Consider the following 72,089-nt stretch of genomic DNA (forward strand, 5'->3'; position numbering starts at 1 on the left):
AATAATAAAAAATAACCCCTCTTCGGCCAATTGCCTTTTTTTCAATAAAAAAGGACGAAAAGCTCACACCAGAATCGTTTTCAGTACGCTTTCGTGTATATTCCGGCCTGCTGTGTAAAAACTCCGCTTGACGTTACGGTCACGCAACAAGAATTGTTTACTCAGTCGTTGTAAAAAAATTTGAATGAATTACTGTCATTTCAAAATCTTCGCGTGAGGCGCTGTAAAGGTAACCCGTGCTGATTTTAACATATTAGAGAGGACAACCTTAAATCCCTCTAATGACATAGTTAAAAGGAAAATCTGAATTATACTACATAGTGAAAAAAACATTTGAATTAAGGAGGTATTTGCGGGATTTTTCACGTTTGAAAATATAGCACTTTCCTGCGCGTTGTTTGCTATTTATGAACAACAATACAGATAAGTCATATAGTTTCAGGGAAAGTACGGCACTCACTCTATCAAAATTCGGCGTCATGATCCTTTGAATCGTTTTTCCTTGAAGACCAAAAGTCAGTTTAAAATATCAATTTCACCTTTCGGGATCGTCGCGGGTCAAATTCGTTTTTCTCAGTTTTCTCAGAATTAAAGCGCTCCGGAAGAAAAAGAAATACATTAAATTTCTTCTATTCTTAGTAGCTTTTTATAGTCAGAAAATAAGCGAAATTCATTTTTCAACTCTTGCCACTCAATGGTCGATATTTCCTGACCGTCCCTCTTAAAAAAATTAAGGGTGGTATATCAGAAGATAAAAGCTAAATATGTAAAATGCATTTAAAGGTTTTGATTATATCAGTGATTCGTTTCCTTTATATTGACAACACATACTTCATATCCTACCATTCGAGGCCTACAACTAAGAGTCACGTAAATAACTGAAGAACGATACTGATACATTCAGTGATGATGGAAATAAAGGTGACATATTTTCAGCCTGGTATACAGTTACTCTTAAAAAAAAACGAAAAAGAAGAAGAAGAAGAAGAAGAAGAAGAGGAAGAGGAAGAGGAAGAAGAAGAAGAAGAAGAGGAAGAGGAAGAGGAAGAGGAAGAGGAAGAGAAAGAGGAAGAGGAAGAGGAAGAGGAAGAAGAAGTAGACGATTTAAAGCCTTTATTGTTAGAAAGTTGGTACCGAAATCACTCAGATTCTAAGAACACATCAAGAACCTTTTTTCGCAACTAGAGGTATAGATAAAAGTTTAAATAGATTTGAAGATTGATATCCGACAGGGCAATTATCTAGAATCGTTAAGGACACGATTTTTCCTATTCCGATATACACTGAAACACACTTCAATTCGTATTCGAGTTTCATGGCTTTAGGAAGACTACTGAAAGCTCTATGAGGATAAAGCATGCAACTATTGATCAAAACATGTAGGCAATAATGTGCTGATTGGCCCATGGTATTGTGTTTTGATGATAAATGCAAAAGTTCTTCGCTGAATAACTCTTCCCTTTTTCTAAATGCTCTTCGACCTCACTGACCGTTTTCGTTTCACAAGATCAGTCACATTCTTCTTTTCAACGATTTCACATTCCATGGCGAAGTTAGCTTCATACACGGCAGACTTTCTATTAATTCGCCTTACGAAACTTTTCGACCACATGGCCAATTCTTTACGTGCTAGGGACGCAGCTTTCATCTCCTCCTGAAACAACGCTAAGGCCAGCCAAGGTAAACAACGCCGTGAAGAATATGAAAACCCATAATATTTCTTTCCTTTCAGTACGTTGGTCTATGTACTGGAATGGGATGTAATCACCAAATCCAATTGTCGAAATTATGATAAACCACGCATATATACCCCTGACAAAGGTCCACTTTTCAATGTAAATTTCTACAAGGCTTCTAAGAACGAGAAACAGAATCATTAACGCACATGTTCCAAGAAATGTTTTAAGTCTGATTCTGTGAACCTGTTTGACTCTGAATAACAATTTCTCTATTCCTAAAATGAGCAACCGTATGCAATTGGCGATAATCTCACCCATTGTCTTCAGGGCCAGCATGGTTAATTGTATACCAACCAAAGCATGAAGCACGGTCAGCAGTTGGCCCAGGTCTGTGTCTGGAGTCATGTGACCATACCCTAATGACAAAAGAAAGCACTATCACGCAAAAGGACGAAAACATGCTGTTTACAAACAGCGTTGTTTAAGTATACCTGGAAAGCATTCCAAAACAAGTAATCGCATTACAAGAACAAATAAAATCTTCCCAGTCGGAATAGGTGTCACACGAGAACTTTCAGTCGGTCTATTCACTTTTAAAGATGAAGTAAATTTGCAGAAACGCAGCTTTAATTTCCAGTATACGCACCATACCGTTCAATTGTACCAATGATGTCATACTTTGTAATCAAAGCTCTTATCTCGATGATTATTTCGTTTTGAATTATACTTTTTGTTATGGTGAATAAAAATTCTCCTTTAGGAAAATCTTCATTTCTAGTAGGAACCTCACGATTCGATTCAACTTACTTATTGTCATTAAAATGGTAAATACGTAGAAGTAAGCAATGAAAAAAATCCCTTCCACTTTACTTCAAATTCAAGAAACTTCATGCATGTTTTGTACAAAAACAGAAAATTCGGAACGTCAAGGCTAGGCACCCACGATAAAGTCCCCCTAGCAAGTCAAAAGAAAACTATCGATAAGGTTTTGAGTTGTTGGTGTCTTTTCGACATATTTAGACAAACAAGCACAGAACATAGCGTAAGATGATCAAAAAAATGGCTCATTACGTACAAGAAGGAAACCATAGATTCAGTTTTGTTAACAAAGAATGCTTATCTATATGGAAAGTAAACCAAGAATTCTTCATCACGAAAACCTGACATCTAGAGCCTCAAGACTTTCTAGATTTATGACTGAAGCGAATTTGCAGGAGCACAAGTTAGTATTCCCTAGAATTCAGTAACTTCGGACGAATCGCCAACATCTGTTCAAAAGAAGTCATTTTGTGGTACTTTACAGCCTAATTGCGCTGCTAATATCATACTTCGTGGTCAATGCTAATGTCAAAGTCACTCGTTTCATTTCCATATCGAATCAAAAGGTTGTGTTTAGTTGGTACTTTTCCTCTATAAGTTTTGAACTTATGATTAACTCACCTATCGTTGTTAAGATAGTAAACACGTGGTAGGAAGCATTTAAAAAAGTCCATTCTACTTTCCTGCCAATTCTAACCGCTTCATAAGCATACTGTACAAAGACGATGAATTCATAATGATTCAAAGCCGGATATTTCTGGCGAAGTTCCCTTAACATGTCAACAGAAATCTCTTTGTAAGTTTTCGGTGTCTTTTTTACCTATTTAAACAGCCAGGCACCAAACATGGCGTAAGATGAAAGAAGGAAAATTCTCCGAAGAGCCTTGATGAGAAGTTTCCTTATCATGCTGAGAGCTTGTAAAATGAAAAGAGGATGCTCTCTTCATTTGCTTTGTTTTTGCTGTTGTCATGCTAATTGGTTTCGACGGCTCTTTGTCATTAGAGGGAATGTGCGATTCAGAGTCGTCTATTCAAGGGATATCGGTTATCAATACGGCATATCGTCCATATCATATGATACGTAAATTGTTCGGTATTATCTCGTGAAAAGAATTCCGACCAAAAATGTGAGCTGAAATAAATAGTTTCCAAAGTCTTTACATCGAAATCATCCAGTGCGTCTTTACTAGTGTTCCAAAATGTACCTACACTAACCATCTACCAGTCGAAAAAAAGCCTATGCTCGCTTAGCCATCGGAGTTTAAAGAGAATCGGCAATGGAGCCTAGCAAATCAACTTGGCGCGGATATCTTACATCAAAATGGTTCTTAACAGTCTCCAGAGGTTTAGTATCGCTCTCTCACGAACATTATATGATATGTATGATTAAATATTGGCCGATAATAATTTGGTACCTTATGCAGCATGGTTTTGCCGTGTTTGCAGTTTATGCCTTGGTCTATTGACATTTTCAAACTCCTTTCTAAAGATATTCCAGTGTCGCCGAAAAAAGGAAAAATTTCTTTGAACTTATGTCCGAGTGCTCTTTCTTTGTTGGAGATTTATGCCAGGATCGTCCTCTTGGTTGGCTTTGCTATAACCTTATCGAAGATCTAAGCTGAACCTCTCCATAGCACGTTGTTTGTTCAGCTTGCACGGAAGATAATAAACCGAATGGAAATTTGGTAAAAATGATAAATTTCACTTGAATAGCCCGGCCCGCTTTTATGCAAATGTAAGTAAAGGGGGGGGGGGGGGGAAGGGGGGTGGGGAGGAGTTCTGTTATGGCAATCATTGGAAAAACAGGTGGGACTATGGGTGCCTCGCTCTGAAGTATTCGGGACAGCCACTTTAATTTTATCACTATAACTGATTCCTCAGTGTCGAACGATTTTTTTTTAAACTCTCCCTACATATTCCCCACCTCCGTTTCGAGAACTACAAAAAAAGAAAGAAGAAAGGTCACCGTGCTTGCTAAACAGAAATAGTGGGCCAATCTTATATGAGACACTTTTTCCATACCACAGTAGCTTTCTCTCAGTCTAGCTTTCCAGACAGTCTGTCTTTGCCGACAACAGCAGCTATTTTCCCCAGGTGACCGAGTTTTATATTTCCATTTACAACGTATTCTAAACCATCCCGGAAGGCTACAACACAACTATTCTAGAAGAATAATCATATTTTTATAAACTAATAAAACGTTCAAGCAAAATTCCATGGTGTGACATCAGAAAATTCGAGTATCCAAGTCACCGTGACCAGGCGTTCTAGAAATTCAAAGAAATTACTGTTTTACAGTCATTTCCCAAATCATACATCATGATGCTTAGAGTGTAAGAAATACGAACTAGAAAAGCTTAAACAGAAGCAGATCGTGGCCTTATGTTGCCCTCCTTATACCTCGCTTCTCTGTAGCTCTCCAATAAAACTCGTCTAAGGATCAATTCTTCTTGGCGACCTTGACAGGTCCTCTTTTTGTTCTTGACATTTTTGTAGCAAGCCGTAAGGTGAAATCGGAACTCTGCGAGCGCTTCAACGAGTGAATTTAGTAGACCAGAAACTACTGAGAGAGCCGCCAGACTTGGCAAAGATAGCGAGTAAAGAAGAAACCAGAGGCCATTCAGAGAGTTTCCCTTTCCCTTCAGCAAATTCCACATGGGAACATAGTCACCATACCCGATGGTAGAAAGTGTAGCAAACCATGCGTACAGGCCTTCGGTAAAAGTCCAGCCCTCCACATACTTTTGTGTGAGTCCACCAGCACATAATGTCAAAAACATCAGAATTGACGTCAAGAAAAAACTTTTCAATTTTATGTTTGTGGGTCTCTCTCTGCAAAGCACTCTTTTCTCTATTACGCATACGATTCTGTGAACAATCCTTGAGACTATCTCTCCAAACGTTTTCAAGGTGAGCAGTGATATAGGAAGCCCAAAAAGACAGTAAAGTATAGTGAGTAATTGACCGAGTGACGTTTCTGGAGTAATATGGCCATATCCTGGAATCAAAGATAAAAAAATAAATAAAAACATGACTCAGCACAATGGGATGAATTGATGGACTGACTTTTCTGCTCCTACCTCTTACTGTCAACAATAGAGTTAATTTTCTTTTCTATCTTTCAGCGAGACAAAAAAGTGTTATGATATGCAGGACTTCAAGACTGCAGCTTGAAAAATATGCAGTATGATGTATTGCCCCTCTTAAGTGCGGCAAAAAGGGAAAAGTTTTGGAGATATGTTAAGTTCTGGGTCATCATCAGCGAAGAAAGAAACGAAATTTAGTCAAAATTAAAATTAATCTTTAAAATTACCCAATAATTAACGGTCATGGTATAATTTCGATCGTTTCATGTAGATCGCAATGAACAAATGGAAGATCCCCCTCACCCCCAATCCTCTCCCCCTCCAAGAAAAAGTTATAAAGAAGATCATTCTAACAGATTAATTTTTCTTTGGTAACAGTGGGTCTATCGAGGCACCAAGATAAAAGCTTCTTGGGAACATATGTCGAAGATCGGGGAGTCATGCTACTTGTAACTAACGGAATTAAAGTCAGCATCTAGCCAGTCACCTACCAATTGTTGTCAAAGTTGTTATTGTGAAAGTCATACCAGTGAAAATACCCCAATCCGGTTTAGTTCCCACATGAACGGCATCAAACGCTTTCTGCGCGAAGCGTCGAAAATGACTTTCGTTAATTGAGATGTTGTACTTAACTGCGAATCCACGCTGAAGCTCCCTCAATAGCCTTGAAGACAATTCTTGGTTTCTTTCAGGCTTTCTTTCAATATAGTAAAATAAACAGCCCCCAAGGAACACGTAGACATATAGAAGAATTCCTCTCCAGAGACTTTTCTTGAGAAGTTCCTTCATGGTTTTGTTGTTTGTAATGCTTCCTACTCATAAAACGGTAGAGAATCATATTAAATGTATTTTGTTGCCAAGTTAATTAATACCTCAACTAAGTCAACAAATATCAAAATGCAACCTCGTTAGAAACGTCAAAAGAATGCATTTGAAAATATACTCACCCCCGATTTGATATCTATCAAGAAACGTATAAATTTTATCCTCTCTTGTATTTATCTGGTTGAGTTGAATAACAGGAAAAACATCGGTGAAATGGCAGGAATTTCATATCTTCTAAGTATAGGAGAATTCAACCTGTGAGTGAAAAAAAGTTTATCTCAATTTTTCTTTGACCTAGATCATTATCATTTTATTAAATGTCAAATCAACATATCCCGTACTTACGCTTTGACACTCACGACATCAAAGCTTTGTAACCGAACGGTCTTTTATCCATTAAAACCGACCCCCTTGCATCTGTCACTTTTAATGCATTCAAAGTGTTCATGAAAACCTTTTGTACATGTATTTTTCAAGAATCGAAATCGAAAGATATGTCAAATAAAATAAATATGCATCTTTTAGAAACTACACTTTTCACTTCAAATACTAACTTAGCTCCATAGATAAACAGATGCCCATGTTGTGGGCATCTGTCTCATTCCAGTTCATTTGTACTGTAACCAGGTAGATTTCATAGGAAGCAAGTCAGATATGTCCAATAATTTTTCGCGACGTGTCAACTGCTTTCAACCTCAGTGACTTCATGATATTTTGAGAAACAGAAAGATTGACAAAGAAGGGGAAATATGGACAAAGATGGTTAAAGATCGAGAGGATTAGAAAGGATTGCGTTTAACGAGCTAAGAAATTTTCCGTAGGTCACAAGACGTAAAGGAATTATCTTAAACGAAATGCATCGAGCATGCCTGCAGTCTGTCGATCTCCTTTAAACGTAAAACACCAACGTATTTGAGTTGTAGTTAACATGTAAAGAAACACTTCCATATTTGAACCAGCATTCGTCGTCTGTTTAAGACCAAAACATGACCTTGGGCTAATCAAAGAAAGTTGTGGAAGATAAACGTTTGATAGACAGGATGTAATATCCTCACATGTCTGTCAAAAATGAATGTTGAGCCAATCGCTGAATTAGTGCTGCCAGAATACATGAGCAATAAACAAACAAAGAGGAATGACAATAGGACCTGAAAAAGATTCAGGCTCCTACGGGATTTGAACCCATGACCTCTGCGATACCGGTGCAGCGCTCTACCAACTGAGCTGACAAGCCGGTGCACTTCACCGCAATGCAAAAATACGAATTTCATATATCTATAATCATTATTCATCACTTGGATGGTTTATTTGGACCCAACATATTGACCAGCTCCCAGTTCGCTTGTTAAGCTCAGTTGGTAGAGCGCTGCACCGGTATCGCAAAGGTCAGGGGTTCAAATCCCGTACGGGCTTGAATTTTTTTTTCAGGTCCTGTTGTCAACTACTAGTTGTGTTCTTGGCTGCGAGGATCTCTTAAAATTCGTTTCTTCACCGCAGTGCAAATACATGAATTTCATATATCTAAAATCATTAAAGAGGAATGAGTTGTTTCAAATGAAGTGTCTATCGCACAGGATGCCTATTGTTCTCGTGATGTTTATTTGCATTAGCGAAAAATTATAGATCTGGGCCCAGTTGTAAAAAAAGGCGAATGACGCTACCCAGTGGATAAATCGCTATCCGGCGTTATACAGCCTTCGAACAACCGGGGCTTATAATATTAGCAGCGAAGCGTAATCTGGAGAGCTTTGATCGGTCAAAGATTAGGAGGGCTTTCCTCCCCAGGGAACATTCCTTTAGCTCATTAACTGTTCAAGGCCGAGAAACAATAGCTTAGAAGGTTATTGTGCCTGCTATTGTTAGAAAAAATCACACATTACGTGCATGTGTTGCAAGCTGGATGAGTGTTCGATTTTGAAACCATTCGATTTATCTCTTTCTTCGTAGTACTAAACAAACACTTCGGCTCTGTCATTACCCGTTTAGGATTCGATTCTCACTGCAAAAATCCACCCGCACAATTTTTCTTTGATAGTAAGGACGTAATGAAATATAAAAGTCACTTTGACACTTGTTTCTTCGAAATGAGAAAAAAAGTCACACACTGCATTAAGTTGAACTCACGTAGGGACAAAATGTACCGCCTTACAATTCGGTTTTCTCGTTTCTTGTGTGGGAGGCCAGGCTTACACCCTAGTTTCACCAAACTAACTTGCGGGTTTTCGAAGATTTCGGCAAGACTGCGAAAGTCTCTAAATTGCTACAGGGCCTCTCCGTTCATTTTGAGATAAAAGAGTAAATCAGAGCCTCCGATCAAGGGTGAACAAACATGAAGAAAGGCGGAATTGGTCGGGGATTCTGTGAACTCTTAAGAGAACTCCCGATCAACCTGCTGCATTTCTTGGACGGAACACATCTCGATCATTGGCGTCAGGGAGAAAAGTTTCTCATAAATGAGAACAAGGCTGTAGTTTGAGAAAATTTGCAATTGTGCGCACATAATAGTCTCAACAAAAGCCAATGAGAACGCAGTAGCCAACTGTTAGGTTACAATTTACACAATTGTAAACTATAGCTTTGTACGTCCTTTTTTTATTTACCAGTGTCAAACACTATTTACGCGGCATTGGCTAGTTTCGTTCCTCAAATGTCTTTACACGAAAAAAAAACCTGTCGTTTTTATCTTTGATTCCTTTTTATAAAGTTGTTGTAAACCGTTTATTTTAGCTCCTCTTGATCAATGTCAGCCTATAATTCCCCTTCTTCAAAAGCCATATGATAAAGTTGTGTGTTCAAAGTTATTTGAGTGAACACAAGAAAAACATGCACCCTTCTGATGACTTTCAGGCCATTTTCTCTCTTTGTGTCGTGGATGTGTCGCAGCATTCTAATGATTTTCATTAGTGAGATATTTGGGTCTTTCTTGTCACATATTCGTGCATCAGTCATTTTTCCAAGGATATAGGTCAGTAATGAATCATATGTGTCAATTATATCTATCTGTGTATTGAAATTAAGTAGTTCGCACCGCAGTGTGTAAAAAGGATGAAGTTTAACCGTAACTTAAGCTGCACTAATTACTCACTAAATGGAATTGACACAAACTCCACACAAACGACTAGAGAACTCATCAACATTTTTTGTTTCAATTATCTTTAATGAGACGACTAATGCCCTAAAGGCCAACTGCATTAAGCGAGATTTGGCTGTGCTCGTGGGGTGCGGGAAAAAGAGGACTCATAACGGCTGTAACTTATACATTTTCATGATTTGCACTCACATTGCTAATTTAACTTGGCAATGAGGTGCTCTGATAAAAGCAAAAGAAAGAAAATCTGAGAAAAAGGTTTATTCTTATGCAAAGATATTTTCAAAACTAATCGGTTTTTTTTAGAGGGGACCAACCACCATTTAAATAGAAAAGATTACGAACTTTGTCCATTTTCGTGAGATTTTGTTCGCACATTGTCACGGCAGCTGTGTTTATGTGCCACCGAGTGCCGCTAGAATATATTTAAACATCGAATAAAATGTCAATCGTGTTACGATTGCCCGAAGAACAACATTTATTACAATATGCTTCGAAAAGGAGTTTTCAAACTCTCATTCTCGTACACAAGTGTTTACAAACTTTAAATGGACCTGGAAACATTTTATTTTGTTCTTATTCCAAAAGAAAGAAAGTCGCTTGAAGGATTTGCTCGAATATAACAGATAAGCGAGTTTTATTTTCAATATTGGCTAAAAATTACGAGGAATTTGTGGAATAAGCCCATTTGATGCGTCTTGTTTGCTACGTGGTTAATAATGAGAAAAAGTAAGTCACCACAATGGTTTTTCACTCACCTTATTTTTTAACAGCCTGCTTAATCTTGTTGCCGCATTAGATGGACAAACAGCGTCTGATGGCACGTTTTCGGCACATTTAAGATGTCGGTATTATTCATATTAAGACCAAATGTTTGTATGTGACTCATTGACACTTTGAATTATTCATCATAACCACCAGCTTATTCATTTGCATCGTCAAAGGTTTTTAAAAGTTCTCTTAATTGCAACGTAGTGGAGAAGCAAGGAAAAGGTTTGAAGATTATTAAGATTAGGTTCATTCCAAGTTCAGTGCCTTACGGATTACTATGAAGAATAAATTGGACTAATTTGATTTATATTTTATTATTTTCATCACCATTCCTGATACTTTCGTATATTTTTTTTCTTTCTATTACTAAGTAATGTGGTAATTGCTATCATTTTTTTTTTGAAACAAACTAACGTGCAAAAATTGCCAAGCAATAAAAGACATTACCATGGAAAAGTCGGTAAAACAAGAGAAATACTAATCTCGATCGTTATAAAAACATTCTTGTTAAAAAAAACTGTATCCTAGTGCGTCTTAAAATGTATTTGGTCGACTAAACAGTAGTCGATCTTTCCCTTTCGCTACAAGCGTATAGGGACTCGAATTTTCTGTGTTTTTCTTGTGTTGCACCACCTGCAGACTTTTTCTTCTTGCGTTTTCCTTTAGATTTCTCAGACTTTCTCCTTCTGCATGCAGGACATCGAGAACAAACGTTACATTGTATTTTGAATTCATTATAAGCTTCAACAAGTGAATTAACCACACCTGAGACTACACAAAGTGTCGCCATACCGGGGAGGGATAGTGCTGTTATCAATATCCAAATGTCTGCTGCAGAGTCTTCGGCATTTTTCAATATTTTCCAACCAGGAACGTAGTCGCCGTATCCGATGGTGGAGAGTGAAGCAAACCATGCGTAGAAGCCTTCTATGAAAGTCCAACCTTCCAGGTATTTCCCTGCTAGAGCACCAATACATAACGTCAAAATCATCAGTGTGAAAGTTATGAAAAAGGTTTTTATCTTAACCTTCCGAGGTCTTATCCTAAAAAGTAATTTTGTCTCCACACGATAAATGATCTTATATACCATCTTGGCGATTAGTTCTCCGATTGACTTCAGAGCCAGCGTTGATAATGGCAGTCCCACAATGCAATAAATGACGGTGAAAAATTGTCCAAGTTGTGTTTCAGGTGTCATGTGTCCATAACCTGGATGTAAAGACAAAGAAAAAGTAGATGTGATTGGAAATGATGACGTCCACTTCGACCTTATAGAACTTGTGCAATCCGTTCTCTACAGTTTCCTGTTGTACCACAGCAGCCTAGCTGCTGTGGTATAATACACAGAATAAATTTTTCAAAAAATGAATAAAAGCTAAAAAAATCTCCCTCTAATATGTCGAGTATTTGCTCGTCTATCTTTGCGGAGGCTTTTTCAATTACACTTTGAAAATTTGAATACATGAGCCCGCGCGAGTGCTTAAGAGTTGAGTAACAAATGTCAAAATCGCGTGCTATTAACCCATAAGAGTTAAAGCTGGTAAATTAAAGGCGTTTTATAGTAAAACACAAGTTTGTTGCATATTGTTATTTTGCGCCTAGATTTTTTGGCATCTGGTTGCAATTCTATTCACAAACAAATAGATATCACGATGGAGTTAGTTCTCGCCAGGAGCCCATTGGACTCCTGGTTCTCGCTTTATCTTTTTTTCTGGCGTGTAGAACTAACACCCATAGGTGTCCTATGCGTCCTTCCTTGGACTAGTAGTTGATATGCATATGGCTACTGCTATGCATAATTTACGCAGCCAGTTGCTCTACCACTATTATTACTTCAACCACAGCAACTTCTACCACCACAAACACAACTTATTGAAATTCTTTATTACGTCACTTACCAATGGTGGTCAATGACGTCATCGCAAATGAAGTACCGGTTAAAATTCCCCAATCTGCTTTGTTGCCATTTCTTACAATCTCGAAAGCTGTCTGCATAAACCGTTCGAAATCACTCTCGTTCACGGATATATTAAATCTTTTTGTAAAGTTAAGTTGGAGCTCGTGCCTAAGTCTTGTATAAGCAATCCTGCTCTTCTCAGGCTTGTACTCAATGACATAGAATATACATCCTCCAATAAAAGCATAGACGTATAGAAGAATAGTTCTATGAAGACTTCTCTTAACAAGCTCATTCATCAGACTGTTTTGAACCTCTTTCACTAAAGTAGAACAAATGACAAGGTTAAATTTTTCTTTATTATTTGTACTTGTTTATGAGGGCTATAGCATGTTTAAGATCAGTGCCAATTCCATTTTTCGTCCACGAGTGAAAATAAATGTAGGAAAACTGAGAGGTAGATCGAGCAAGCTGATGTTGATATGTTCTGGTTAATATCTAGCTTACAGACTCATTGGGTACACACAGGTCATTACTTTCTCACCAAAATGGAAATCGCCAAAAAGTCTTTGATAGCACTAGATATGTCACGAATTTAAGAAAACATACGACACTTTTAAAAACATGTACAAAGTTGAATTTAAAGTGTATAACAAAATGTTATTGGACAAAACAAACAATAGAAACAGAACAATGTTGCACTCTATGTTCTGATGAGTATTTTAGCATCGTAGATCACGCTTCCACAACTCTCCCACTTAAAATCGATGGGAGCAATCTACACATCATCAACTTTATCGTGTTAATTTAAAACTTTCCTTGCAATTGCATACATTATTCTGTTTCTGAAGATGACAGAAGAACTGTCGAAACATGTTTCTAAAAATGTCGTATATTTTGTTAAAATTAAAATTAATTATTTTGATCGTTCGAAAAACAGGAGATTATGAGTTCAATCTACGCCGGCAAAGAAAAAGAAACAAATCAAGACCATAATTTATGCTTTTTATTGTGTCCCGCCAACTTTCCCATTTGTCGTCCATCAATTTTTTGCTTTTTGATGTCGGTAACACACTCGAAATGCATTGGACAACAGATCTTTTTCGGATTTGGTACAATTTTTACATACGAGCGGCGGAACATGCGTTTGATAGCGCACTAAAAGTATGGATGAATTAAAATGAACCGTTCATTACGTAGTCCATAATCGTAGCGAAATACAGTAACAAATATACGTATCATCGTTTTTCTCCGGAAAGATATAACTTCGATCCCTGTTTTACGAAATACTTACGTTCTTCAAACTCTTCTTCCTCAAATTTCTTTTTCTCTTTCTATGAAAAAGAGACCAAGACTGCAAAACAGACACCAATACTAAGTTCGCGATCGAGTTTGGATTAACTGAGGTTTATCTTTTGTCATAAGTCTTTTTTAACAAGTTCATCTTTACCCCTTCGTCTACATAAGTAAAATGTAGTTCTGAACTATCTTGCTATCAAACACAGTATATGTCTACGGCCAGCAGACGTTGCTCACCAGTTAAGCAAGAATTAAGACTCCCTGTGAGTGTTGCAAATTTACATGTGTTTATCCAAAAGAGCCATGAAAGACAGAATCAAGCGCAGTCTTCGGCAAAAATTACCTGTATCCTGTGGTGAGAAAAACAATCCCGGTGACCGAGTGGTTTGCTTGTATCGGGGTTTCTTTTTAGAGAATTGATCGATGCTTCAATGCAGCCTATCAGACAATCGAGTAGGATCATCATATCTCATTAATTTCTACACAGACAGTTTTTATGCTTTGATTTTCTCGATTGACTAAAAGTAGACCACTCGAGGCCTCTTCAAACGAGGCTAATAATCGAGCTGTCCTGGCAATTACGACTGTTTACCTTGGGGAAATATCAACCTTAAAGGTAGGCCAAGCCGAATTACTGGGCTAATTTTTCAGCGCGGATGACATTGTTATGGAAATTTTTAAGCTCGGGTACCGAGATGGGAGCAAGACGGCGCCAGCAATTCAAGTTTCCCCCGAGCAAAAGAGATAGCAGTCGCAGAAACCCATTTCTTTATATCAAAGGAAGTATTTTTGAAGTCAGCCTAGCTCGCACGGTTTGCGCAACGGTTGCGTTAAATAACTTATATGTACAGGTTCTGAGGTACTCGATTGCCACAGACCAATTAAAAATTATATACATTCTTAAATCTTTCTGACTGTCTCTCAGACTTGAAATAAAAGCTGTAAACGCAATCCCCAAGTAGAAGAACGTTTCTATTTGTTCTTCGGTTGGTAAAAAGCGTGTTCACAGGTGTGAGAGACCTTCGTTTTGAGCCGGAATAACCATCATCAACATTTGATTAACAGCCCTTTTGTTTTTCCACCTGCCGTGGAAAACCTCAAAAAATCCCTGCGACGAACATTATAGAGAAAAACATTGGCCTCTAGCCATCATACTAATGTGTTCCTTCGTTTATCTCCAATTTAACAGTAGCCTTATCTTCACAAAAATTGATTATTCCTCGTATTATAATCACAAATTAGCGAAGAAGAACGCCGAGCGACGAGTTTCCTGCTAAATGATTTTCGCATAACTTTAACCAAGAATCTGTACCATGGATACAGCTTTCGTTTGAAATTTGCAATGATTATTTGGCAGTGTATTTATTGCTAAATACGATTTAAAAATTTTAGGAAAAAAACGGAAAGTGTTAATAACATTCGCTCGATTGAATTTGCCAGTCCTTTTAATGAATTCATGCGCAATACAAGGCCCATCACCTGAGAGGCAATAAATGCAGTAAATTTTTGTAATCTTCGTCGACAAACACATACCTGAATTTTAAATCGGTATTGATCCAGAAACCACTTGTTTAGTCCAAAAGCGAATGTTAAAGGCTGTTCCTGTTTACTTCTTCTCGAATTTATGCAACAACCTGTTCGTGTCACGCTATCAAAGATGACATTCGTTAAGAGTCGATAATATTCACGAATCGCTCAAACATTACTTCAATTGAATGCGGCAGTTAAATTATTCATCAAACCCACTAATGTTTTTAATTGCAGTGCCACTAGTTCTTTGTTTATCTATCGTTTGTTCACATAATTATCGTTATGGTAAAATTGCGAACCAAACTTACAAACTTCCAGTTTCATTTCACGGGGATATTTGCCACGGATTTGTCCCATGTTGTTTTTTTCATTACCTGTTGAATAGCACTTGTCAGAGTTCTGTCAAATATATAACTTAAACAACACTTTGGAACTACCACTTTTATTGTCATTTGCATGTTGGTCGATCTGTGATCTCTATATTAGTCTATCTTTTTGTCTTCCGCTGTGGGGAAGATCTATTAACCATCTTTAAAGAATCGCTCTAGTAAATGACCTTCCTACACTGACATATACAAACTTTGGTCATAGTCATGTGCAAATGGCTCATAAGGATAGGTGCAAATAGCAGATTAATCTCTAATTCGCCGCGCACGCAAGTTTCCAGTCGCACATTTAAACCGCTTATCCTGAGAAGCGAACCTATTCCTATTTAATCTGAGAGACTCTCCACAGTGAGGTGCCATTAAAATTTGCCGCTTCATCTCTTATCAATAGAATATGATATCTAGGCTTTCTTCCCGATATAATGTAGGTTTATTTTAAAACAAAGTTTTAACTCGTGACTCAAAAAAGTTTACTCCCTCTTCTTTGGATGGAAAAAAATCCGAAGTCCGATGTGTAAGATCTCCAGTGAGTTTCGATGGTACAAGGCTGATAAGCGGTTAACAGTAATTCAACGCTGAACTGAGAAAGCACTGGATTGTAGTGTTTATAATCCTAATTTATTAGTCTATAATAAAAGCATGGAAGACCGATATGAATTTAATAAACGAGTAAGATGAAGTTTTCTTTTGGTCAATGAGAACTGAGATGAAATGGAGGCCATGAGGCCAACCTTGAAACTTATCATGATGTTTAAGGCCCGTATGATTAACACATATGCGTAATTGACCAAGCGTGAAGTCAAGATGGCTGGATATTGGCCGAGTTCCTTTTCTGAATTTCTCTAGACCTAGACGAAGTCGAGGTCCACAAGAATGCACGGAAAAATAGGACGAGGCGAATATCCAGGCATCTTGACCAAACAAGTTTGGTCAATGAAGGATTTATTACATAGCAAAAGATTTCGCTTAATTAAGAATCAAGAATGACTTGTTTATCTCGAGAGCCGGGAAAGAAAGCCAACTGTGACGTGCCTACAAGCACAATAAGCCCACGAGAGTTGTTTACGCTTTCTGTATACTTGCCTTGTTCGTTTATTTTGTCATCTGCCGCTTTTCGCGTCCCCATAGCTGACTTTTTCCAAGAATTACGAACTTTATAAGTCCGCTCCATGCAATGTTTTTTCTTGATGTGGATCAAAGCAAGGAATCCCAAGCGGGAAAGATGTGCCCTCCTCGCCCGCTTGGGTAGGCAATCGAAACACAGGATTCGCTTTATATTGCCCTCTTTCGCTGCCAGAGATATAATAAATGTTATCATGTTTGAAAGATCTAATCAGTTCGTGTGTCATTTGAGAGGAGTGTTTACTGCTCTAACGTTCCCATTGGAAACGGCTGGCTCTCCATTAAATGAAAATTAAAAATCTGAATTTTACGATTCCTTATTTTATAGTTAGTCTGCCTTTTAAGGAATTTGCTTTTTTTGCATCTTAAAAAAGCAATAATCAATTTTCCTTTTTACAAAGTGGCCGATCGCGCTCTTCTGGAACCGCAAATTGCTTCGTTGCTATATGTACTTCCAGTTTCCATTATCTTGTTATGATGCCCAAGAAAGAGATTCCGAGCGTTCGATTTGATTTTTAACTCTTCAATGGTTTCAGCGAGTGAGTTTAGAAAACCAGCAACTACACACAGAGCTGCCATGCTTGGGAGAGCTGAAATAAAGATGATCAAAACAAGATTTAACTAAGATTTTGGATTTGAAGATTCTTCAACTTGTAAAAGCACACTCCATCCGGGAACGTAGTCACCGTAACCCAGAGTGGAAAGTGTAGCGAACCATGCGTAAAAGCCTTCTACAAAAGTCCAACCTTTCACATACATTCCTTCTAATCCACCGAGACAAACGGTCAGAATCATGAGAGCAAATGTCACAAAAACACTCTTCTTTTTAATGTTTCGAGGTCGTGTCCTACTAAGCAACTTTGTCTCGATTGCGTAAACGAAGTCATAAACCAGTTTGGAAACCATTTTACCCATTGTCTTCAGAGTTAGCATCGTCAGAGGAACACCAAGAAAGGTGTATAAAACAGTGACGATTTGTCCAAATGGAGTCTCTGGTGTAATGTGGCCATAACCTAAAAGAGGCAAAGTGAAATGGTTAAGAAACCTCACGGCCTCTTTTATTTCATGTTAAATTTAGGCTTTTTGATCACTCCAATAAGATTGAACTGACTGACCAAGAGAGACTTGCATGAATCAAGATGAAAAAAAACTTAGTTTTCACGGGCAGGGTGCACCCTATGCGGATTTACTTGGAGCAATACTTCCCAAAAAATCGAAGTCGGCTTTGAAAAGCTTGTGCAACTTATTTGTTTAGCTTTGTTCATGTAACATGAGTGCAAAGTTGTGAGACGAGTGCAAATAATAAATAGCGCGCGCGCTGTCAAAATTTCGTTTGTCTTGACCTTCTGTGATGCTTTTTTTCTTGTTTATTATACCCATTTTTAAATCACTGGTGGTCCCTGTAATCTGATTGGTTCTAATCGATGCTATTTATTAACGAATCGCACCATTTTTTGCTTTAAATCGCATCTTTTTCCCAGCCAATGAGGAGGCTAAACTAAAAACAAAACAACCAATCAGATTTTAAGGCTTGTTTAACCGATCAAATTTCAGGAAAATGAAAGACAAAGAGTATCATGTGGCAATTTTGCAACTTTTTTTTTTCTTAACTCTTACTTTTGCCCCCCAAGAAATGGACATGAATTTAATTTCAGATCGGCTCAGTACTGCATCAATAAAATATTTGAACTGACTAAGTCCTGTATTTAGGCGATTTCAAAACGGATGTAGTAAAGTGGTAATTGAACCTCGTCTCGTTCAATTTTGGTGTGAAATCATATTTGTGATTTCAAATCGAACGAGCACTGCACGCTCGTTCGATTTTGAAATCACGCGTATGATTTAAGTCCAAATTGCGCTCCACTCAGTTCAGATACCGTTATAAATAATTAACAATTATCATGTAAACTGCGGTGTCATACAAGGATTTCCCACCCTAAGAAAAGCCCTAACAACACACGTGAAAAAGTATCGTATTTTTTAGGCCCCGTCCACACGTATCCGGATAAATTTGAAAACGGATAAATATTTATCCGTTTTCAAATTTATCCGCGTCCACACGTTGCCGTTTGTGAATCGTTTTTGGTGTCCACACGGAAACGCAAAACGATTTGAAAACGATGACGTCGCCCACTGAGCATGCTCTTTAGAGCAAAACATGTGCCCGCAGTCTCGCGTATCCTGAGCCTGAATCCTCTTGGCTGTGCTCTTGGGCTTCTCAAACTTATCAACAGTGTTCGCATGGCAGAAATCCGTGACAGCATGGCCGCCACGCACGCGCATCGATATCAATATGAAGCTGAAAATAAGCCACAATGCTTGAAATGAGACTCATTAGTACCGAAATTAGAGCTTGTTTATTCGCCATGTTTTCATTAATGGTCGATCGGCCGAGAGCACGCGTTGGACTAGGTTTGAATTGTTACGTCATCGTTTTCAAATCGTTTTCAAATTTATCCGGATAAGGCATCCACACGGAGACGCTTAGCCAGCGTTTTCAAATTTATCCACTCTGGAGAGCGTTTTCAAATTTATCTGTTTTCGGTGTGTGAAAACGCCGTTTACGTGTGGACGGAACCCGTAACCGTATAAATATTTATCTGTTTTCAGATTTATCCGGATACGTGTGGACGGGGACTTAACGTGTGTTGTTAGGGTTTTTAAAAGTAAAGCAGCATAAAGGGCTATTGAGTTTATATGATAAACAAAATAATACAAGGGCGCGCGTAGATATGGAATTTTTCTTCTCGTGTTCAACTCGACATCTCACTCGCTCGCTGTGCTCATTCGTGAGCTATCGAGTTAAACACGAGAAGGGAAATTCCTTATCTACGCGCGCCCATGTATTATTCTCTATAAAATGTTCAGAGAAATGCGCGCGCCGTGATTGATCAGAACGAGTTCATTATATTTCCATAAAGCACGCGCCTTACGTCACACGAGTGCATTGTTGAGATATAATGCACGCACGGACGTCATCGGTACGAGCAAGCGCAATTCACGATACATTTTATAAAAGAAGTAAACAAACTTATTCCTCGAGCATTGTTGAGTTATATAGGCACTTAGGAATTTTTAAGAACACTCGAGAAGTACGATAAGCAATCGTCCTCTGTTCGTGCTTCTCCGCACTTCTCTCCTGTTCTTAGAAATTCCCGCGTGCTTCTAGAACTCGACAAAGCACTCGGCGATTTTTTAAATTCTTTAGTAATAGCACGATCACTCGTTTCATTTGGTGCGAATAATAAGACTACAAATTGCGCTTTCCGCGCAGACTTGTGTAATTTTGTTGTCTTTGAAGAAATTACTCATGCTTAATGACACCAAATTGCACTCGAAATAATATTATTTCCTCTAAAAATGCACATTCTGATAACTCTGTTGTATCGCTAAACATTACTTTCGACGAGGAAAGTCCTTTGCGTGGACCAGGGTTCTGGAAGTTTATTAATTCGTTGTCACTCGATACCGACTATGTTGAAATATTAACTTTTAAATTTTCTAAATTTGTTACCTAGCAATTAGTAAAACGCATACAAAAACAAGGCAAAGGAAAGCGGTCGAACTGGTGAGTCATGACACCAAATAATAACAAAGGGATAACAGTCACATTTTTGCCTTTATATTATTAACTAGCAATACGTAATTTTTCTTGTGCAATTTTTCAAAAAACAAAAAATTGCACCAGCCCGTAATTTGGTTAGCCTTTAAAAATTTACCCGGGCAGATCTATTCCAAATTGCACTCGAAATCAAGTGATTACTTGTACAGACCACACATTAAATAAACCAGTTGAGATGTTGGAGAACACGACAAAAGTTTGTTTACAGTTTTCTCTCGTTCTCCCAACATCTCAAGTACAGTATTCACAGCGAAAAAAATCTACCTTTCAGATTAAGATCTTTCATATGGTATATGTCACTCTTCTTGTTATTGTTCGGCCTTAAACCATCTCATTATTATAGGAAAATGTTATCTATTTGTCAACGCCAACGGTAAACACAGATTCCAGTCTAGCGACCTCGTCTCCTTAAATTTCTACAAATGATCATTAGAAAAACACTTTGCATTTAAATCAGGTGAGGTTTTTTTTTGGGCCAAAAATTCAATATTAAAAAAAAATAATAAATTGCGCTGGTACGACGTTCTTTCATGAGTTTTCATAAGCTCCTGTTTTCAAGCAATCAAAGTGATTTCCATTTTAATGAAAACATAATAACCTGTGTCTATCCAGTGAGTCTATGAGCAAGATATTTACCAGAACTTATTAGCATGCTATTTCAGAAACAAATGTCACTTACCAACAGTCGTCAACGTTGTCAGCGAAAAGCTGAGGGAACTAAGGAAGCTCCAATCCGCTTTATGACCAACTTGGACCACTTCGAAAGCTCTATGGATGAAACTTTTAAAATCGTTCTCCTTTATAGAAACATTGAACATGTTTGTAAAGTTTGTTTGCAGCTCTCGAGAGAGTCTTAAATAAACATCCCTATTGTCTTCGGGCTTTTTCTCAATGCAGTAGAACAGGCCTCCTCCAAATAAGGCATACGCAAAAAGCAGTGAGGCTCTAAACAGACTTTTCATTAGCAGCTTCTTCATTTTTTTTCGACTCTTCTACTTAGTGCTGTGGAATAAAATATAGTACAAATTATTGGAATAAAGACCGAGGCAGTTATCACTCCTTGACTCGTGCCATTTTGAAGGATGCACGAAGACGCATTGTTTTTTGGCTTAATTCCGGTCAGGAAATCAAAACAAATCCTGCTTTTATCAGCAAAGACGTATTCTAGCATATTTTTGTAGAAAAAAATGAGACCAGAACACGAACAAAATATTAAAATAAACAAACGTTAAGAAAAGGCAATAAGAAAATCGTAAGCAACCCTTTCGCTTTCTTTCTGTTTTTTCAGAAGTTTTTTTCTTTTTAGGTCTCTGTAAATTTCTCTCCTTCACCACTTAGAGTGTCATAAAAAGTCTAAAGGTAATTCAGTTTATCCCAAAAAACACAACCTCCTTCTTTCGCGTAGTGGGCAGCTTATGTATATCAATTAGGTCAAGACAGAAAAAAAAGGCGTGTTATTTTCCAAAGTAACATCTAACAGTGAGTGACATCATTGCGGGAAATGGTGATACCTTGCCGTGGTGATTACGACTGAACGATCGACGTTGATAATGAAGTTACTTTTTGAATGGCTCGGTGAAAAATATAAGGAAAATGTCTCTCCAATTACGACAGAAATGATTACCGCGGTGCAAAAAAAATTAAGATAGCTTTATTTAGGTTATCTGGCAGGAAACATTTGCAAGATTTATCGCCCGGGGACTTGATCTGATGAGGGAAGGTGTTTCATGATTATAAGATTTGATAGTAAGAGAAAATCAGAGAGTGGAATGCATTGTTTAAAATATCTGTCATTCTTTCACTTTTTCATTTTTAATTCATTGTTTTTTTTTACATCACTTTTCTCTGACAAATTTGAAACTTAAAGTAATGGTTAAGCACAAGATATTGACAGAAATAATACACGCAGAGCAAAAATGAAAAAAACATGATTAAAGCAAAGACAAAGCAAGATAATTACACTCAAAAATTGACCAGACAACAGAAACGCTGATGATTAATAGTCTCTCCTTTCCCTCTATCCTAAGACATATAATAAATAAACCCCCTCAGTGGTTGGTTTGTCGGCTGTCCACGGCTAGCTGAGAGATTGTCGGTAAAAAGAATATATGGCCGAGAAGCGAAGGCTTCGAGGAAGAATCTGAAATTTTGAGGACAATCCAGATCGGAGGTAATTATCAGCCAATATACCAGCAAGCTAGAAAGTGGCTTATTTATTTTAAAACTCTCCCACTATTTTCCATATTGCGCGAAAACCCCTCTTAAAAAAACTAGTTTTGTCTGATAGTGGATTTATCTTTGTGCCCAGTATTTTAATATCACCAACACTGGATTCTACAAAACGAGTTTGTTTTTCTTCCGTGCAAAATGGTAGAGATGGTAGAGAAAACTCCAGACAGGAAGCTGGCTTCCTCTCGCTGGCTTTGTTCCTTTTCAACGATCGCGAGTATAAAAAGAGGTTAATTATAGATAACTGATCGATGAATTCGCTCCGCATGACTTAGAGTATTCAATAGAATCTCGCTAAATTAATGGGTGGGTTACATTCATTCAGCTTTGGAAACGTTTATGCGACAAAAGTTTCACACAAATTTACCCGGTAGGGATTTCAGAGAAAAAAATCACTTAAGGGATTTACCATTGTTCCTTTCTGTTTTATCCCACGTCTCATTCCCCTAGTTTTGTCTATTTTTCAGTAAGGTTTCCGTTTATGGAAATTTGGTCTGAATTTAATGCTGATCATGACACAAAGCTTGGAAGTTATAAATCTTTAATTTTAGCATATCAGCTAGCGAACTTAACGATCTTAATGACGCAGCAGAATGTTTGTGTCTTTGAAGAAGCAAGCTGCATATTACATAATAAAAGTCCGGAACGCCACAGATCTTCATTTATTCCAATTTTGCAGAATTTTCCCGAGAGAGTGACGATGACTTGACTTTAATTGCATCTCTTCTGGCCATGAATTATTGGAGAACATAAAATTATTCATTTATTACTCATTTTTTTTTTGTTTGTTTGTTTGCTTCTGAAACTCCTCGTCTTATCTTTCTCTCTCGTGTCAATGAAGTTTTTTTTTATGATATTGTTTGTCTCACATTTCAGAAAAGGGGATTAAATCACTTCCCTGCAAATTTCATTTTTGAACTGAGTGAGGTATGAAACATTAACAGATTGCAGTTTTTTCAGAAAGATTACAAAACATTTCGTGTTAGTTTTGATATTACTCAATTCCTGTTGTGTAGCTCTACTAATGACAACTTCACTGAATTAAGATAACTATCCTTGAATCTCCATGTTACTTCTTTTACTACAGAGGTGAGGCAAAGATCCACCACTTTTTACGACTCCGAGGTAAATAATTGTTTTCGTATATACCACACCAAAAAATAACTGTATTTCTGAATACTTGAGGAAACAGATTGTTTTACAATAGTATGGGGCTGTGCGGAAGTTTTACCATTCGTTGTCACTCGATACCGAATATGTTGAAATATTAACTTTTAACTTCGAAAGCTCTATGGTTGAAACTTTTAAAATTGTTCTCGTTTATGGAAACATTGAACTTTTTTGTAAAGTTTGTTTGCAGCTCTCGAAAGAGTCTTAAATAGACATCCTTATTGTCTTCGGGCTTTTTCTCAATGCAATACAACAGGCCTCCTCCAAATAAGGCATACGCAAAAAGCAGTGAGGCTCTAAACAGACTTTACATTGACAGTTTCTTCATTTTTTTTCGACTCTTCTACTTAGCGCTGTGAAATAAAATATAACACAAATTATTGGAATACAGGCCGAGACAGTTATCGCTCCTTGACTCGTGCCATTTTGAAGAATGTATGAAGACGCATTGTTTTTTGTCTTAATTCCAGTCAGGAAATCAAAGCAAATCCTGCTTTATCAGTAAAGACTTATTCTAGCATATTTTTGTAGAGAAAAATGAGACCAGAACAAGACCAAAATATTAAAATAAACAAACGTTAAAAAAAAGGCAATAAGAAAATCGTGAGCAACCCTTTTTGCTTTCTTTCTGGTTTTTCAGAAGTTTTGTCTTTTTAGATCGCTGTAAATTTCTCTCCTTCACCACTTAGAGTGTCATAAAGAGTGTAAAGGTAATTCAGTTCATCACAAAAAACACTACCTCCTTCTTTCGCGTAGTGGGCAGCTTATGTACATCAATTAGGTCAAGGCAGAAAAAAAAGGCGTGTTATTTTCCAAAGTAACATCTAACTGTGAGTGACATCATTACGGGAAATGGTGATACCTTGCCGTGGTGATAGCGACTGAACGGCCGACGTTAATAATTAGGTTACTTTTTGAATGGTTCGGTGAAAAATGTAAGGGAAAAAACATAAGGAAGATGTTTCTGCAATTATGACAGAAATGATTACCGCGGTGTAGAAAAAAATTAAGATAGCTTTATTTAGGTTATCTGGCAGGAAACATTTGCAAGGTTTATCGCCCGAGGACTTCATCTCTTGAGGGAAGGTGCTTTATGATAGTAAGATTTGATAGTAAGAGAAAATCAGAGAGTGGAATGCATTGTTTATAATATCTGTCATCCCTTCACTTTTTCAATTTAACTCATTGCAATTTTTACATCACTTTTCTCTGACAAATTTGAAACTTAAAGCAGCGGTTGAGCCCAAGACATTGACAGAAATAACTCACGCAGAGCAAAAATGACAAAAACATAATTAAAACGAACTAGACTAAACAAGATAAACCCACTCAAAAATTGACCAGACAACAGAAACGCTAATGATTAATAGGCTTTCCTTTCCCTCTATCCTAAGACATTTAATAAGTAAACCCCCTCGGTGGCTGTTTTGTCGGCTGTCCACGGCTAGCTGAGAGATTGTCTGAAAAAAGAATATTTGGCCGAGAAGCGAAGGCTTCGAGGGAAAATGTGAAATTTTGAGAACAATCCAGAAGCCGAGGACATTATCAACCCGCATACCAGCAAGGCGGAAAGCGGTTTATTTATTTTAAAACCCTGCTACAATTTTTCATATCGCGCAAAAACCCCTTTTAAAAAAGCTGGTTTTGTCTGATGGTGGATTTATCTTTGCGCTCATGCAGTATTTTACTATCACCAACACCGGATTCTACAAAACGAGTTTGTTTTTCTTCTATGCAAAATGGTAGAGATGGTAGAGATGAAAACACAAACCTTTGTGCTGTCTTCCTCTCGCTGGCTTTGCTCCTTTTCGATGATCGCGAATATAAAACGGAGGAAAAATAGATAATTTTTAAGGTATCGTCACGGCAACCACTAATAAAATCATATTTTGGACACAAAAAAAAGACATTCATCTTTCTTAAGTGTGTCGATCTACGAAGATACTCAAATAATTAGTAACATAGGGTCAAAATTGGATGACGTTCGGTTTTCGATTGTTACACTCACTCACTTTGATATTCAGATCACAAAGTTGCTTCGCTTCCGTTGGAGCCAGTGGCTGAAAAAAAAAAAAACTCGCATAATGAGTTTCTAAAAGAAAAGTCATTGATGTTGGCTTCTTTTTTTTGCATGCACATGAATATTTCATCATTGCTTTGAGGCGTGGATATGGGAGCTTAAATGTTTTGGCGACGGTTTAGTTAGTTCCAGAGGAGAGTGTAGTTCTGGTTTGTAACGCGTGAAACTCTAAAAACCTAGTTTGGCAGCAAGAAGAGGTCCATTGAGAGAAAACAAAGGAGAAAAAAAGTCAGCATATGGCAGTTTGCGGCCTTTCCTTACATCTAGGCAGTTCGGAAAGCCGTAAAACACTAGAACAAAAATTTATATTCCAAATCGGCACCCTTAATCCCCACGGAATCAACGAGCGCTTTTCATTCAACTAATTTATTCCTGTTTTCTCGTCACCATATTCCCACCAATGGCGTAGCTCCACTTTCTACATATAAATCCACACACAACCCACAATTCCTCTAATCGCTCTGACGAAGGGCTAACGCTCGAAACGTCAGCTTTTTTACTCTTAACGGTGGCTAATTTACGTTTTCAACCCAGTTGTTAACACTAAATTACCTGCTATACTCTCCCACCGACGCAGCACCACAGTTTCTTTAGAAACTTACCCCTTTATTAATGCCTGAACACTTTGTTGGCTTCCCACCCGCTGGCGGTACGCGTAATTATGCCCACGGTGGTAAAGGGCCCTTCCGCACAAGCTAATAGACGCTGACAAAACTTGTTTCTCTTCAACAAAAATCACATCAAAATTTGTCCTTGCTAAAATTTCAAGTGTGCTGCACGCATCATCACCCCCTGGGGGACGCCTTTAATTTAGAGGGCGGGGGTGCGCGCTAGGAATTTCGAAAACAAACCCTATAAAATTATAAAAGGTACTTGAGTCATATCTGTTTGGGAGTGGCAATAATTGAACCCTAAGCCTAAAAAGTACCAATTCAAAAGCAAAATATTGAAAAATCCTAAAAATAGAAACTCCTTGATCGATGTGCTCTAGAGGCTCAAGTAAAATCATTAAAATCGTCCTAGTAATGCTTATATCAGATATTTTATCGAGCGAAAAACACCCTAAAACGTATCAGCTAGGTCTCTGGTGGTCCACACCGTCAAAGGTACCCAATCGCTGATTTTGACCCCTAAAAGGTATGACAAGCATCTCCACCCATTTCCGATCGCCTTCTGCCCCCCGTCAGCACCTAAAAACAAAGATTTGCCCCCTGCCCCCCAGTGAAAAAAAAAAAGTGATTTGCCCCAGTCGCCCCCACCTCGAAAATCTAATGTTCCGTCCTTAAGGTACCTTTTACATATTTCCAAAATGAATTTCGTTCCGGAACGAAATGAATTTCATACCGCGTTTACATGCAAGATAATTTAGCCTGTAAAAACAAGTATTTGTGTCCTTTTCTGTCTTTTTCTATGCTTCCCTCGCTCCTAAAGAGGATTCATACAGATATGGGTCGTACCGCTTTTATATCATACAGTTAAAAAAGGTCGTCTAGAATGAGTGTTTCGTTCTCGAATGAAAACCCCAATAAACTCTACGGTACTCTGGTTTACAGATTTAATAAATGTAACTGGAGAAGTTACAATTCATAGACCCGACGTTTCGACACTCCTGTCTAGTGCCTTCATGCTCTTTCAAACGTGTACCAAACTGACGTTTGGTCTGTCCGATGTATTCTTTGTCACAGTCATTGCAAGGAATACAATAAATGGCGTCGGTTCTTTGTTCTTTCCTGACAGGATCCTTAGGTTTGGCAAAAATATGCCTCAAAGTCTGAAAAGGTTTTTGAGCAACTTTAACGTTGTGGCTATTCAAAATTCTCTCGATGGGTTCCGCAACACCCTAAACATCGCCAGACATCAAGGACATTTCGAGCCCGCTAACAATTATCAGCGATATATCGTATTACACTCCGGAACAATAGAATATCAAGAGAATTCAATATGGCGGCGATCACGGCTCGATCTGCAAAGAAGAGTGTTTCGTATCATGACTTATATAATTTGAGCACCGCAGATCTTCTATTTGATGAAAAGAAAAAGAAAAGAAGACCTGCAAGCAAATCAAATTTTTCGAGGCAGAGTGATGACATGATGTCAGAATTTTGATTTGCTTTAATTTAATTTTCGCGCTGAGACTACTGAATTTGCATTCAATGCCTGGCATATTTTTATTCCGAAAAGGACCGAGAACTAATTTATTTCCCTGCAAGAACATAAACAAATATGGCCGACGATTCGAAAATCAGCGTTGCTCGTGTTTAACTATTTTAGTCATAGTTTTCAACATGGCGTCTCTTCACTTACTCAACATGGAAAATAAGGGATATTCTGGCGTTGCTAGGGGAATATTGGTGAATATTAGTCTCCTAGTAACGAGGTTGTTGCTAAGAAAGATCAATCTTAATGCGCAACCGGTTTGTTGCAGCAAAGAGCCAAAACATACGACGAGCTAAACGATGGCGTCGAAGTTTGGAATATGTTTATTGTTGTATGGTGAATCGTTCGTAGACAATAGAAATGGTTTTAGATAAAAAAAAAAAAAAAAAAAAAAAAAAAGGAAAGTCAAGATGAAGAATTTCCATGTGGAAATTGCTTTCAAGATTGCTGGCGAGTAGGATACAAAACAGGGGAACACTGGAACTATGATTTTTACTACAATTGTTCATCGCATGGTAAAAAGGTAATTTTGCTTAGTTAAAGTTTGTAAATGTTTTTGTCATTCGGTGTGTTGTTTTGGTCGCATCAAGATGTACGTATTATAATCACAGTTCAAAGTCTTGAAGAGTTAATATTGTTGTCGACTTGAAATCTTTTTGTACAGAAAAAGACCATCGTTTCCAAGCTTATTTATTTGGTGATCATTTCCTTTATTCTCATGACCTTACTGTGTGATTTAGGGCCATCGCTGTTATTCCTGTTGCAACTTTGGCTGAGAAAAATGCCAATTGTGAGGATTTTCAGGGCGCAAACTACTTCTACGAGGACAACGGTCGAAATCGTAGCGTGCAGTCTTGACTTCTTCTTATAAATGGATGAAATTTCGTTCCCCATACTATACCTTATAATGTGTTCAAATTCTCATACAATGGTTCCTCTCGTAACTTAATTAGCACCGAGTCACGCATCATGTGACGCTTTCATGAATTAATCGTTTTGCTTTTTCTCGAGACTTGCTTCGGACGCCTTTTGTGTGACTAATATGTTATTTCATTGAAGTGACAGCCAGTTTTGAGAAGTAATATTGATTAACAAGATAACATTTTATTTTAAAAAAAACATGGGTTGTCATGACTGTCACAATTTGTTATTGGATTCTGAAATTGAATGCATTGATGACTTATCACTAAATCAGTGTTGTGCAGCTCTTTAGGTCATGTATAGGCTATATCAGGTTGCAAATGTTTGAAGTTATGCCATAATAATAATAATAATAATAATAATAATAATAATGTTTAATTCTTATATTGCGCAGTCTAGCATGCGATAAAGATATGATCGAGTGCGCATTACAACACTAAAATCTTAAATTAATAAATGGCTAGTCCAGATAATGATAATAATAATAATAATTTACAATTTTCGGAAAACAATAAAAGTAAAATATGAGTTAATAAAAGAACTAATAAAAAGCTAATTTAAAAAGATGTGTCTTTAGTAAAACTTTAAAAATGTTCAATGATTGACATTGTCTAATTTCTAGAGGGAGTCGATTCCATACTTTGGGCGCAGCATTTTCAAACGCCCTATCCCCGAGTGTCTTTTTTGTTCTATAGGTATTGTCCATTAGGAGTATGCCCCGGTATGATCTCAACTGATACCGCGAGCTCTCTTTGATTTTTATCAAGTCTGAAAGATATTGTGGTGCGACGCCGTAAATACATTTGTGAACTAGCATTGCTATCTTGAATTCTATTCTGTGGGTGACCGGAAGCCAGTGCAGGTTGATCAGGGATGGTGTGATAGGATCATACCTAGATATAGTACATACCAGCCGAGCACCCGCGTTCTGCAGGCGTTGCAGCTTACCAAGATGACCAGCGGGCGTACCATATAATAGACCGTTACAATAGTCTAATCGTGACATTATAATAGCCTGTACAATGGACTTCCTATCATATGATAAATACTTTCTAATACGCCGGATGTTATGTAGATGGTAATAAATATTCTGACATATGCTGTTAATATGTGTGGTCATATTCATGTTTGCATCAAACCAAGCACCCAGGTTTCTAACAGAGTAAACCGCAGAAACCTTTACCTTACCTACTTGCAAGTCACTTATCATAACCTTATTTAACTGTGCGCGTGTACCTATAATAAGAAACTCGGTCTTAGCATCGTTCAGCCGAAGTTTGTCTTGGACCATCCAGGTTCTTATGTCCCTGATGCAAGCTTGTAGAGCGTCAACAGCATCCGTCTCAGTAGCAGAACCATCCGGCTTAAATGAGATATAGAGCTGCGTATCATCAGCGTATGCGTGAACGTTAGGGAGATGGGATTCAACAACATCGAAGAGCTTACTTGCGTACAACGTGAAGAGCAAGGTACCAAGACATGATCCTTGAGGTACCCCTTGAGGCAGATCAAAGTCACTCGAATAGCTCCCGTTAATCAGGATTCGCTGTTTCCTGTTTGATAAATACGAGTGAAACCATTTAAGAGCGGTACCTGTAATTCCATACGTCACGCACAGGCGATTCAACAACACTTGGTGGTCAATCGTGTCAAATGCTGCACTCAGGTCTAGCAATACCAAAAGAGTAACTCGTTGATTGTCCATTGCAGCTAGTATGTCATTCTGTATCTTCAATAGGGCAGTCTCTGTGCTATGACCAAGTCGATAGGCTGACTGGAGGATGGGATACAAACCCGACTGAGTAACGTGATCGGTTGTCTGATCATAAACTGCACTTTCAACCAATTTAGAGAGGTATTGCAGATTACTCACAGGTCTTAAATTGGATAAGGAAGTCCCTTGCTTGGTCTTCTTCAGTCTTGGATCCACAAGGGCCGTTTTCCAATCAGATGGAAAGTGTCCCAAGGAAAGTGAAGAATTCACGACATTAGTGATGATGGGGAGAAGCATATCGGACATACCGACTACTAAATTGGTCGGCATAGGATCAAGTTGACAGCTTTTCTTCGATGATCTACTGACCAGCTTCCTTATATCTTCCACAGAATACGTATTGAAATGATCAAGTTTCCTATCGCCTGTAAACACTCTATCCTCAGCCACCGCCCCAGGATGAAGAGTAAACGCATCAAGCTCTGCGCGAATCTTTGCAATCTTACGGTCGAAAAACCGCCCGATATCGTTGGCTAAGATTGAGTTGTTCGTGTATTCTGGAAAACACAACTCATTCCTAGGAAGTAACAATGATCGAGTGGCCCTGAATAGCTTTCCTTGGTTTTGACTATTGTCGTTCACAAAGTCTGAGTAGAAAGCATGCTTAGCCCGTGTACTTAAATAAGTAACGTGGTTCTTGAGTTTCTTGAATGCCAACAAATCTTCCTGTGATCGTGTTTTTCTCCATCTCCGTTCTGCTTTCCGGCGTCGCCTTTTTGCCTCGGCTATCTCACTGGTATACCAGGGTACCTTGGGCCTAGCCCGCACTGTTTTGGTTTTTAAAGGTGCGTGACGATCAAGAACTTGAGAGAGTGTGGTCGTGTAATCCTCTACAAGTACATCCAAGTCCAGTGGGGTGATGGGATCGCTATTACCTCGATCACATAGCCCTGTAAGTACTACATCGTTCGATAGGCTCTCAGCGTCCAAGGATTTAGTTTTCCTAAACTTTATTATCCTAGTCTGAAATGAAGGCTTACTTATGGCAACATGACAATGTACAGCTGCATGATCGGAGAAATAGCGACAGGCGCGTGGTGGACTCGCCAGAATATCCTCAATCTTTCTTGTTATAAGAAGATCGAGGGTGTGACCACGTATGTGCGTTGGCTCTGTCACATGCTGCTCCAAACCGAGAGACTCAAGCAGATCTAAAAACTTAAGTGCATCAGTGTCATTAGGAACATCCACATGTATGTTGTAATCACCAACGACAATCAAAGGCTCTTTGGATAGAATAGTGGACTCCATCAGGTCAGAAAACTCCATCAGAAAAGTGTTAATGGGAACCCTGCGGTGGTCATCACAATTCTGTGGACGGTAGACGATCACAAGCCGTATCTTGCGGGAAGTCGACGTTTGGACCAACAACTCGTAAAATTCAAGCGACTCTTGAATTCCATCTCGAGTCGTGCTAACACGAAGTGAATCCTTGTACAGTAGTCCAATGCCTCCACCTGTCCGTTCTTGTCGTGGAAAGTCAATAAACTTGTAACCAGGAGGACACAGTTCTATTCTTAGCGCATCATCATGGGGCTGGAGCCACGTCTCGGTAATGACAACCAAGTCATATCTACGTTCACAGACGTAATCTACAAAATCGGCTGTCTTGTTGCGCACCGACTGGGCATTCATGTGACAAAATGACAATAAGACCCCATTTACGTAGTTGGCAGACAAACAATGCACTTTAGTAAAGTTTGAGACATTCCTAGTTGTTGATTTAGACAATGAAGAACGTGATTGAGGCGCCCGTAAAGTTCCATTATTTTGATGGCGTGATTTCACAATTGTTGATATACCGCATCCCTCAGGACCAGGATTAAGTTTGAAGACCAGATCGCCAATTAGCACTTGATGGAATGAGGCACATGAATTTGCATAGTAGGCTATTGGACACCTGTGCCTATGTAGGCGTAACCGACATGAGAAATCAAGCATATTCAAAATTCCCAGGAACTCGGGTGGAACGTAGTAGCTGATCCATGGACGTCGGAAGAATGTAATACAAGCAGAGCCATTAAACAGATTGGTGAGAACAACACCATTAGAGAGATCACTGTTCCATGAAGAGTGAAACAATACTTCGACTCCAGCCAATAACGTGGCATTGTTCCTTATGCAAATAGGGCTCTCAGTCCAACAGTTCACTGAAGACAAGAAACAACCAAATATCCTAATATTCCAGCCAGTGAAATGAGTAAGCAACTCCAAACCCGGCCAGTAGAAAGTGTGAGGTCTTACACATATACCCTCGTGGTCGTATTTCAGAGGGAAGGCAGCAGTAAGTATTAAAAAGACCACAAACACGTTGGTGGTTTTTGCGTGCCTGCACCTCATTTGCATGACGGTGACCGCCATTAACATATAATGCAGCATTTTGATATGAAGCTCAGTACATAATGGTGTAGAAGAGTATACTAGGAAAGTAATGAGGCAGAATCTTGTTTATTCGTCCTCAGCATCATTTTTCATCAGACTTTGCTGACATGTTCCCAAGGTTTGATGTGGCAAACTGTGGGAAAAGAAGTCATTAACAGAAGGAGTGCATCAGAAGGAAGAAATGACATTTTAAGTGGGCATAAAAACTTCACAAAGGTGTATGATTATTGCTCTAGTGTGTAAATGTAAATTTTTGTGTTTTAACTATCAATGGTAATTGCCTTTCTTGTCTAATTGTAGTTGTGATTGAATTTAATTGTAAACTACATGAGTTGAAACTTACTGTTTTGCACACCTCCAACATATGATTAACAAAGACTCTGTTTTGTTGTGAGTTCTGTGAAATATAGGAAAGATAATTTGTCTGTAAAATGATGTGATCCACCTTAACCCTTCAACCACTAAGAGTGACTAACATCTAATTTCTCCTAACAACATCACCCTTGAACCAAACATTAAGGTCATGAGAATAAAGGATATGATCACCAACTAAAGAAGCTCTTGATTGTTCAACAAATTCTCCTTGTCAGAACCCTGGGAAATGTCTAGGAAGTAGTATGGAGATTATTCATACTGATGCTAGGGAGGAGAGGGTTAAATACATACTTATAGTTGACAAGATCTACAGAGGAAACCTGCTTTTTAGATTAAATTTGTGATGTCAGTGAATTAAATCTTTTAAAAAATGATCAAATGAATACACAATTAAGGTGTTACACTATTTTGAATTGGGTTTTTCACTGTACCAAAAGTTCACTTAAGGTTTTAAAGAATTTTGTTATTTCCCTTTAACTCCCATGATCCAGTGACCAAGACATAATTTCTCCTTACAAAATCAATGCAATACCAAGCAGACAACTAATGAGAATAAAGACAAATATTAATCAGAAGATTATTACTTGATCCAATACCAAATTCTCCAAACTAACTGAACATCAAAAGAACTGTATGACAGTCAGTTAGGAGAGTTGCCAATGAGATCCTCGGAGTTATAGGGTTAAGATTGTATTCTCCATTGGAAATATTTGAAAAGTGTTACCATTATTTAGCTTTATTGGTAATCTTCAATTCTAGGAATCAATTAAAAAAAATTCACTTATCATGGCTGGTGATTGGCACACAAGATTACCAATGGAATTGAGTTGGGTGTCAATGTTTGATAATGTTTGAATCATTACTATTAATGATTACTTAATTTTCTTGAATTGATCTAGAAATGAATGAACTGAAAGGCGACTGTGGCATCTAAAATGTTTCCACAGAAATGTTTTCACAAACAGCTGATATAGTGAGTGTTGAGAACATAAATCCTACTTGAAATGAACTGAACTGAACTGTCTTGCAACAGTATTATTTGTTTATTGTAAGCAGAATTAAGCAGTAATTTACAAGCTATTTTATAACTATATTCTTACAGTGCCATTGTACATTTCTTCTCCTCGTTGCTGCCTGTATAGCATGTTCTGCAAAAAAAAATTGCATTCAAGTCTGAGTACTTAAGTTAAGTTTCTTTTCAATGAAAATTTCAATTGACAGACATCTTGCAGATTTTTTGGATGTTTGGTGTTCTATGATAGGATTAAAGGAAAAAACTTTCTTATAAGTTGGAGTTTGTGTGTGTGTGTGTGTTGTGGGAAGAACTGTTTTCAGGATGTTCATGATGTCACTGCTGAACGAATGGATGTTCTGTGTTATGTGCAAGTAAGGAACTATGAATTAAAATGTATGCTCATTCTGTTAGGATTGATAAGATTTGATCACATTTCATAGGCTGGGTATGGTACATAAACATGTATCCCTCAATTTGGAGCTCCAACATCCCCACAGCAACCTCCTCATGCATTTGAAGTTTTGAAGATTAGTTTGTTCTTGGGGCCAAAGTGTTGTTCAAATTCCCTAATCAAAGTGTTGGATTTAATAGTTAATTTTTGTAAAAGACAAGTGATAGTTAGTGCTATTTTTCTGTTTCGATGTACCAGTGATTTATAGTTAACATTATAAAATAATTCAAATAGTACACACACTCTGATTGGCTATAAACCATTTTACATGAGCCTATGTAAACACAGTTTTCATACTGAATCTTCTCGTGGAGTTCTCCCTGTTATTCATTTAGCAGTAACTCAGCTTCTTTAAGTTTGTTTTGAGTACAGTAATGGAAGAAGAAGGTTTTCCTAACTTCTCTTTGGAGTTTAATTTTCCCAGTATTCAAGAAACAGCCGAAAAGCCAAATGAACAACGACAACAAGCACGTCGCTTTCCTTCGTTGCAAGAAGTGGTTCTTTCATTAGTCATTTTATAAAAGAAATGTAAAATGGTCTCCATGTTTACATAGCCTGATGTAAACACTTGGGAGGTTGGGAGAACACAAGATAAGCTGGAAACCACTCCACTTCATGTTGTGGTTTCCTATGCTTATTTCGTGTTCTCCCAACCTCCCAAGTGTTTACATCAGGCATTGTAAACACGGAAACCATTTTACATTTCTTCATTTTTAATTGTTTGATGCAACAACACAGGTGATTTGGGTTCATGAGAATGACAAGTGAATTTATTAACAAAATAATACAATAATTGTTTGTGCTAGCAGTAGTTAGTGGGTTTTAGCAGTTGTGGTTCATATTTTAGGTATAAATGACTTTCCATCTTCACTAAGGTTTTAATCATTATGCTAAACTTTGCTCAGGTTGAAAGGGGGGGGTTTACAAGTTTGAATTTATTGGTGCATTACCTCTGTTCCTATCAGCTAGCTGTTTGGTGTTCATTTGTGCCACAGCATTTGCAGCAAATTCTGTAAAAAAGTAATAGTCAGTGACATCAATTCAATATCAAAAAGATGATTAAGGAAATCAAATAAAACATCAATTACAGCACAATTTGTTGATCAAATACAAAATTCTCCAACAAACCAAGATTGTTATTTTCCTGCATATAACTTACAACATATTTTGTAACAAAATGTGAGATGCAGTCAGTAATAATAAAATGAACAACCATATTTGTGGCATATTACATAGAGCATTTAATCATTAGAAAGTTAATTTGCAATGTAATTAGAGAATTTTCCCTGTTCTTCTAAGTTGCCCCATGTTGAAAAAAGGATTTTAAAGTTTTGAATTTATTGGTGCAAATTACCTCTGTCTTGCAATTGTTACATTTCCACTTTGTGATCTCACTAATATTTGTTACAAATTCTGTACAAAAGTAATAGAAATATCTGGTCACTGATGTTGCAATTAACAACCATATTCATGTGGCTTACTACATGGTTCATTATTTTTGTAAACATAGAAAAAGAGACACTTTTTGGTGAGAAAACAAAAAGTATATATATTTCATGTATTTTTTTCAAATGGCATTATTTCAAAACAGGTGTGTATATGTATATGTATATGTTAAATTATGTACTATATGTATATGTCTAGTTATATCTGAGTGAATTCACCAAAACAGACCCAAAAAAACAACAAACTCAAAGTGAATATCACAGAAAAAAACTTTCAAAATTGAACATTTTTAACCCCACCCCACCCCACCCCTAGCCAAAATGATTAAGTGCATGAGAAGTGATGCCATGAAGTATGAGTCTGAAATGAATATACGGACAAAGTATAAAACAAATCCAGCCTCATAACAACTCAAAACAAGATGTCCACTTTTATGCAAAAAACAAATTCCTTGTAACTTGCAAGTCAAAAACCTACCCTACCCACTTTGCACACAAAGCCATTTGCAACCCCCCCTCGGGAAGGTTGGTGGTTGGGTTACATTTGGTTACTAGCCTTAATGTTTAAAGCCCTCTGCACTTTTTTTGGCCAGGCTCATTTAAAGGTGGGCAATGCCAGCTTTCCAGTGATTAAACCTTGCAATGTCAATTGAGCTCTCTTTTCCAAAGGCATGCTTTTGACACCCAACCACCCTCCAGCCATGGAGTGTTAGCTTAGTGAGGAGGGCATTGGGTTCTGTTAGAAACTGCAAAACCAAACATCCCCATGCCCCCCTCTTCAGGGGTTGAAGTGTGACAGGTTGCAAGGCTGATTACCAGTTTTGCAATGCAGGCTTTCAACCACAAGGAATAAGACAAGTCTTTTCTAACCTCAGAGAAAAATGCCAGTCTACCAAAGGGTTTCAAAAATCTATCCTCTCCACCCCCTGAGGTTTCCATACAGAGTCATTTGCATTGTTTGGATTGTTTGATGGCCAGGCTGCATGTGGGCACTAGCTTAAACATTCAATCCCCTGCATTTTCTTTAACCAGGCTGGCTTGAAGGCAGGCAATGCCCACCTTCAACCAAAACCTAAAAATCAGGTTTTTGCAGCCTCTGCTAAGCCTGCTGCTTTGGATGTTCAACAAGCCTCCAACCACAGGGTGTTCACCTGTTAGCTAAGCTCTGGCAGGGTGTGAACTCAAATGTCAATCTTGCAACATAATTGGCATGTTTTTGCCAATGCAATCAGATATATTTGTATATATGGACAAGTTGTATCTTTAGAACAGGAATGAAATTTGTAATTTGTGATGTATATGTATACCTACATGCAACTTGATTGGCAGTTGGGCTGGCACCCTGGTATCCATTCAAATACATACACTCTGTAATGTCTTGAAATTCTGAAAAAAATATATATAAACAATTAGGTTGTCAGTGAAATTATCAGCAAACAAATTTGTTGCATATCATGTAATTCGTTATTTATACATGTAGATTGATCAGAAGAGAGGTTATGTTTACACACAATTTATAAGCACAAAAAATGGTTTAATAACTAATTAAAATGCAACAATTACATTATGGATTGTTGATTGCAGTGTCTGTATTGTGTCTTGTGTCAGGTGGAGGAAAATACAAAAAGGCTACTTAGAACAGGTTTGATTGTAGGTTTGAATGTATTATTTGCAGGTTTCCAAGAAAAAATTAGTTTGATTATCCCATTTCCTATGAACTATTGGCCTAACTATCCTGTATTCCATTAATTCCTGCAGTTTGTATCCCTATAGTTCCAATTAGATATTCTGCAATCATCTATTTCAAATATTTTCCATTCCATTGAATTTTTCTTCAAGTATCCTGTATCTTTATAATTTTGACCTAAATATTCTCTATCTGACTGAAACTTCATTGATTGACACAAATCAATCACAAACCCAGCTCCCTATATATATCTATAAAAGCAAAAAGAAAAATCCTTGCTCAAATTACTGGGCAAGAATAGATCGTTGTTGAATATGTTCGTAGCTTTTGGGTTTTTGTGGAATTTTGCATTTCTTTCTCAGCAAAACAAAGTAGCACTTTTTATATTGTTGGTAGAGTATCAGCAGGCTTCTAAGTGGCTACTATCAGCTTTTAGATGCAGGAGACAAAGCTGGAAATAGGATATGAAAAGCCAATAATGAATATAGGATGCAAATATCAATCAATTTAATTGATGGCTTGTCAATCAAAAGAAGCAATGAAATGACTGTGTTTTTATTTGATTCATCTAATATTTGATAACTTTGAGGTCAACTATCTCTCCTTGCCAGAAAGCTACCACACTAATTTAATTACCCTTTATAATCCATCATTTCATAAATTTGTGATTATGACTTGAAGCTTCTATCAACTACACCTGTCACGCAATTCTGGCTCTCAGAGATCACTTGGGTCAACAATTGCTTCAAACGTCAGCGTGTGTTCTTCAAGATATGAAGCATGCGGGAAGTTTGGAGAGCACGAAAGATGTGTAAGAGTTGCTCGAGGCGTAGCTAGGAGCAACTCTGGCTTCTTGAGTGCTCTCCAAACTTCCCAAGCGCTTCATATCTCGATGAAGGCACAGCTGATGCATGAACCAATTGTTTCATAACATTTTCAACCAGATGGAAAATTTGTTTTCTCGAGGGATTTGTTTGTGACGTCATGAGCGTGCACAATAGGAATTTATAAAATAATTCAAGCAGTACGCGCGCTCTGATTGGCCATAAAACCATTTTACATGAGCGTATGTAAACACGGTTTTCATTCCTCTTTCATTGGTTATTTTATAAAAGAAATGTAAAATGGTTTCCGTGTTTACATAGCCTGATGTAAACACTTGGGAGGTTGGGAGAACACGAGATAAGCTAGAAACCACTCCGCTTCGCGTCGTGGTTTCCTACGCTTATCTCGTGTTCTCCCAACCTCCCGCGTGTTTACATCAGGTTATGCAAACACGGAAACCATTTTACATTTCTTCAATGAAGCACGCTCGCGCAATTGAATTTGATTACACAAATTTACTAGCTATGTTATAAACCTCTATTTGTTACAGCTCGTTATCCATGATGGTTCATTAAGGAAGCTAAGAAATGTGAACAATTTTCGAGATTTTTTTTAAGGAATGGAAATTAATTTCACGTCAAGAGAGATGCGTGTAAGCGAAAGGTTGATGGGAAATCGTAGTGTTTCTTTCTTTTGTCGTTTGTTACTTTGGAGATTTACTAAAATTTGCAAATATGGCTTTTGTACGACACAAAACATTCATTAGGCTATGATTTGTTACCGCTCATTTCAGGAGATTTTAAAGTCATATGCGGAGTGTTGGTTGACATACAAGTTCCCTGTGCAACAACTTCGGCTTTTACGACCGCGAACATCTGCCCTCTTGCTTGAGAGAAAATACCAGTAGCTCTTTTACATTCAGAAACTGTGCTACTATTCCAGAGATAAAGTAAAATAGTGTTGTCGTTGATACTTACCGCCATCGAACACTTCAATGCAGAACTCCGTTAAAACTAACATGTGCATCACGATGTGCATCGTGACCCGAATACTTTTCGCTGTTCATGCTGTCTGCTAGACAAAAATTTCAGAATCTTCTCTAAGTCTTTATATGTATCTGCTTACCTCGATCGTAAAATATCTTCCTTTTTTTTAAGCATCCTATATCTACATGTAAATCTGCATCTCTCTCGATCGAGTGTTGCCAAAGTTGACTTACCGACTTTGAATTGCGTGACTCGAAGAATGAGCCAGCAATATTTTGACCAGTAGGCTTCCTGCAAATTTCCCGTGATGAAAAAACCCAAGGACATATCCAGTTGTTTTCATGGGTAAAGACAATAAATTTGAGAGGAAAGTGAGATGCAAAAGTCTGTATTTTTTTTATAGCCTGTGGCAGCTGCCAGCTGTACCCTCCCTTGCAGTCTTCGTCTAAATTTTTCAAGGTCCCTTCTGATTGTTCGGTCAGTTTCTGAAACTAGATCATCTGCATCAACCTCTTCGTCCTTATTCATACTTACAGAGGAAAACCTCTTCAATAAACCAGCTTTTGTCAAGGCAGATATTCGGCTGAAGTATCAAGCGATCTGCTGCTCTATCAACCAGTCTGTCCTATACAACATTTCTGGCTGGTGTCGTCTCTTAAACTCCATATTTGAGAAGCCACACTTCTTACTAGTTTCCTCCCCTGTCCGGCACACGTTTAGAAGATACTTCTTTGCTTTCTGAGAAAAAGGCATAATCTTTTTGTGTTTTTTAAAGGGCCCATCCAAAGTGGTCCACCTGGCTAGTAAGTCAATTCGAGTTTTAGGTTGAATTGAGGGATTTTTAGACACTCGCTCACTTATGTAGCATCACTATGAGGTCGCAATACAACTGATACACGTACACTGCATAGGATCAATACTATCTGCTGAGCTGTTGCGAGAGAGGGGAATATATTACTAGAAGTGTAAACTCTTTGACAGTTACATGACGTTTCAGAGTTGTCTGTCTCCTACTGTCACTAAACATTGACCCCCTCTCAAATTTTGTTGCATCGCAGTGAGAGCTTCATACATTTTACCCATTTTGAAGCGATTTCCCCGGCGAAAACGAGAGAAACCAGGAGTTGGTCTATCCTCCCCCGGAAAGAATAAAAACCGGAAACCAGTTTGTCTGTTTGAGTTTTGGGGTAGACCCTTTAAACTAGCAAAGTTTCATTTAAACCAGTGAGATGGCATGTAGACTGCCTGGTGCTCTCGTGGACACACTCTCAAATTTTTGCCTCCGGATATTTCATTTCTAGTGTTCTAATTTTTACACTCACCTCAGGTAATCAGCTCATATATCGAATCACCTTATATGGAAAATATTCACCTAACTGTTGCTAAGCACTGTTGCTAAGTTCCTTTTTACTTACGCCTCTGTGCATTGGAAGTAAAGTAAAATGCCCAAGAAATTGCACTTGACAGTAACGTTTCATGGTCTAGAAAAAGCGCAACACTACCAGAACAGAAAGAAAAGCCAGTTACCTACAAAATTTCAGAATGATTTCAAAATTTTTCGCAGAAATTTCTTATTAAAAGCTTTTGAAATAACTGTGAGAACTGTTGCGGGCTAATTGGTCGAGAGCAAAAAGAATAAAAAATTTGTCCAGCAAACTGATTACTACTATATTCGCTCTTTGAAGCAGAACGGAGTGGGGGAGGGAGGGAGGTTGGGGCAAGTAGGTTGGGGTAGGAATGATCGATGTTCTTGATTCATAAGAAACATAACTCACAGAAAGGTTTCCGAACAAAACCGGCCAAAATCTATCTCTTTAATTTCCTTTTTTAAGCAGAGCGAAGTGAAGGAGGGAAGGGGTTTGGGACGAGTAGGTTGGGGTAGGAATAAGAATTCCTCATGCACTGATACTCATAGTTCAGGTATATTAACGTTCGGAATAATTAGTGTGATGTTAAACGCCCTTAGAAATAGCTAAAGAAGGAGACGAGAAGGACACCATATCAAGAAAACGTGACATGATCGAGCCTTTTTTTCGTGCATGCAATTACTTTTTCATGCCTCAAGAATGAAATTAATGTCATTTGCATCAAATGAAGGGATGAAAAACTCGTTTGGCTCCCATAATACGATCATTTGACGCTATATCTAGTGATACATGTATTAGGATTACTATTTGACACTGGAATGCTGATCACCAGAACTTCATCGCCAGAATTTTTTTGATTGTAGGACGAGAATCAAGTCACATGGATGGAGGAGAAACCATCAGAGAAATGCACGCCTTAACAATGAACAACAGTGCTTTCTGTTTTACTCTGTAACCTGGTTAAAAAAGACGCTGGCGATATTTTCTAAGATTTCTCTCAAGCTGTCTTTTATTTGAGCGTCTTTGGAATTACTACATAATCCCTTAGGAAAGTTTCCCAAAAAAGAGGAGTGTATAAAAGTGTGGTGAAAACAAGAATATTTTTATTCCCAAACCAACTTTCTGACAATAACCTGACTTGAAAACGATTAAATCATCATGAAAACATTATAACGCATCAAACATTACGATGCGTAAGTGACTTATTGAACCAATTTCAAAATATTGCTGCCGTAACTTTTCCACTTTATAGTTATACAATTCTTGACTTTGATAGCTTTTTCCATGGTCCTATTTAGAAATCCATGCATTTTTCAGTCTTTTAAGCACTAAGAAGTGGTACTGGAAATGACCATAAGGAAAGGTTTCTTTTAAGACTTTTTGTCAAAAATTTAGGATTCTGTGCCCGAAACCTATAACAAAAAAATCCAAGGCTTTGAGAGAAAACCCTTTAAGACAACTGGCTCATTTTTGATGCTTAAACTACTGTTTCAACTTTCCTGATTTCACTTTACTTAAGAGCCCTTCATCAATAATGTTTCGTGCTACTTATAGCGGCCGGAGAAGATCATTTTTGCGCAGAATAAAGTCTCTCTCGAATACGTAACCAATACCTCCTATTGAGGAGATCGGAAAAGAAACCGCAAAAAAATATTATAATTGATATGCTTAACTGAAGATTGCCCATTCTTTAATTACACAATAAAATAACTGATAGAGTATTTTCTTTACTCGTTCTATTTGTTCATCCATTTAAAAGTCTCTAAGGTCTGTTTCCTTCGAGAAATTCTCATCCTCTTTCCTACAACAAACGTAAAGAAGAAAAACAATTATAAATAAACAGTTATACCAGGCGCAATATGTAGGCAACTGTACTTATATCTGATTGGCAGAAAGGCGCTTTCGAGATTATATATTTTACATCTAATTGGGAGAATCAATTGTTGCTATTTGAAAGAAACCAAAAAAAAAATAAATGGTACAAAAGTAGCTTTGGTATTCATGGTGACAAAGGATTCCCGCCGACAGTCAGCGACCAGTAAGTCAAAGCCACCTTCACATCTAATTTAACTTTCATTTATGAAATACCTGTTCTCACCGAGTCTTACCTCTACTTGTAAAACTCGAGCCTCACATCATCTCCAATCAGCGTAAACGAAGCCCACTCAGAAATTTTTCTCGAGCCGTTTTTTCTCATCCACTTCATGGCCTGATGAAGGGATTCACTGGCACTTTCTCCTTCAACAAGGTGTTTGTAGAACCGATTCATCAGCTGCTCCGTTGCTAAGTCTGAAATGGCCCACAGCGCAACTAACACCGAGCGAGCACCAGATCCTAAGAACGCACGAGCAATTCCTATCACTCCCTCGGCTGTTATCTCACCTCTTCCACTGTGACAGCAGCTAAGTACCACCAGTTTAGCTCTAACTTTCACTCGTGAGACATCAGCCATCGTCAACATGTAAGCTTCGCGTGGTGGGATAGCATTTTGACTGTTGGGAATAAGAATGGGGGAGAGGGCAATTTCTCCTCTTTGGGCGTTGCCATGGGCAGCAAAATGTATCAGGCTCACTGAACCTATCCGCTCAAGCACCGCCTGCTTCGTTGCTTTCTCTTCTAGCAGAGGCGGAACACGCATCAGTCGTCCAACCATCTCCGCTTCCTTTCTTGCAAATGGCAATGACGGCAGCCAATTAACCTTGGGATTGCCTATTATCAAGGCACCAGTGTTGCTGTGATAGTCCTCTGGACTATCTTGAATAATCTTGAGTGTTGTCAAGGAAGGAATGACACGGATCTTATGAGTCTCCGAGAGGAATTCGGCTCCCTCCTTTTCACTCAGTGCAGCGAACGGAACTTTGTACAAACTGCGGTCAGGAACGATGATGACTTCAGGCTCCTCCAGCAAATCATAAACGGGAGCGATAAACATTTTGTAACACAAAGATAGACTTGAAATGACTTCCTTGTCCTCGTCCTCCTCGACGAGTCGCAATCTTGCTGAGCTCTTTTGTGCAGGGGAGAGAGGTTGCACGTTAATCGTATTTAAAGACCGATCTTCACAACCTTTAGTAGGCAAAATACCAAGACCCCGGAAATTATCATCCAAAAATTGACTCAAAGACAAATCTTTGGGTAACCCTGCCTGAACTAGATTCTCTTCTACTGATATTCTTCTAAGGTGAAGGACTCCACTTGTTTTCAAGATCCACAAATGCAGAAGATTCTGAAAATAAGAAATGTACAGACAAGTACAGTTATTTTTCGTTCTTAAAATGTTCTCAATGCCAAACCAAGATTGTGGATTAGCAAAGATATGCGTTTCAACCGAGTACTTCTCTGCCATTAAGTCTGATAGGCCTCTAGCTCGACCCAACTCCTCGACATAGAGAGCATCCCGAGCATTTCCGGTGTCACAGAGCAAAATACAAAGCAGCTTGTAGGGAAATATTCCTGAGTGCTCCAGCAATGATGTTTTGAACTCATCATTGGCGCCCAAAAAATATCTCAGCTCCTCATACTTTTCAATGCACAGATGAAGACACGACAGAGAGTCTTTGATTTTATTTTGAGATAAATACAAAATGGCGTAGCCTCGAAGGATTTCGAACTCTGTTCTTCCAGCTCCAATATCTCTGGATATGTATAAAGCTCTCTCCAAGCATACTTCCGAAGCTTCATAATCACCAACAGTTGTAGACACTCCTCCAAGGCTTAAAAGTTGTGCTGCTTTCCCTTTCTTATCACCAATTTCAGTTGCGATGACAAGCCCTTTTTGATGATACTGTGTTGCCTTATCGTATTGGCCAAGCGACTGAAACACAGTACCTAGGTTTCCATAAGATGATGCTTCCCCTTGTCTGTCGCCAATTTCAGTTCTGATGACAAGCGCTTTTTGGTGATACTCTTTAGCCTTGTCGTATTGGCCAAGCGACTGAAACACAGTACCTAGGTTTCCATAAGATGATGCTTCCCCTTGTCTGTCGCCAATTTCAGTTCTGATGACAAGCGCTTTTTGGAGATACTCTTTAGCCTTCTCGTATTGGCCAAGCAACTCAAACACAGCACCTAGGTTTCCATAAGATGATGCTTCCCCTTGTCTGTCGCCAATTTCAGTTCTGATGACAAGCGCTTGTTGGAGGTACTCTTTCGCATTGTCGTATTGGCCAAGCGACTGAAACACAGTACCTAGGTTTCCATAAGATGATGCTTCCCCTTGTCTGTCGCCAATTTCAGTTCTGATGACAAGCGCTTTTTGGTGATACTCTTTAGCATTGTCGTATTGGCCAAGCGAATAAAACACAGTACCTAGGTTTCCGTAGTCAGTTGCCTCCCCTTTTCTGTCGCCAATTTCAGTTCTGATGACAAGCGCTTTTTGGAGATACTCTTTAGCCTTGTCGTATTGGCCAAGCGACTCAAACACAGCACCTAGGTTTCCGTAGTCAGTTGCCTCCCCTTTTCTGTCGTTAATTTCAGTTTTGATGACAAGCGCTTTTTGGTGATACTCTTTAGCCTGGTCGTATTGGCCAAGCGACTGAAACACAGTACCTAGGTTTCCATAACATGATGCTTCCCCTTTTCTGTCGCCAATTTCAGTTCTGATGACAAGCGCTTGTTGGAGGTACTCTTTAGCATTGTCGTATTGGCCAAGCGAATAAAACACAGTACCTAGGTTTCCGTAGTCAGTTGCCTCCCCTTTTCTGTCGCCAATTTCAGTTCTGATGACAAGCGCTTTTTGGAGATACTCTTTAGCCTTGTCGTATTGGCCAAGCGACTCAAACACAGCACCTAGGTTTCCATAACATGATGCTTCCCCTTCTCTGTCGCCAATTTCAGTTCTAATGACAAGCGCTTGTTGGAGGTACTCTTTCGCTTTGTCGTATTGGCCAAGCGAATAAAACACAGTACCTAGGTTTCCATAAGATGATGCTTCCCCTTGTCTGTCGCCAATTTCAGTTCTGATGACAAGCGCTTGTTGGAGGTACTCTATCGCATTGTCGTATTGGCCAAGCGACTGAAACACAGTACCTAGGTTTCCATAAGATGATGCTTCCCCTTGTCTGTCGCCAATTTCAGTTCTGATGACAAGCGCTTTTTGGTGATACTCTTTAGCCTTGTCGTATTGGCCAAGCGACTGAAACACAGTACCTAGGTTTCCATAAGATGATGCTTCCCCTTGTCTGTCGCCAATTTCAGTTCTGATGACAAGCGCTTGTTGGAGGTACTCTTTAGCATTGTCGTATTGGCCAAGCGAATTAAACACAGTGCCTAGGTTTTCGTAGTCAGTTGCCTCCCCTTTTCTGTCGCCAATTTCAGATCTGATGACAAGCGCTTTTTGGAGATACTCTTTAGCCTTGTCGTATTGGCCAAACGACTGAAGCAACAGTCCAAGGTTTCCGTAACAGGATGCTTCTCCGCTTCTGTCGCCAATTTCTGTTGTTATGGCAAGGGCCCTCACAACAAATTCCTTCGCTTTTAGGTTTTCACCAAGTTTATAAAGCATATATCCAGACTCGCTATATAAGTCAAACAGTTGCCTCCCGTATCTTTCCGTACTTATGTCGTCAGACATATGACGATAAGCGCTGAAAAGAACGGTATAGATGTCGCTGTAAAATTGTAGCAGTACTGAATCAAATTGGTCTTTGCTGTTTTGATCGCGGCTATTTAGCAAAATCAAGCATTCGCTGCATATCTCGATGGCTTTCTGAATGCGATCTGAGTTGAGCAAGAACAGGGCAACAAATAAGGCGATGCTCATGAAAGGTGTCATGGCTTCTGCTGTTAGGTTTCCATTGCAATCCTCTCCTGTAATCAGGGAAACATTATTTTAGTAACACATTACTAAATGAGTCGATAATCTGGATTAATAACGAGTCACTACAAGCAGGAACACACATGTTAAGTTACAAAAACGGGCTGGGTCGATTACACCCGGAAACTATTTGTAACAAGCTGAAAGTATTAGAATTCACAATACCCCCTTAAAACAGAAAAATAAGTGAAGATAAATAAGTTTTTCACCTTTCATTTTACTCCAGTTGCAGAACATTATATGACTTTAAAGTTTCAGGACAAAGATAAACAAAACTGACAGCATTTATCTTAACTTTTGCAATGGGAACTTTTCTTATGCATAGTTTTTATAAGCAACATTAATCAACGGGGTAAATTTTCAAAGAAACTTTGGTGGGGTATTACAAAACTATTTGGCTTTACCAACTTAGTTGACGATGTAAATTGGCCATCATAATGAGTTTCTGAAGCTGACGTTTCGAGCGTTAGCCCTTGTTTAGAGCATTTGATAATCCTGAGGAATCAATGATGTTGTGTTGCCAGTATTCCGCAAAGAAACCAGTAAAGAGTGGTCTGCCGTATAAATGTAATGCTTCGTTTTCTATCTGCATTTTTACCGGCTGTCAGAAAGTATTTACAATAAAGCCTCTTGGGATCAAGCTACATGCATTCAAGTTTTAAGCGTTTCAAGTTTTTGGGCTAACAAGAGAGATAACCTTTTACAACAACTCTCTGGAAGATTTCTTGACATTCCACAATATGACATGGAATATATGAAAATATTGTGAGGCCTCAGTGCTTTGACGAACTCCGGCTTTGTAGCAAATTCATTTCATTCGGTGGCGGTTTTTGCACAACATAACATGACTTAATAGTCACAGGACATGACACGACTAAAAAAACAAAAAAAGAAGATTATGGACAAGATTATAGGAAATCAGTCAAGTAACGTTCTGTTCCCCACAGAAAATACATTACCTTTCTTCGTGAAATTTCAGCGTCATACGCGGACTTATCTTCTTACGCAAGACTTTGACGCTTTAACAAGAAGAGGTTAAGTTAATTATTAATGTAAATTACGACCACTGGAAAACCACGAAATCTTATCCTATGACATCAGCAGCGGAGTAAGTAGATTTGCTTTTTAAAAAAAATTAATAGTATAATCGTCAAAACCATCATTTTCTGCAGTTTTTATCCAAAAAGTTTGTTATCAGACAGGTCAGTGAGTCGATCAAACTATCAAACAGTTAAACAATTTACGCCTCCTTTGCCAGTCTTTTAATGCAAATGTTTTGCTTTTCTTTCATAACCTGGATGATCTTCTTTTATCGGAAATTGTCATTTTTATGATTGATTGGTAATAAGACTTTTTGTCGTCCAGTTCAGCCTGTAATCATACTGGCGATAAACAAATCGGACTCCCGCTGCGCAGTCGTCCGACTTTGACATCAATGGTATGATTACAGACTCTTCTCAGTTCTATTACCGGTACGTCTACTTGACCCTCCACGGGGCGTCAGGGAATTAGGTGAACGCACGTACACGGCACGTTATAACACGCTCGCACGCTAACGGCATGACACACTTATCGCGCAGATATGCGCATAAAAACAATTGATTTTGAAAAGCATGTTGTAGCCATTGTTCATATCTGGCTAACACAGTAGAGCTTCCTTTCTATGGCACGCTTTTTTTTTTTTTGCTTTTTTTTTTTTAACACGCTAAGTTCCTTTGTGTCTTATCACACGAGCTTATCTTGTAAAACCCGGCTTACTTTGTTACTTGTGTTTGTCAGCTTCTTAATAAATTATTGTGAGAATGGTGTTTGTAAAGTATATTACTCACCGAATATAAGCGAATATGAAGAAGATCTTCTGTCCTATCCGAAAGTTGTAATAAAAAAGGAAACATTCACGGCAAATCACGGCTCTTTCCCTCAAGATTTTCACAAGGAATTCAGTGAGCACAAAGTGTTTCACAAGGTCTAGAGGAGCTCAGTTTGGACACATGAATTACTTTGTTAAAACTCAACTCTAATCTTTTAAAATATAAATCCTTATCGCTTCACGGAGTTAATAAGCCCAGTACTGAATCTTTGTGAATACATTAGCAACTTATTCCCGGCTCCATGTCCTCTACGCGGTCGCTGTTCGTCACTCTATGCAAACCGGCATTTTTAAAATAAATAACTGACCGCAAGTTAGCCGGCGCAAAACGAAGCTTTCCGAGCGAAGCCGCGTATTATTTACTGTACACTGATCTTGGCATCTTACGAGCTAAGAGGTGTGTTACAAAATTGGCCGGGCACGGTCACCGTGATATATCGTGCAAAGTTGCGAGCAAGATCTTAACACGTTTCATTGTTTCTACCGTGCGAAGCAAGACAATGGCTGCGAAGTTAATTAGACAAGTAACTTACACGCAGCTAATGTGTTAAAGGCACGTTCTTTTGTTTTAGCGTGTTAGTGTACCGTGAGCGTGCGTTCACCTTCTTCCCTGAAATCCCGTGGTGGGTCACATACATGTATGATCATAGTGAATTCAAGTAAGTTACTTAGTTGTTATAGCTGATGAAAAACCGGGTAAGATAAACCAGTCGCGGTCAGATAAAGTTTAAGAAATACTGTAATTGGTCCTGTTGGGGGCCAAAAAGATAGCCCAAATTGTTCAGCAAATCTCACACGTACCATAGAGGGTCTTTTTGTTCACGACAACGTTCCTCACTTGGAAGATGAAAGTGTGTGTTAGTCTAACGATTAAAGGTGGAAGATTTCATGAGCGATCAGATGATAATGTTATAGACCAAGGTCCTTTAAAAGAATCCGCAGATAACTTGACTTGATCAGAGAGACTTCAGTTTATTATTGGACAGCAAAACTGAATGCCAAATTCGCAATGAAGAATGACACCAGCAGTTATAAAGGCTATGGAAAACATACTTTGAAAACACAGAAGTAGAGACCAAAGTTTGCGCACCAGTCGAAGACAAGAGAGCTTTTAAGATCATGGAAGGGGTTCTGCAGCAAGTCCATGGACACTTTCAAGTTACTTTGCCCTGGCAACACGACCTACCGTACAAACTCAACAACAAGGTGATGGTAGAGCGAAGAGCTCTGTTTTTGAAGAGGTGTCTTATGAAGGATGAAGAATTGTCGAGGAAATAACGGGCGACAATAAACGACTACATAGAAAGAAGACATGCAGAAAGAGTTCTTGAAGAAGAGTTGAACACAAGGGGTAAACCAGTGTGACACCTCCCTCACTACCTAGTAAAGCATCCCTTAAAGCCCGGCAAAGGTGAAGCTGGTTCATGATTGTCCAGCAAAGTTTGGACAAACATCACCAGTAGTTGATGATGTTTCACCAATTCATGGTGGACCCAAAAGATTGTGACACTTTTTCAATCTTAAAAAATTTGTATGGTGGCCGAATAGGGACCTGGTAAAGAAAATGCAAGAGTATCGAATGGGGAAACATCTATTTGGTGCTACATCTTCACAAAGCGTTGCTAATTTCTGTCCTAGGAAGACAGCCCAGTTGAATCAAGAGGGGTTTGATGCAAAAGTAGAAGCGAAAGTGAAGCAGGGCCGTAGCCAGACTTCAGAACAAGACGAGGCAAATTTCGAGCGCTGAAGGCGCGAGCCGCTGAGGGGGTCTGGGGGCAGGTCCCCCCCAGAAAACTTTGAAATCTAGAGGCTCAGAAATGCTCTTCTAAGCATTTCCCGTGGAATTTCAGAAAAGTCAATCTTAGACCAAAATCAAGACGAAACAATTGCTTAAGGTTTTACTAATCACGTGAAGAAACTCGAAAACCTTTTTGTTCCGGCCTTCAAAACGTATATGTAATGAAACTTCGTAGGATCGAGCATCCTTATTTCTTGTTCATTAATAATACAAGACATTTTTAAATGTCTTGCTTAAAAGCTTGAATTATTTTCTCTTAAAAAACTGTCGAAAGGGAAGAGATGCGGTTGTAAATATAATTGTCCAAATGATGCCCCACAGTGACACCTCGCATTAATCTATGGTCCCGATCAACCTATCAGAGAGCTGTCCCCGTGATAGGTCTGCAATTGCTGATCCATAATAGGAATGCACGGTAGAGGCGGTACCAGGATTGTGCATGCTATACCACTGGAACATACCACAAAAATCTTTTTCTAGCCGCTTGAAAAATCCTTATGATTCCCTTACCACTGTAGACTTACCAGTTCCCCCTTGGCCAGTCACTGAAAAGTAATGACCCTTACAAGCCAAGCATACTATCTCCGCCTGTTCGTGAGATAAGCGAACGCTCGTATTGACGACATGCCAGTAACCACTAAACTACTCTACTGAATATTACAAAGAACGAGTTGTCAAAGTATGAAAAATTATGAAATAACATACGTCACACTTATATCACTAATGATGTATATAAACATGATTTTTTAATGGGGAACGTCAAGCTTAAGTGTTGACTATCGGAAAAGTTTGGTTTACATCACAAGATTGATCACAGTACAACCTAAGTTTCTTTCTTTAAACGGTAACCTATTTTTGTATGATAATCAACTCATTGTCTTCCTAAACTTTTCATTTTCTGGCGGGTGTGATTCACATAATGGAAGCCAGAATTGCTAAAAAAAAAATTGAGTGACTATATTTCGGTTTAGCACGTCACACTTTTCTGACTAATGATGGATTTTAGCTTCCAAAAATGAGACATCTTACTCTGTTTAACCGAAACGTCAGGCTTCAGTGTTCATCCCTTTTGGAACGATTGGATTTGCTTGACGAGATCGCTGAGATCGAGAGTACAACTGAAGCTTCTGTCTTTAAACAGTAAGCTATCTGTGCGTGAACATTGACTTATTGTACTCAAGAACTTTTCATTTTCTTATGGGTGCGATTCATGAATTAATCGTTTGCTGTTTTTAAACAGTAAGTTGTCTTTGCGTGAAAATTGACTCACTGTACTCACTTTTTATTTTCTTGCGGGTGGGATAAATGAATTACTCGTTTGCTTTTTCTCGAGATGTGAGCTTGGGCCGCCTCTGCTGACATCATTACGGGCCTGTTTGCATGGAGGTGGGGGACCCCAGGTAGGTGAGGTAACCCACCAAGGTGGGGTAACCCGTCTTTCCATATAATCTCTCATTTTATCTTGATCACGTTCACATGATAGGTGAGGTAACTCGCCAAGGCGGGTTGCCCGGTCTGCCAGGTGGGGTAACCTTGTCAGCCGGGGTGACAATTTGCTATGTAAACGTTTCAAGGTGGGGTAGCCCGCCTAGCCGGGGTCGTGTTAATGGCAAAAAGCTCAAAAGCTAAACACGTATGTTTTAAAACTTTGTACATTTCCTAGCCGTCTAATGGCAGAAATCACCAGAAACCGCAATGGACACAGAAGGAGTGTAAAATGTTCACATGTCGGAATATTTAGCGTTGTAAATCGACCATATTTCGTTTCCCAAACCATTCCTTATAACGTATTAAGTCTACGATTCCTCGTTTAACCTAACACCGCGTAACACAACGCGTGACGCTTTCATGAATAAATATATACATGTCCGAGAATTAATCTTTCGTCTTTCTCGAGATGTGAGCTTGGGACGCCTGCCCTCAAACTCCCTGCAAGCACAACAACAGCCTTAAGAAACCTCAACCCAAGACCCCGGGGTTGTAAGAGTGCATGTAAACGCATTCTATTTTTCTACTACGGCTAGGCGGGTTACCTCACCTACCTGGGGTCCCCCACCTCCATGTAAATAGGCCCTTAAGGACATTCTGCGTTATAAATATGTCTTAATATAGGATTGATTTTAGTTTTTGGTCACGCGATTGTGGAAACCATCAGTTTCTTAAATTAAACAATGCTGAACAATCTTAACTAATGAGGTTGAAATATATTGTAGAAAACCTTAACGGTTCGAAGAAAGCCATTTGACAGTGGAGATATGAAGCATCAATCAACGGAAAAGTACGCTTGTGCTATGTATGCAATAACAGTGAATTTAAGAAAGTTTCAGTTTCTCTAGGAAAATTAACACAGCCCTCTTCGTGAGCGCGCAGCGTCATAACTTATCTTCTTATGGGAGACTCGGGCGCTTACGACCTTTAGAAAAATATGTAACGTAGAACCCGCCGCTAGTATCCAAAAATTTTATTGAATGGTATCTCGACCATGTAACGCTTGTGTACAAGTAGAAAACGGAAATTCAATTCGAATCCACCGCAATCTCTGAATCGATCGTTAAATCCTCCTAAAACAAAGTCAAGTTAATAACTACATTTCAGGTCATAGCCAGTGGAAAACCACACAATGTAGCCGCTCCATAATGACTATGGATTTCCCATGATATCAGCGTGAGACAGTCCACACAATAAATAGAGGTCTGAAGTTAATTTTATGATCATCAATTTCTCAATTGAACGATACTCAATAGCCTTAATTAATGAGGATAAATAACATGGTATAAAGCCACACAGATTTGAAAAAGTCGCCGTAGAAAAAGTTCATTTCACTGTGGTGACGATTCAATCGCGTCATCAACCGATTTAACGAAGGGCTAACGCTCGAAATGTGACATATTGCAAACATAAAGATAAAAAAAACAGTTACTGGATTTTGCCATAAGAGCCTCACCTCTCTACAGTTACTAAATAACTAAAGTTGATAAAAACCGAGCGACTAAAAAAGATTTTCAATCGCACTTACCAAGTTGTTGACAATGTGGCTGATACTTTCAAAATGAAACGACAAAAATAATGAATTACTTTTCTAACCTTCCGAACTTCCACTGTCACAGTGTTTGAGGTATCCAGATCACGTGTGTTTATGTTATTCCCTTTCTTCCCTCTGGGTTAATCGAAATAAAAAGGAAAAGTTTTGATTGCATATTTTTCGTGTGCCCGTATGCCCGTATGCCCGTCTATCGCGTCCTATTTAGGTTGATATTTTCATCAGTTAGTGGTCATATGATAAAATGCTTACTGACCAAGTTTGGTGGGGCCAGTGCGGATAATATTTGGCTCGGAGTCATGAAGGAAAGACCCCGCTTCGCTCGATCCGTCGGTCATGATCCCGAGCCAAATATTTTTTCCGTCCGGCCCTACCACTCAATGAACAAGTGCACAGTATTTCGGTTTTGTACGTCACACTTTTATCACTCATGATGTAATTAAACATAAAAAATGAAAATTGTTATTCTTTTTTTAATAGGAAATGTCAGGCTTTAGTCTTTATCCCTTTGAAAGGTTTGATTTTCATCACAAGATCGATTACAGTACAACCTAAGTTGCTCTTTTTTAACGCTAAATTATCTTTGCGTGATAATCGACTCAGTGTATTCGTGAACTTTTCATTTTCTAGCGGGTGTGATTTGCATGATTGAAGACAAAACTATTTGAAAAAAACCAAGTGACTGTATTTCGGTTTGGCACGTCACACTTCTATAACTAATGATGGTTATAAAATAATTGAGGTAGTTCGCACGCTCTTATAGCTCAACTAGTTAGTTTAAATGAGAGTATGTAAACACAGCTTGTTTGGACGTCATACTTTTAATGTTTACCGGCTAAATTTGAAAACATTTCAAACTCAAAGTTTTCCCAATACTCACAAAATAATTTTTAAGTACAAATAATAAATATCGGAATTGAAGAAAAACTTGCCAACTTTTTATCTGGGGTTAGGCTACCATCCCCCTTCCCGGTGAGGAACAAGAAGGAGGAAAAAGAGGAACTAGCGCTTTGCCTGCCTTGATGATCATGAGCTGTACGGCCTCTTCGAGGGAATTCAAGTGAAGACGACAAATATGCAACAAAATGCGTAGTAAATATCGAAATGTAAGGAAACAAGGAAAAATTTTGGAAAAACATTTGGAAAAATCGTTCTACGCATCCTACTTTCAAAGAAACCATGGAAAACTATCTATCACTGAAAAGCTTATAAAGTATAGAAGAAAAGACTTAAAAGTTTCTTCTTTTTTCCAGCAAGTTTAGTTTCAATGTTTTCTCCCATGCCACCTGTCACGCAATTCTGGCTTTAAGCAGTTAATTGGGCAAATAAACCTATCTACGTTATAACTCGTTACACACGATGATTGATTAAGGAAGCTAAGAAATGTGAGCAACTTTCGAGATTTTTTTTCTAAGGAATGGAAAATTTCACGTTGAGAGGGATGCGTGTAGGCGAAATGTTGATGGGAAATCGTAGTATTTCTGTCTTCTGTCGTTTGTTACTTTAGAGATTTACTAAAATCAGCAAATATGGCTTTTGTACAGCACAAAACAGGAATGGAAAATTTCACGTTGAGAGAGATGCGTGTAGGCGAAATGTTGATGGGAAATCGTAGTGCTTCTTTCTTCTGTCGTTTATTACTTTGGAGGTTTGCTAAAATCAGCAAATATGGCTTTTGTACGGCACAAAACTTTCATTGGTCTAGGATTTGTTTACCGCTCATAAGTTTACCGCTCGTGCACACTTTTGAGAAAGAACGTTCACTCTCAAAGGGAACCAGTCAGGAAGAACAATTGTTCATTGAAACTATGAAAGGGAACAGGCCGTGAAAACAGGTGTTAGATCAACTTCTAGCGTCTAACCAGGGGAATTAGCTAAGATATGCCAACAAGTTGCAATTGTCAGATTCACTTGATACGCACTAAGTTGTTGTTCAAATGGTTGTGTTCTATTTCAAAAGTTCACCCTCTATATAGTTCAGCTTACAGAGTTCTCTACTGAAGAACTTTGCGCGTTGGTTATATGTTGGCCGGAGTATAATTGACAAGCTACTATTAAACACTTGTCAACTACTAATGTAGGCTAACGTAAGCCTTCCTATGATTGGTTGGTATCAGAAGTGGAAAAGGGTACCTTCCCTTTATTTGATGAAAAAATTGTACCCTTCTTTCAAAGTTTTCGTTACGTTCTTCGAAATGTCCAACCAAACAAAGTAATTGAATAAATACAAAATTTACAATAAACATTTGTATCGATAAAAATTACACATTGACAATCATAAGGTTGTTAAATACTAAGTTGAAGTTCCAAGCAGTGTTGTAAAACAATGACTTTCCAAGAAGAAAGGCGGTACTACAAGTCCTCGCCTATTTCCATAAATTACAGTGTACGTGTTTACAAGTTTCAGTCACCTTATTAAAAATACAGAACAAACATGTAAACCAGGAATTGTTTTTAAGGAAAAAGCAATTTCAAACATTCTTGACGGAAAGATCAATTTCCTGAGAAACAGTCCAAAGCAGAACACCTGCTTCTACCAAATTTACACCAGGAGAAAACATTCGATCCGAGCTAGATCAGCACTACACTAAAACATGAACAGAAAGATAAACCATTGAACTTTTTTTTTCAATATTTTCATCCCTTTGATTCGAATATTTACCATAAATAAAACAGTTATTGCATCACTTCCCGACACCGAGCAATAAATAAGCCGAAGATACAAACAAGAATAAATTGTAATTCATTCCCCATTAGGAGTGCATATTTGTAAACACGCTCTAATTTTAAGCGCTCACTGAAATATTTCGGACCACAACCAACAATTATTTTTGCTATATTCTCCTTTTGTTAACGTTTACTTAGAGAATAGAATTGTTTCTGTAGAAGAGATATTCCCAGAGTTATGAGTTTCTTTGAACATTTTGTGTTGGACTTGTGTAATTCATTCGCCATTCGCATCGCATATTCTCAAATTAACACGTTCTAATTTTAAGCGCCCACTGAAATATTTCGGACCACAGTCAACAATTATCTTTTCCTATATTCTCCTTTTGTTAACGTTTATTCAGATACTAGAATTATTTCTGTAGAAGAAATTTTCCCACAGTTATGAATTGTTTTGAAAATTTTGCGTTAGACTTGTGTAATTCATTTGCCATTCGCAGCGATTGCATATTTGTAAACACGCTCTAATTTTAAGCGCTCACTGAAATATTTCAAACCACAACCAAAACATTACTTTTCCTGTATTTTCCTTTTGTTAACTTTTACTTAGAGACTATAATTATTTTTTGTAGGAGAAATATTCACAGACTTATGATTTTTTTCTTTTTTTAACGCATATTCGTTAACACGCTCTAATTAATTTTTAATTGCTCACTGAAATATTTCGCGTAAACAGTTTGCTTTATATGCCTTTGAGATAGATGTAATTCCAGAAAGGATGAGGAATTCGTAACGTTATTTCGTGTTACTACGTTCATACAATAACTGACTTGCATGTATATAAATGCTATTAAAAAAGATTTGTAGAGCTCCGCTTTTAGGCTTGACTAAATTTATATATTATTAACACAGAAACATATGCAAAAAGAAATAACGGTTCCCCTGAGCTGCAAAAGAGAAAATTTTGAATAGCAACCATTTTAAGTCAATATAGAGGAACAAGTAATTAGGAACAAAAGTTCCATAAGCCAGTTAAAAGGAACCACTCCTCTGAAAAGGAACACTGCAATAGAAACAAATGTTCCTTAAAAGTGTGTAAGGGAACGGACTATCAAAACAGGAACCACTTATTTATAATAAGGGAATTGATGTTCCTTTTCGGAAACTTAAAAGGGAACGGCAAACTTTGGAAAAGGAGCTATTTCAATTTTACAAGAATAGGTACTTGGGGACGAATGTTCCACGCTCTAAAGAAAAGGAACGACCATTCTAAAAGGAAATCTATCAATAGGAACAATAGTTCCTCAAATTATGAAAGGCAAAAAGCTGTTGTTTCTTCAATTTCAATATAGGAACTAATTTGGCCCATTAAAAGGAAATTCCCTTAGCTGCAAATGAACCTTTTGTTAGTTCTTACTCATAGAACAATAAAAATTGTTCTGCTTTAAACGTCTACGCTTACAAGGAACAAGTTGACACTGTTTCTACTTTTTGCAACATGAAAATTTCATTTTGTTGCTCGCGAATGTGGTTATATCGCACAACATTTTTGCGGGACAAGTTGCAATAAATTGTTGCCTGTATTACTTGGCCTTAAAATCTGCATGTTTTCCGCGGACGAGAGATAAAACACGAATTATGCGCATGCTAATTAAGTCACCCGGCCCCGTTGTACTTCCATCAGGTCGCATCGTTGACACATTGCAAAGGACAACGGTTTTCAATGTAGTGTTTAATATTATGTCTGTTTTTACTGTAACCTTTCTGAGACCAGTTTCACGAAGCTCTCCTAAGTTGAGATATATCCTATGTATTATTTTAATTTGTAAACAAGAATATAATAGGCTAATCTTGGACTAAAAAATAGTGTTTTGTTAAGAAACAATACTATTGAATAATAAGTTCCTGGGGAAAACGATTTAAGTATAAAAATGAAAAACGCCAAAAGCGAACGATGTTTCAACCGCACAACGGTAGTTTCCAAAGTGCGAGCATCCAAATATTTACACCCAAACAATAAGAAACAGGGGTATAAAAAGTTAGAGGAGTGATTTAAATGACAAGTGTTAAGATAATTATTGTAATAAGGATGCTAAACGATTTAGATAAGAACAATGAAGTATTGAACAGTTAAACAAATAATTTAGCACGAATAGAGTCACACTGTTTCTTAACGTTTGGTTTGACTATCCGCGCGAAGTTATTTGTTTAACTATATATTCAAATACCTCATTATTCTTATTTACACCTTTTAGCGTCTTTATTATTATAATTATCTTAACACCTGTCATTTAAATCATTCTGCTAACTTTTTATGCCCCTATTTCTTATTGTTTACTAATTATTCTATATTAACACTTGTCATTTAAATACATATGCACGTGATCCGCATCAGCCATTTTGTCGACTATATATAAGAGAGGTACCGTCTCACTGCTAAGCTAACTCTAACTTCTGAGTACAGCGCTGAGACGTTTGAAGACGAAGACTGGTAAGATTTTTATCTTTCGTTTTTGTGTCGTTTTCTTAACAGGATGGTTGGTATAAAAGGTTTTAACCACGAACAAGATTATTTCTAGCTCTTACACGCATTTTAACAACAAGACTCTATCAAACTCCGGTTTTAGTACATAGTTCGTCGCTCATGTTCTGCCGGCAACTTGAATCGCCTTCGGAGCAGATATCTAAATGAGCCATTGGGTGTCCTTGATTCTTATTATTTAAACAACTAGTATTATAAGCAACATTTAGTTAACTAGCTTGATTTTGTTGCTACTGCGATCCGAGCAACAACAAACACATTTTTGTCAAAAAGTATAGGGCGAGGAGAGCCGGAGCAGAATGGGGGTGAGTCATCGGTTTTTGAACCCTTGGTAAGGGATGGGTCGTTCAATTTTCAGCTACTCATAGGGGATGGGTCATCCTATTTCGTAACAGGAATAGGGACACATTTGTCTTCCAACCTACAGTTCAGACTTCACTAGAAACAGAAAGTAGCATTCGAGCGTTCTCTGAGAAGTATGTGGCCGATTATCTGCTAGTGAAATACATGCATCACCCTGCTTACATTAACATGATGACACAAAAGAGGGAAAGGGAGAGGTAGAAAGGAGAAAGGGAGTGTAACTTGACCTACATGTATGAGGATGTAAGATCGAGGAAATTCTATTGGGAGGATGTGCTGAAAAAAAAAATAGTTTCTGTCCTTTATCTGTTTTTCGAACATCACATTCCGACAACCGAAAAGAAATCGGCGAAAAAAAAAAAAAAAGCTCGATTAAGTGTAAACACACATTTAGTTGTCAGCAGCCATAGGTAGGGTATCCACTAGCAAAGACACAGCTGGCTGTGAATCGAGTGCTGTCAGCAGCTCAGAATCAAGCGAAGCGTGAGAGGCAAGTAAATAATGTGTTCTGGAGGAAGCTGGAAGTGATACCTCCGATAATAACAAAACGCAAAACTGGCTTCAAGCAGTTGGAGTGTCAGTGATAGCGATGTATCATTTAGCGTACTTCGCCAAATTTAATTCCTCACGAGACGTGACCGGAGTTTTATGTTTCTGTCACACACACAAAATGTGGTTTCCTTGGATGATACAACGAAAAAATCCATGTTTAATAGGGGTTGGGTCATGTAAAATTCAACCTTCATTTAAGAGTGGGTCAGTCAGTCTTGTATCAAAAGGAGAGGGTGGGCCAAGTGTTTTTTATCTGCTAAACATTTCCAAATGCTCCGGCCCACCCCACCCTATACTTTTTGGCCGATCCCTGAGTATCTCAACTACTATTCGGCTGTCCTCTTATAGAAAAAGCTGTTCTAGTGTTACAGGACACATTTTAGGGTTACAAAGTCGCCGGAGATTGATGTCCAACTTGCTTTATTCAGCTAGAGACTTGTTCTCCTTGGAGCCCAGAATCAAAACATCTACTACTGATTATGGTTACAAAGCAGCTCTATTTATGTTGAATGTTAAAGTTAATCGGTTTTTCTTAAAGTTAAACATTATTGTTTTGCAAAAAGTAGGTGTTTTTCAGCGTTCATAAGCCGGAAAGCAAAACGAATAAGAAATTAGGTAGGATTTCTTTGATCATGCTAAAATTTGGAAAACCGAGGATATCCGCAAGGCTGAATTCCAATACAGCAATTCAAATCACTAGTTTGAAAGTAATCAAATTTTACTAAGATTCTGTCAAAACAAATTTTAGTTTAAGGCTTAAAAGAAGAGTAAAATTTAACTGAAAATGGTTAAGTTGGCAACAAAGAAACTATAGGCGTTGAAGTTGGATTTTAATGAGGTTCGTTTAACTAATCATTATGCGATCTTCAGCTTCGAGGTGTGAGTGAGCACGAGTCTAAAACAAACCTTCATTACAGATCGGATATATCGTTTTCCCATTTTCACAGCTGAAAACACCTTCTAAAGGGAGCAATAAGTTCTTTTTAAAGTTAAGTTTCTGGATTTATTGTTTTCACTATTTGAAAAGTTAAATAAATAAATAAATACATAGATAAAATAAAATAAAGGTGAATTTCAGTGGAATCCACGGAGTGGCTCTTCTCTGTACTGTTTCCAGCTCGAGATGGAATTTGGAAACGTTGATTACCGAAAAAACTAAGAAATCAGTTTCTATGAAGCAAAAATGTAATAAAAAGAAAGCGGATAAATAGTTAGGCTTCAGTGAGAATTGAATATAGTAGAGTAAAATACAGCTAAATATTATCGTACTTTTTTCACTATACCTTGAGGTTTTTGAATTTCTAGGAATAAGCCAAAATATCTGTTTACACTAGACAGGTGCAGGCAATAACAGTATTGTTTCAGGGGCATTTAGCAGTTTATTATTTTATAGAAAATGCGCACTATAAATAATCTGTTCAAAACAGGACTGGACCGCTTTCTGGCACAGCTACATCCCTCCAATTTTTTTTTTCTAAAATCCTTTTCCTTGTGCCAAAAGTTTCCAATTCATGAATTTGTCAGAATCGATGCTTTATGAAAATTATTTGACTCCTCATTTCCATACAAACACTGTTTTTTCAAGACTTGTTTGCCTACTCTTCAAAATGGCGTCGAAAACCGTGATAAGGCCTATTCAAGCGCTCCTAAAATTATAAAAGTCTCCAGCCCTGAATCTAGATCGAAGTTTTTGCATTTTGTTACGGTGTGTGTCGGCACAAAACGTATGATTTTTAAGCCGTTTATACAACCTTCACGTACAATATGTGATACGTACAGAAAAAGCTGTTGTAACCGAATATATTTGTCAAACAAATACACAAAAAGTCAATTTAAGAGTCAACCATTAAGGAAAGCTGTCTTACTGACACCATTCCGTAAGCATCTCCTATAAGATTGGACATTGCTGCAAGAGTTTAAAGTTCTTGGGCTAAGGCAGTGCCGAAATGCTAGCTAGCTTCTTGTAATGAACAACAACTCTAATTTTGAGATAAGGGCAACAAACAAAAATCAACTTTTAGCAATGTTTAACAGAAAACAACTTGAAACAAGTTTAATCAAGGCCATCGCTAGCCAAACTAAACCATAATTTTTGGACATCTTTTGCTTCCGAATGGCTTTTTTTTTGTGTGTTTTCAATTAATATCAATTCACAGTTGCACACAGACGATCCATTATTTCAAAAATAACGCCAGGAGAGAAGAGGCTGCGAACGCAAATATTTTAAACCTCCACTTTTACGTCGAACCCCTCTCAATCAACTGGACACGATGATAGTTTTATTGTTCACTAAGCTATGCTGAGAAGTATTATTAGTATATACTATTAGTATAACTAGTATTAGAATCGTTTATTTTTAAATTATAACACGACCCCACAAGCTATTGCTTTAAAACCCATTGGGTCAGTTATTAAAAGACAGTTTAAACGGTGTTTAACAAAACCACGTTCTAAGATATTTCAATCTTGCCAGCAGTCATATCTAAACAATTTTTACTGCTGGTGGTAAAAGAAGGCCCACATCCCAGACTAGAGAGCCGTTTATCTACTTAAAATAAACCACTTATAAACAGGTTTGGGGGCGCACTGATTGTCTTTAGCCGCGGCCTAAGTTAGACTCTGTTTAAAAAACTGGCCCCTTTTGTCTAAATAATACTATGAGCAGCTCCTTCTTTTCCTCAGGGATAGTAAAGCGCGTGAACCACGCAAGGGCGCGCAAAAAGTGCTTAGCGCGAGTAGGGAAGCGTCGCGTCTCCACGTTTAGGCACCAGAAATGCCAATTGAATGAAAACAATTAAAGAAGCATGGCAATTATCCATCCTCTACCATTCAGTACATCATTAACGTGTTTCATGATGGGTATGCTATTTAAAAGGCTATTTTGGTTTCTAGTTTTAATATTTAAACAGTGTTTGGCTGGCCGATCTCCACTGTTCTTTCTCCTATTCACTCAACAGAATACACAAGTTTAACAATATGATGAAAGCTGTTTTGCTACTGTTGATGTTTGGTCCTGTGTTTATTCAGTGTGCATCACTGGGTAAGTTGTAAGTTGTTGGGGGAGCAGTGGAGGGAGAGAGAGAGCCGCATGGTATTAAAACAAATTAAACAGCCTAAGCCGGTTACAAGGCGAGGGAATATTAAGACTTTTGAACTAAGGTTTCCAGGCAAGTTACAGAGAAATCATTATCCCTGTATATAGGTAACTTATTTTGTTCTTTGACTGAAACACAGAGTCAGCGGAGAGCACGGACGAAAGCGATGCAGGATTGGACCGCGGCAAGCGTTATCGTATGAGTAAGTCAGTAATGTCGGAAGATATTCCTGATGCAATAAGTAAGCAACGTTAATATATTTATTTTATAAATTAGCCCCTCAAAGGGGCACCGGACACAGAGAATTCGCTAAATTTATGAAATTTATTCGTATTGCACCGGAGGGAAAATATTTAGGGCAATAGCTAGCACAAGACAAGACAAGCCCGTTGCCTCTGGCTCATGTTTTATACTAAAATTAAAACAAAATGCTGTTAGCTGAACATTGGTCTATTTTTTCAAGTTACAATCTATTTACATCCTAGCGATCCGCGACCAAAGATTATTAATAATAGTTTCTGTGCACATACCACTGAGCGGTTGGAATAGTGTAAGCAAGAATGGAGCATTACTTAACATTTACATAGATACATATACAATTTCTTGGCAATTCAAAGTGACCTTTTGAGCCCAAACAATGATTAATAATTGACTTTTTCTTGCAATATTGCTCAAACATACAGATGATGATAACAAAAGACAAGATCACGAAAAGTAAAATCTCTCCGTGATGTTTACACAAATCCCACCAATAAGGACCATAAAGAACCTATGAAAACGAGTGAGAAGAATACGTATGTCGATGCTGGGGCTTACATAACACCCAACTGACATGTTTTTAGTGATCACATTTAGCCGGCATTTGACCGTAAGGATTGTGGTTATAGATTCAAAAGTTTAAACAACTAATAGCGCGTCAGTAAAAAGGAGGATCTTTTCTGACGTCATTGTTTGCATTTCGCAATACTCAAACAGTAAATTACGAACAAACTGGACACCACAATCCAATAGAGCGAGTCACTATTGGTGGTCAATGAAGATATAAGTGTGATAAAGAGGTCTTCAATCGAGTGTCAAAAGTAATTTCACGTTTGCTTTAGTTTTGTATTACTAAGCTCTGTGACTGGTTAACAAAACTCGCGCCACTTTCTCAACCAATGGGAATCCAAACCAAAACCAATCGCGTTTTCGCCACAGAAGCTTTCCCGCGCTTGACGCCAGTAACAAGTATTTGCTTCTCGTTGTGTAGTTTATATCTATTGCGATTGGTCAGAATAATTAATTCGGTTTAGGTCTCTGGGTTTTGGTCTTATGACACCCAATTGGAAACCGCTCTATGTTGAATATTCTCAGAGAAATTAGTTTTTCAAAACTGTGAAATTTACCAAGAAAATATGAGTTGTCACCTAGTTACACATTCTTGGTAAATCTTTTAAGTAAACTTTATTTCTCAAAAACGAACAAATATGCCATGCTTAAACTTTAAGAAGATACTAAGTTTGCCAAACTGTTTTGACGAATTCGCCGGTATTTATGATCAATGCTTTTATTGATTTTTTTTCTTTAATTAAGGAAGTTAAACTTGGCAATCTAACTAAATGAATTAGACATGTTCTGCATTCAAAATGACTGCGGAGAAAATATAATGTCAAGGAATTGTTTTGTTTTTATCGGTCGTTTTCAAATTTCAGAGTGAATAGTTATATCGAAATTGTTATAGTCGTTACTAACCTTGTTAAAGCATTTAATATATTGCTTTTCTATCTTTAAATTTAGAGACAGAAAAGCATTTATGATACTGATTTACAAAGTTCAATCCCATGTATCCTGAGTAATATTGTCAGTAAAGTATGAACTTATCTCTTTCTTTTTTTTTTTCTCCTAAACTAAGGAGGTCAAAGTTGACAAGCTAACTTACTTAGATAACTTTTACATACAAAATGACTGTGAATGACGATGAATATTTTTTTATGGGCCGATTTCAAATTTGCTAGTATATCGAAATTGTTATAGTCTCTTCTTACGGTTTTTGAAGCAATAAATATTGCTTTTCTACCTAAGCTAAATTTAGAAACAGGAAAGCATTTATGATAGTACTTTACAAAGTTCAATCCCATGTGCGCTAAGTGATATCTTGAGGAAAGTATGTGCTCTCATGTAAAACCTATATATTTAAATGCATCTTATCGTAAATAAATGATAATTTGTTTTTTGCCCTTGCTGCTGATCACGAATAACAACTCCTACACAATAATAAATGTTGATTAACACCAAATTACAAAATTATTCTTCAGAAAAGTTTTCTTTTTTTTAAAGGAATTTTTTCGAAATACTGTAAAAAATGTAAAACTTCACCATAAGAGTGCTCCATAAAAAAACAATCCGCCGAGTCCCCTTACCTTGGGTAATCGCTAACTGCTCGGTAGCAGCCTTCTTGACATGCGTACGGAAAGGGGATCATGAGGAGGACATCCGGTCCGAAAGGGGGTTTATGATAGAGCGCGGTCACGAATATTAATTAATCATTTATTGAAGTATAATTAGAAGATTGACCTGAATGACATAAGTTCAGAATTAAGATACCGGCAATAAAGGGGACATTACAGTAAACAACACCACAACTAACAGCCGTCCCAGTTCTCATTTGCTCTCTGCAGTAATTAAATTGCTATATTCCGCGCTATCTGTTCCTAATACTTAGACTTTTGTTCTTCCAGCTACCCTCAGGTGTTACAAATCCACTATACCTATTGGGAGGAATCCCCGCGATGGAGATTTCAGGAAGATAGTTACATCTTACTATGAGGCGTGAGTCTAGAAGCCCACAATGTATTTGCATGTATTATTATATGGCTTAGGCTAGTGGCCGATATAACGCGTGCTCTGATTGGCTAAGAGCCAGATCAAAGCAGGGCTCTACGCACCCGTAACGCCCACGGGCCGATCACGGATTATGCAAATGAGGATTAGGCTTCAATTGAAATGCTTTTTTTTTTTTTCTTTAGATAAAAAGCCGTATAATAAATAACTTAAAAACCTCGACCATTCGGTCGTTACAGAAAAATCTCAAACCTAGCTCGGCTAAGCCGTATTGACCCGACCGATAGACCGATAGACAACCACCATCTGAACTCACCGCCAAACAACAAAAAGTATTGATCTGGGACAACTGTGGACTTGTTTAGTGAAGCCAATAAAGGACTTAATTCCTCACCCAGGCTGCTTATCTCCGAGAGCAATTTATAAAAGTCCGTTTACCGGTGAAGCAATCAAAAAGAAATTGTACGACAAAGTGCTAACACGCGTCATCCACGAGTTTTACATCAAACAGCCTGGTACATTCATTCACTGAATAAGTCAAATGAATGCTTTTTCTCATTGAAACGACAGAGAAGCTAAGAATACTGACATTTTGCTTAAGGGATGTGCAGTTTATCGATTGCGCAAAAGATTTCGATTGGGCATGTGATCGGCAGACTTCCCGTCTCTGTTCATTGACGCGTGACAATTTTAAACAAACAAACAAAATTGACAATTTTCGAACGGTTCTTGTTTTCGCTGATAATCACCAGAGCAATTATACTAAAACAATTATTCGTCTCAGGGTCAGTAAATATTGGTGAATATTCCACTCGACTAATATTCACCAATATTTACAATCAGGTTAGTAGGTTTAGACCGCAGCCACGCATACCCACATGATCAACTGAAAATTGGCATATTGCTGGTTATTTATTTCTCTGTTTTTCGCGCATGTGCAGTTATACTGGAAAGCAAAGGTGTGGGATGAACAGCAAGTTTGTTTTGGGAACATTTAAAGCCGCCGACTGTGGAACTGCAGCAATGAGATTTTGTTGCGATGGCGAATATTGTAACGGTAAGCCTGATTCAGTATTTTTGCATCATTCAGTGATATAATACAAACTTATAATTATACTATTTTTCAAGCAAGCCCACACATGTCTTCCATGTTTTTGATGGCTTATACTTAGAATAACGAGCACTGCACAAGGATCGATATGGGCTCTTAACTCCAGTTCAAGCTTTTAAAACTAGTTTTTACCCTTCCTTAAATTTAACACTAGGTAAAGTTGCTAGCATTACTGCCAGGGTCTCTCTGTTGTAACGTTCTGTTAACACAGTCCGCATACATGATCTGAATCCAGTCGATTCATGTATTGTTTTAACTCATTTATCCTGACCCATCAACGGGTATAACACAAAATTATAACTGATCAGTTTCCGGCTGGCTTTAGCTGTGGCTTACGTTGTAAGAGCATCGTTACGTTCCATGGGGATCGAAGAGTACCGATCGAATTTTCAATCTTGTTGAAGCAGAAGCTACCTTATCATAAGAGATTAATTAAAGCTTGTTCAACCCATTTGGAACAAACGCCACATAAACCACCAATCGAGGGAAAAATTAAAGCGCGAGCACGCTAATTCCATTAAGTAAATTAAATTTTAAGCAGTGATCTAGATTAAAAGATGTATTTATGTACACTTTAAAATGTTTACAAAATGAACTGCAAAGTATTAACAATGTGCAGTTATGTGGTGCAAGTAATTTCAAAGAGCGGCTTCATTTAAAAGAAGCTAAGTTCGCTGCATATACAGTCATGCATAACTATCGATGGTATAGCTGTCCATGATTTCATTTTAAATAGTTTCAACGGACAAGCTTTTGTCTCAGTTCTAATGTCATGATACTGGTGCTTGTTGAAACATGGAAATCGAAAAGGGTCTTTATCGCAATATCCGCGAATGTGCTCTTGGAAGCGCATCTGCATGTCAAAACACCGAATAATCATTTTTTTCCTTATCTTCAGTGTTAGGCATGTAAGATCCAGTCGCGATGTGATGTGTTTTCCCAGGGTCGAATGATGCATTTGCCAAAAAAAAAAAAAGAAAGAAACGCAAACATTTCTTCGGGAGCCTCAAGCAAATTCACTAGCCATGAACAGCAAAATGAAAGTTGAAAACAGCTTTCTAAGGGTTGACTAAATTGAGAAGTACGTTGGTCCTTTTCTTCTTTCTTGACATATTTCGATCTTACTTCATTAATACGAGCAATTTTTATAAAAGTTTACTGGAAAAGTAACAGTCGATGAGCCAAATATTCAACTTGACAATCTCTTGTCCTTTTTATTTCCTCGCGCTGCGTATTTAATCTTTCCAGTCATAGAATAGTCTTTTTGCAAAGAACCGGGCTGATGGAAAAATAACAGCACTGAGCCTAAGCGCATTAGGCTAGTTTCGTAGTTTGACAGGAATAATGCTTCAAAAACTCCGTACAGATAAATACTAACTTGCGTTGGGCTGACGAACGTTAAAGACAGAATACCCTTTATTACTAGTTAAACGGCAATGCAAGCCGAAGACGGAAGTAGTAGTAGAAGTAGTAGTAGTAGTTCTTTATTTAAACTCGGTTAAAAATCTTCAGTAATGACAACAGTATTTTAATTACAATCATTTGCAAATATTAAAATTAAAATAACTTTAAAAACCTGATTTACAAGATTGCCAAGTGGAAATCGAATGTTTCAAGTGCGCGGTTGATTTCCTTTTTAAACTGCCCAATTGATCTGATCGCCCTACTTTCCGAGGAAGAGAATTCCACAGTAAGGCACCCGCTAAAGCTAAAGCTACGTTCAAATAGTTAGTACGCGGCTTTGGGAAGTTTAGCTTACGGAAAGAATCACGCAAGTCATAGTGTGTGTGTCGTTCACTGAATCGCTCATGCAAGAACACTGGGCCGAGCTAATCCGTTGAGGGACTTAAACATCATCACAGCTTTTCGCTTTCTTCTTGTTGAAGATAGCCGGTCCCACTTCAACGTTTCAAGAAGCAGGCTTGAGTTTACCTCGCAGTTGGCTTGCAGAATAACCCTAGCTGCTCGGTTTTGCAATTTTGTAGTTTCTCACATAGATGAGAACTCAATCCATCCCAAACAGGGACACAGTAATCGAAATGAGGTTGGATTAAAGCGTTACATATTTGTACTGCAGTGGATTGAGAAATGAAGGAACTAATGCGCCTCAGGTTTAGGGCACTGCTTGCCGAGGATATCTTTCTGCATAGTTGGCTGATATGATTGGACCATGAAAGTCGGCTAACAATAATCAAACCTAATGATTTGCCATGCTCAACCTTGCTTACTTGTTGGTTGTCTAATTGGATATCAAGTTCACTACAATTCTCTGCAAGAAACTTGTAACGATAACCAATCACCATAAACTCAGTTTTCGCGATGTTTAGACTAAGCTTATTTGCTTTTAGCCAGCTGTAATGATTGGTAAGTTCAGAATTGTTTGCTTGTTCGAGTTCGGCAAAAGTGCAACCAGGGACGGTGATGTAGGATCGTCGGCAGACATTTTTGCGCATAATATATCGAGGCAATGAGGAAGATCATTTATATATATTACGAAGAGCAAAGGTCCCAGTATACTTCCCTGGGGAAGGTAGGTTAATTTACTTGCACTGGAAAACGCTCCTTTAACACTGCAGAAAACTTGGAAAAGGTGGGAAAATCGTGATCAGTTGGTTGTCGTTCACATCACCACGATAGTGTTAATCTCTCTATAAATTGTACGGTACAGATCAGTTGGTTAACCTGCCTACATATTCCTTCCCCCTAATTAGATCCAAAGGGTGCCCTCGTAGACAAGGCATGGGTTGACTACCAAGCTGAGGTAAGTCTTAATGCTACAACGCCATCAATGATAAATGTGAAAAAAAAAAAAAAAAAGACTCGCAGTGAATATGCTATCTGGAACAGTGGCTATCTTGAAACTAAAAAAGCATCCCTCCCCCCCCCCTCCCCCGTCCGAACGACGATCCTGCAGAAAGTCTGTTCAAACAGGTGTTCAAGATTACTAAAGTCATCTCTATTTAGTAACTGACGATAGCATTTGAATATATAGAAACATGCTTTATAAAGTGAAAAATGTCGTTGTTTACTTATAGTTACAGAATACTTAAATTGTTAAAAAAAGTTTACAGACAGCGGTTTATGATGACAGACTTTGCTCGTTGTACGAGTCAAGTTCGAGTCAGGCTCCGTTTCTTCTGTTTTTTTTTTGTTTGTTTTTTTTTGCTTCGTTTTTATCAAAGGCTGTGATTGTGACTCTTCCTTTCATAACGATGTGCCACCTGATGTTCGAAGCATTAAACATGAACGAGATATTATTGTCAACGCGATCATGAGAATTCATTGTTCAGCAGCAAATTAACCGCAGTCCTCATTCATTCTCGCCATCTATAATTTCCCTGAAAGGATTTGTCCAATGTAGTTGGTGACTAAAGTTTTAGTCAATATGCCTTCTAAAACCCATGTGCCAAGAAAATTAAAAATTCCCGTGGCCGTCTACATTTACCTGCGAAAAGTAAAGATTCTATTCTATATTATCCTGGGTGTACTGTGGACGCAAAAAAGTGGCGCTTGAATTGAGTCAGGCAGGTAATACTTCATCAACGTCCATTTTCTCAGTCGTGGACATGGGATCTCTGCTTCAGGTGTATGCAGCTACAGGTCTTAATTTTCCTAGGAAAATTATGAACACTAAGGGAGGTCGTATATCTTTCCACGGTAGCAGCGAGTAACAGCGGTAATGGCTCTAGCGATTGATATTAACGAAAAACGTTGCAAACCTGAAAGTTTTTTTTTTCTTTTTTTTTCCGTTTACCACTAGCACATCATTGTATAAAAGAGAATAATAACCAGAAGACATAAGAAGAAGGGAAATAAAAGAGAAATAAAAGTTGAACCCTGACTCAAACTTGACTCGTGACTCTTACCTCTGACTCGGGCTCGAGCTTGAGTCGTGCAACGAGTAAACTCATATCGGCATTATATTCAAAGGGTTTATAATTAGCTAAGGAGCTAGACTATTTCCTATCCTTATGTATGAGTGTTTTTGTTCCTTTGGTATCTTGCAGAAAATCGCAGAGGCAATTAAAAAAGGAAAGTAATGATCGTACCCACTTTAGCACAACAAATGGCGATGCTGATCGATTGTGCATGTGACGCTCATTTCTCCGCAATCTGCACTTTTAATTAATACAATGAAACTTGATGTAGAAGGCCGTGTAATTAGAGCCTTGTTAGTGGTTTCAATAAAGGGCTGAATTCAGCCGTGCACGTGGGATAAAAATTAATTGTTGTATTTTTTCACTGTCATCTCGTCTGTTGTGCTTTCGAAAGGGCTTCGCCTGGAGCGAGCAGTAATTCCAGAGATACACGTTTCCCTCCACCTTTTTTACATCGTCCTTTACACCATAAGGTAAGGATGCATTCTGTAGTTATGACGGTGCATTATGCAACCTGCGTTACAGTGTGAAATTCTGAGCTGGAAACTTTGCACATGCAGTCTTGACCTACCTAATAAAAGCAGATAAACGGGCATTGCCTTTAACATTGGTCTGAACTAGGGAAATAATTATAAGGCAGGTCTCAGTGACAGGGGTCAAGTCGTAAATAGGGTAGGGAAAAACGCAGATGTCGGTCATAAATAGGGTAAGGGTTTTGGGAAGCGGGCCGCACACCCCTACCCAATATTGTTGGCAGTACCCCACCCCCCCCCCCCCTTCCCTTAGGGCTGGCTAGCCCGCGAACGCAGATGTATTTCCGAGCCGAAAATACGTCTGTGTTCACAGGCTACGGGCTGGCGAGCTACCCAGCGTTTCTTTGTCCGGGACAGTAAAAAGCTGTTGAATTAGAGAGGTTCATCGGGGAAATGGAGCGCAACAGGGATTATATGCGGAAGGAGAAGTGAAAAATGATAAATTTATTCGTGTCCAGATAAACATTCAGCGTTTTGCCCGAGACAACACAAAAGACAACACTGCGCATTCTCCCTTGAAGTCCTTTCCCATTGCTAATGAAGTAACCAAATTAGAAACTGACATTTTATATTGTTGTGGCATGCTGTGGCATGGTAAAACACCCGCTCATGTTTATCGCTCATATTGACGCAGATGGGGATCATTGCGTGATAACTGACCAATAAATTCGTTCCGCGCGACGTGGAGTTTCCAATAAAATCTCGCTCAATCAATGGGTGGGTAATGAACTTCCACATTCACTAAGCTTTGGAAGCACTTATCCCACAAAAGTTTCACACAAATTTTACCCGGTAGAGGTTTCACCAAAAAAATTAACTCAATAGATTTACATTGTTCCGTTCTGTTTTATACCACGTTCCATTCCACTAGCTTTTGTCTATTCTTTGGTGATATTTCCGTTTATGGAAATTTGGTCTGAATTTTTTGCTGATCATGACACAAAGCTCGGAAGTTATAAACTTTCTTTTAACACTTTAGTTTTAGCCTGGCTGCTGGCGAACTTAACGATCTCAGTC

At 38.2% G+C, this 72,089-nt stretch overlaps 3 protein-coding genes, 1 long non-coding RNA gene and 1 pseudogene across 6 annotated transcripts; all 5 read right to left on the reverse strand.

The window, feature by feature from the left end:
* Positions 1-4,423: 4,423 nt before the first annotated feature.
* LOC131772271 (potassium channel subfamily K member 15) lies at positions 4,424-10,326 on the reverse strand. The gene is made up of 4 exons (XM_059088157.2): positions 10,256-10,326; positions 6,532-6,664; positions 6,076-6,396; positions 4,424-5,496 (listed from the first exon to the last, which is right to left on the reverse strand). Exons 3-4 carry the CDS (start codon positions 6,371-6,373, stop codon positions 4,856-4,858), a joined length of 939 nt encoding a protein of 312 aa, XP_058944140.2. The 5' UTR covers positions 6,374-6,396; positions 6,532-6,664; positions 10,256-10,326; the 3' UTR covers positions 4,424-4,855.
* A 406-nt stretch (positions 10,327-10,732) lies between these two features.
* On the reverse strand, positions 10,733-15,128 carry LOC131772268 (potassium channel subfamily K member 3). 2 transcript variants are annotated; one of them, XM_059088155.2, is made up of 4 exons: positions 14,998-15,128; positions 13,702-13,814; positions 12,167-12,487; positions 10,733-11,477 (listed from the first exon to the last, which is right to left on the reverse strand). In XM_059088155.2, the coding sequence occupies exons 3-4, from the start codon at positions 12,462-12,464 to the stop codon at positions 10,822-10,824; spliced, it is 954 nt and encodes a 317-aa protein (XP_058944138.1). In that variant the 5' UTR covers positions 12,465-12,487; positions 13,702-13,814; positions 14,998-15,128; the 3' UTR covers positions 10,733-10,821. The 2 variants fall into 2 exon arrangements, with proteins under 2 accessions (XP_058944138.1, XP_066029769.1); XM_066173672.1 differs by lacking the exon at positions 13,702-13,814 and having other exon boundaries at positions 14,998-15,112.
* Positions 15,129-16,895: 1,767 nt separating this feature from the next.
* On the reverse strand, positions 16,896-21,101 carry LOC131772266 (potassium channel subfamily K member 15-like; annotated as a pseudogene).
* A 10,842-nt stretch (positions 21,102-31,943) lies between these two features.
* Positions 31,944-39,858, reverse strand: LOC136283967 (uncharacterized). 2 transcript variants are annotated; one of them, XR_010719007.1, is made up of 7 exons: positions 39,761-39,858; positions 37,435-37,509; positions 36,033-36,091; positions 35,629-35,688; positions 34,313-34,360; positions 33,181-33,234; positions 31,944-32,970 (listed from the first exon to the last, which is right to left on the reverse strand). It is a non-coding gene; the product is annotated as an uncharacterized lncRNA (long non-coding RNA). The 2 variants fall into 2 exon arrangements; XR_010719008.1 differs by having other exon boundaries at positions 37,431-37,509.
* A 3,240-nt stretch (positions 39,859-43,098) lies between these two features.
* Positions 43,099-46,560, reverse strand: LOC136283685 (tetratricopeptide repeat protein 28-like). Its single transcript, XM_066172885.1, has one exon. It carries the CDS (start codon positions 46,558-46,560, stop codon positions 43,099-43,101), a length of 3,462 nt encoding a protein of 1,153 aa, XP_066028982.1.
* Between the last annotated feature and the right edge of the window lie 25,529 nt (positions 46,561-72,089).

This window comes from Pocillopora verrucosa, chromosome 10, assembly GCF_036669915.1.
Source record: "Pocillopora verrucosa isolate sample1 chromosome 10, ASM3666991v2, whole genome shotgun sequence".
Taxonomy (NCBI): Eukaryota; Metazoa; Cnidaria; class Anthozoa; order Scleractinia; family Pocilloporidae; genus Pocillopora; species Pocillopora verrucosa.

Bases quoted from the DNA above. Each gene is read 5' to 3' on its own strand.
- LOC131772268 (XM_059088155.2), bottom strand. From the start codon at position 12,464: ATGAATGAGCTTGTTAAGAGAAGTCTTCATAGAACTATTCTTCTATAC. The intron at 11,478-12,166 runs GTAAGTGACGTA...CTTTACATCCAG, and splicing joins GACGTCATTGACCACCATTG to GTTATGGACACATGACACCT.
- LOC131772271 (XM_059088157.2), bottom strand. From the start codon at position 6,373: ATGAAGGAACTTCTCAAGAAAAGTCTCTGGAGAGGAATTCTTCTATAT. The intron at 5,497-6,075 runs GTAGGTGACTGG...CTTTGATTCCAG, and splicing joins AACAACTTTGACAACAATTG to GATATGGCCATATTACTCCA.
- LOC136283685 (XM_066172885.1), bottom strand. From the start codon at position 46,560: ATGTCTGACGACATAAGTACGGAAAGATACGGGAGGCAACTGTTTGAC.